Genomic DNA, 72,089 nt, shown 5'->3' with positions numbered 1-72,089 from the left:
CCAAAAGTTGGTTCTTTGAGAGATCAATTAGAAAACAAAAACCAAAGAAACAGCTAAAAAAAAAAAACCCAAAGTGTGCACGTTACAACGTGGATTAGCTATGAAAACCTTGTGCCAAATGAGAGGAACCAGTCAGAGGTCACATGTATGATTCTCTTTATATGAAATGTACAAGATAAGGAAATCCATGGACAGAATATAGATTAACGGATGCCAGGGGATGGGAGGAGGGGGATGGGGAGGGACAGTTGCAGGGTACAGAAGGTCAACTCGGGGGGTCACACATTCTACCAGTGTGCCTCCCAGAGTCATGCTGTGTAACCTCTGCGGGGCCCATTATCCATGGGCTCTGTTTATGCTTCAAGACCAGCGCTTTGTGAAGGAGTCTCTGACGCATGGAGGTGATGGGGAGGGAGGACAACACAGCCCAGATGCTCTCGACGCTCTCAGTCTCTTTTGCTCAAATGTGGGTTTTCTGTGTCACAGAGCTGAGTTTTGCCCTGAAGTTGTGGTTTCCTGTCTCTTGCCAAGCTTCTGTTTGCCATCCTTTCGTGTGAGTTAGAACAAGTCATAACTGGGGGTGTGGGAGGCCAAGAGACGGCCCAGCTCAGTGCTCTCAGTTCTGGCTGCACTTTAGAAATACCTGGGTCTGTGTAAACACTAGCAACGCCCAGGATTGTACCCAAAGTCTCTTGAGTCAGTTGCGGTGGGTGGTGAACACCCACACCTTGACTGTACAGCCAGGATGAGAACCCCTCTTCTGCAGAAAATATTACAGAATAGATCAAAGTGCATGCAGGCAAAACAGAGTGTGAAAGTATTCCAGAGATGTCTCAGGCAGTGAATTAATACAAATACTGTGTTATTTTCCTAGGTTTTGTGATGTCCAAGATATTTGATTCCTTTTTGAGATTTGTAAATTGTCATTTTATTTTCTCATACTACACAGCTGTTCACTTTTGCACCAAATTTTGTATTCTTTTTCTCAAAAAGGGACTCCCAAGATTCTATGAGTTTTATGCCCCAAAACATTTGGGGTCTGCTTCTCGTCTAAAGGCTCACTTAGGTTCAAGTTTAACATTTTGGCAAGAATATTTCACACATATATCACATTAGTGCTCCCATAATGTCTGTGTGTCTCAATTTTAATGACCACTCAGTTAAGGCATGACAAGCCAGATCTGTCCACTGTAAAGATCCATTTGTGCCGTTGCAATTAGCAAGCAGTCAGTGGAGTAGTATGTTGTCACTGTGCAAATATTCCACTCCCCAACTTTTCACTGAATGGTTTTAACAAGCATTGGTGTTCCTTTCTTGAGTCAGTTACACCACTGGGAGTTGCAAAATGCTAATTGTATGATTCTTTCACTCATTTTGCCTTTATTGTCCGGAATTCTTCTGTGAAGAAAGCTTTCCCTTGTTGTTTCACAGATGACTTTTTTTTTTTTGCGGTACGCGGGCCTCTCACTGCCGTGGCCTCTCCTGTTGCGGAGCACAGGCTCCGGACGCGCAGGCTCAGCGGCCATGGCTGACGGGGCCCAGCCGCTCCGCAGCACGTGGGATCTTCCCGGACCGGGGCACGAACCCGCGTCCCCTGAATCGTCAGGCGGACTCTCAACCACTGCGCCACCAGGGAAGCCCTCACAGATGATTTTAATGTCAACCAACCGTCGTTTAGAAGCAGCGATTCAGTCCAATAGCCACATTTACAGAGCAGAAATACCGAGGTTCAGGTAGGTATAAAGATTTGCTCAAAATCACACAGTAACTGGCAATCAAAGGCTCCTTTTTTTTTTTTTATACCAAAAGAAAAACCTTTCCCTTGAAACAATTCCAAAACACCAGAGCAGTGCATACCAAACTGTTGTTCTTTTAGAACTCCTGTCAACATGTCCCAGAACAGGACCTGGCTTGGAAAATACTACCAGGTTTTGGGAAACATTAGGAGGCTTTTCATTTCATCCAGGAATGGAATTAGCTCCCCACTCTCTCATGGCCATTATTTATCATGGTTCTGAAGGTTCTGGCTAAGAAAGTAAGATAAAAACTAAAAAAGACGTATAATTGCTAGAAATAAGAATACAAAATCACCACTATTTGCGTGTGGTATAATACTTTTTCTAGAACAGCAGTTCTCCTTTTGACCTCAGAACCCCTTTACCTTCTTAACATTTACCCTCTTAAAAATTACAAAATGGCTTTTTAAAAATATGATATATATATATATTTACCATATTAGAAATTAAGACTGGGAAAAAACCTTTAAAATATTTACTTATCCATTCAGAAGTAAAAAAAACCAATTACGTGTTAATGCAACGAATTCTTAAGAAGAATGATTATATTTTCCCAAACAAAAAGCATCTGGTAAGAAGAGTGCTACTCTTTTGTAGATTCACAGACCTCTTTAACCTCAGGCCTGCTGGAAGGCAGCTGGGTCCTCATGTCTGCTCTGCACTCAGTAGGTGCACTGTCATGCGTAATGCAGTCAGTGGGAAATTCCACTTCACATCCATGAGAGAATGAGTGAAAAAAGCAAATAACCTCTTGGTTATCATTATGAAAATAGTTTTGACCTTGCGGACCTCCTGAAAGTGTTTCTGGGACTATATTTTGAGAACAGCTGTTCTGGAACACTCAAGAGACTCAGTTAAAAGCTTTACTAGTATCTATTAGCTTGCTGAAGTGGCTGGATAAATGATAAATATATGAAGACAAATCACTTTCCCATATACCAGCATCTCTGGAATGTCCAAGGCTCAACACAGTGTGTGTTGTGTGTGTGTGTGTGTCCATTGTGTCACCTTTATAGCAAATCTGGAATCTTAACAATCCATGGCTCATGTTGCTGGGAGTCTAGGCTTTTCAAGTGTTCCTTTTCCCTAGCCATTCCTTCTAGGGCTCCTGGATGGGGCAAAAAGGGCAGACAAGATGCGGAGGCAGAGAATGAGGGCTCACATATATCATCAGAGCTGTGCCTCCTGTGAGGAGCCCTACTGTGTGCTGTTGGCCCTCCCTCCAAGTCCTCCCCCACACTGTACTGCTGACATCCGCCGGCCAGGCCTTGCAGATAGGATCCCATGCTTCTCTTGGTGCTGCCTTGATCTTCCCACGGCTCCTGGGCACTGAGGGGAGCAGGTGATTGAGAGGTTGGCCCAAGGGTGGTCAGGAAGGCACCTCACAATCTCTGGGATCTGCCACCCTCTCTGGCACTCTGGCCCACCAGCCAGACCTCTGCATTCATGGAGCATGTCTCAAAGGGGCAGTGCTTTCTCTTCCTCCAGTTCATCTCCCTTCCAGGAGCTGCCATCTGGGAGTGGAGTTCGTACAGGTGGGTCCCTGAGCCTCATGTGAATCAGTAGGTGTGACTGGGTATCTGTGTCTGTGTCCTCACATAGTCCAGGGCCCTTCAGAAGGTCAGTTGAGCAGGCAGTGGCCTTGGTCAATTGAGTCTCATTTGACACATGTCAAAAGGCTGGGAAGACACAGTCGTGCCGTGAGGGTGGGAAATTTCAGTAGGATGGAAAAAAAAAAAAGAAAGAAAACAAGGGGCCAGGTGAGCAATAGTGTCCGAGTCTTCTGGAAGGTTTTGCCAGAGGAGACAGGAAGGAAGCTCCTTCTTCCAGACACTGCTGGGAGCCCAGTGTGAATGTCCTTCTAGCATGAAGGGAGACCCAACCTCTTCCAGGAGACCCATGACTTCTTTGTGGTTAAATCCAAAAGATGCTTTTTAGTCCCCTTATCCCAAAGCAGTGGACATTTTCAGTGTCATACAAATTTATAACAAAAAAAACTTGTTTCCTTTGTAAACAGAAAAAAAGGTTTTTTTTAAATGATTATTTTCTATGCCTGTCAGAATTTTCTTCATGGTACTATATTTCAAGTGTCCCCAGACTTTATCTTAATTATGTTGAAATACTATGCAATCTAGTTTTGTTGCAGCCTTGGAATTCTCTTGTTTGGATGTTTTCTCATGAAATAGAAATGCTTTATGACTAACAGTTCATTTATTGCCCAGTTAATTTTTAAAAAAATAGGTTTTAAGGTATAATTTATATGCCATAAAACATCCATCTTAAGTGTATAATTCAATAATTCTTAGTAATTATATAGAGTTGTACAACCACTACTGCAGTCCAGAATATTTGCTCATTTTTGTTTAACTCTTAAAAACACCTTAAGTACAATTAGTGTTAGAGAAAATATGGATATCTATTTTTTAAAAACCCAGAAATTTGAAAGTCTTTTAAAGTAGTGTTTTTGCTTTCAGTGACAATAGCTTAAACTAAGCCAACTGAACTCATTTTAATGAATCAATCAACTATTCAAAATTTTATCAAGCATAACATAGTGGCTCATTCTATGGGTCAACCTGGCTTGGCTATGACACCCAGATATCTGGTCAAACATTATTCTAGATGTTTCTGTGAAGATAGTTTTTAGATGTGTCCTAATCTCTTCTTCTCATAAAGACAGCAGTCCTATGGGATTAAGGTCTACCCTAATGACCTTATTTTACCAGAATTACCTCTTCAAAGGCTCTGTCTCCAAATACAGTCACATTCTGAGGTACTTGGTGTTAGGGCCTCAACATCTAAATTTTTAGGGGACGGAGAGAGACACAATTCAGCCCGTAGCAGATAAAAAGCTAGGCTACTTGGCTAAGTTCCTTTGAATTTCTTTTATCATTTTTCCTCTTGAGACATTCACTTGAAAAAAAGAGTTTCACCCAGTGTCTTAGTCAGTTTGGGCTGATATACCCAAAACACCATAGACTGGGTAGCTTATAAACAGAAATTTATTTCTCACAGTTCTGGAGGCTGGAAGTCTGAGATCAGGATGTAAGCAGGGTTGAGTTTTGGTGGAAGCCCTCTTCCGGGTTGCACACTGCCGACTTCTTGTGTCCTTACCCGGAGGAGAGCAAAGAGGGGAAGCAAGCTCTCTGGTGACCTTTATAGGGGCACCAATCCCATTCGTGAGAGCTCCACCCTCGTGACCTCATCTCATCCTAATCACCTCCCCAAACATCCACCTCCTAATACCGTCATGAGGGGTGAGGTTTCAATGCATGAATTTTGGGGAGACACAAATACTCAGTCCACAGCACCCAGATTAGAAAGTCAAATTTTAATTTTTAATCATGTGAGCTCGTTAAGGGTTTGACTTAACATTCTTGTCAAAGTGATGATGTCTGGAGAATGACTGTGGCCGTGGCTGCCTGTGTTTGCTTGAGTTTTCAAAGGCGTGGAGTAAACTGAAATCTCTGTAAAGAAGATTTTATTTCTCCCAGTCTGATTTCCCCTCCTACGCGTCCCTCCAAGTAAAGTCAACAAATAGGGCTTAACACTTTTAGCTTCTCGTAACACTTTGTAATTTAGTGAATAGATCATTCATCTGTTCATTCATCACTTAACCATAAATTATTAGTAAGCATCTACTGTGTAGATGTACCAGGTAATTTCTAAGATCGGGGATACAGCAGTGATCAAAAGAGATTAAAAGAAAAAACCAAAAATTCTATCCCACTTACATTTTAGTGGGGGAGACAGAAAATATTTAAGAGATATAAGATAATTTTTTTTTTTCCTAAAGAGAAAAATAAATCAGGGAAGGGGGTTAGGAAATGTGTGTGTGGGGGGGCGGGGGTGCAATTTAAAGTAGACTGAGCAGAACAGGCCTCCCTGAAAAAATAACATTTAAGTCAGAACCTGAAGTGAAGGGCTTCCCTGGTGGCACAGTACTTAAGAATCCGCCTGCCAATGCAGGGGACACAGGTTCAAGCCCTGGTCCGGGAAGATCCCACATGCCACGGAGCAACTAAGCCCATGCGCCACAACTCCTGAGCCTGCGGGCCACAACTACTGAAGCCCGTGCACCTAGAGCCCGTGCTCTGCAAAAGGAGAAGCCACCACAATGAGAAGCCCGGGCACTGCAATGAAGAGTAGCCCTCCGCTCGCTGCAACTAGAGAAGGCTGGCGCGCAGCAATGAAGACCCAATGCAGCCAAAAGGCAAAAAATAAATAAATAAAATTTATTAAAAAAAAAAAAAGCCTGAAGTGAACGTGTGAGCCATGGGGATAAGCATGGGAGAAGTGCATGCTAGGCAGAGCAATTGGCAAGTGCAAAGGTCCTGAGGCAGGAACATGGCCAGTGTGCCTGAGGAGCAGTGGAGGCCAATGTGACTGGAGAGAAGGGAGCAAAGGGGGAGATGAAGCCACAGGGGTGATGAGGTGCCCCATAGATCACTGGAAGGATTTGGGACTTTGCTTTAAGAAGGGAGCCATGGGAGGGTTTGGAGTCCATGGGTAGTGTGGTTGGCTTACAATGCTGAATGGTCACCTAAAATCATTGAATAGGGGAAAGGGCTGAAGGAGGAAGGAAGGTCAACTAGGAAGCAATGCAATCATCTACCAGGAGATAATGGTGGCTTAGACCAGGTGGTAGCCGCAGAGTGGGTAAAAGTAGTCAGACTGAGATGTTTTGGTGGGATTTCCCAACAGATAGAATGTGAGACAGGAGTCAAGAGTGGCACAAGCTTTTTGGCTTCAAAAAAATGAAAGAAGGGAGTTGCCATTTACTGTGAAGGGGAAGACTGGGGGGGGGCAGGAAGTTTGATTTGGTTTCACATCAGCATAAGCATATCTTATTTTATAACAAGACTTTTTAATTTTTTTTGGCAGCATCGTGTGGCATGTGGGATCTTAGCTCCCTGACCAGGGATTGAACCCGAGCCCCCCTGCAGCGGAAGCATGGAGTCTTAACCCCTGGACTGCCGGAGAATTCCCAGAAGACTTTTTAAAAAAGAGATACTGTGTCTGAGGCACATGATTCCAGGATCTTCTAGATGATCCTGCAACCCATAAATTGTCCTAAAAACTGTACATTAGCTCAGTAACTGCTTATCTTAGCACATCCATGTGACATGGTGTCACCTGCCAAATTTCTGTTTATTACTGTCTGATGTGTTATGTTACACCTGTGTTGTAATTAACGATCGCTCATACATACTGAGCACTTCTCGTGTTTCAGGCAGAGGTGAAGCTGTTTGCCCAAGTTCATCCAGCCAGTAGGTGGGATCTGAACCAGTTTGCTGAACCCTGAAGCTCTTATCCGTCTGACACACAATTTGGTGCCTAATTGCAAAACTGAATGTTGTGCCCCGTCGGAAAGAAGTGCTTGAGAGTAATTCTGAATTATCCATTCCCACGCTCGAGAACAGCGAACTCAGTAAGTTATTTGTTCTTAGGGCATTTGAGTTTTTGCCTGAGATCCACACTTGAAAAAATAAGCTTCCCTGCGTTAGAGGAAGTGTAGCTAGATAACTGCATGCTTAGTCAAGGGGAAATTTTCAAAATAAAAGACAGTATACATTTGAGGAAGTGGGTTAACAGGCCATTGCCCAAGAGGCCAACAACGAATCAGAGAAATTCACACTTCTCCATAATAATTGTTTAAAACTGAATGGACAACTCAAAAGCAGTATACATCTTAATTTGTAATCAGTCTAAGTCGATGATCCCTGAACGTGGTAATGAAGAGACCTGCATGGTGAGGGGGCACGCAGTACACAATCGAGGTTTGTGGGATGAATGAATGTTCTTTGCTTTTTATTTTCAACTTCCTTTCCCTGAAATGACAGACAGCAACAGAACTAGGAAGACCCAGTCTTCAGCTGACGTATTTATTCTTTTTTTTTTTTTTTTTTTTTTGCGGTACGCGGGCCTCTCACTGTTGTGGCCTCTCTCGTTGCAGAGCACAGGCTCCGGACGCGCAGGCTCGGTGGCCATGGCTCACGGGCCCAGCCGCCCCGTGGCATGTGGGATCTTCCCGGACCGGGACACGAACCTGTGTCCCCTGCGTCGGCAGGCGGACTCTCAACCACTGCGCCACCAGGGAAGCCCAGCTGACGTATTTATTCTTGATGGTTATCGTCATCAAGATGTAAGTTACAGGAGGCAGATACCAGCTAGTACAGGGCCAGTTACAGAGGAAAGCTTTTGGGTACACCCTCAGTATAGTTTCCAAGGAAAACAAATACGCAAGATAAATGCTTCATCTTACCAAATCCTCTTTCTTAAAAAAAAAAAATCAAAATGCATCTGTTATTTTCCATATGGTTATGATTTTAATAAAATCAAATGAACACGTCTCATTCAGGGTAAATATGTACTCAAATCCTTTAAGTCATTGGTCATTTAAAATGAATTCTCCCAATATCTAAGCCTGCAGGTTTGTTGACCACAGCAAGTAGGCATGGCCAAGTGCTCTGCTCAACATATAATAAGGTAGAAATCAAGGTGTTGGCTGGACTGAGTTCTCGTCTGGAGGCTCTGGGGGAGAAAACCCTCCGTGAAGCCTGTTCTTCTTGTTGGCAGAATTCCAGTCCTCGAGCTGTAGGACTGAGGACTTGGACCGTATTTCCATGCTGACTGCCAGCCAATGGCTACAGGCCCCCTGTATTCCTTGCCATGGGGCTCTTTCCCTCCAGCAACAGGGTGTTGAATCTCTGTGCTTCAAATTTCTGACTTCTTCTTCTGATATGATGAACCAGAGAAAACGCTCTGCTTTTAAAGGGCTCATAAGTCACGCCCACCAGGATAATCTCCCTATCTCAATGTCAACTGTGCTCTATAATACAACCTAACCATAGGAGTAAAATCCATTATCCTCACAGGGCTGGGGATCATACAGGGTGTTTACACCAGGTGTGGGGATCTTGGGAACGATCTCTGAATTCTGCCCACCACATCCAGCTTCAGGAACTCATGGCCAAAGTTGTTTCCTCTTGTTGCAGAATCAGCTCCCTGGGAAGCAGGTGCTGGCTGAGATGAAGGTTAGCTTGCAGGAGGCTTAGTGAGAGCGCTCTCAGGATCAGCGCTATGCAAGGGAGGAGACTGAGGTAGGGCTGCGAAGAGGGAGGCAGAAGCTGGGATGGTCCTTCAGAGGTGTCTCAAGGTGAGGCAGCCCTGCATGGGCAAGACCCTAGATGTGGGCTGCCCCAGGCAGGGGTTCTCTGAGGGCAAGGCAGCAGTCCGCAGCAAGGTTCTCCCTGAAAATGCTGACAGTAGGAGGTAAGGGAATAAACTTTTCATTTCTGATTGATACATTACAGTGATCGCATTGCACTGCATTTCTACTCCCCTGTCACTCCCATTCATCCAGTAATATTTTGAATTAAATCCAAGATATCATATAACTTCATCTATAAACATTTCAGTCTGTCTTCGAAATACAGGAAACCATGATATCCTTATCTCATCCAAACTAAATTAATAATTCATATTATAAAAATGCAGTTAGTGCTAATTTTTTATTTAAATTGTCTCATAAGTGTCATGATTCTCCCCCCGCCCCCGCCATTTCTCTCAAGTTTGCTTGTTTAAGTCAAAATTGAAAATAGATGAACTCTCTCTTTTTCCTTGCACTTGATTTATTAATGACACCAGACAACTTGTGTTGGAGACTTGATCAGAGTCTGGGGTTTGCCAATTGCATCTGTATATTGGAAGTTTCTTTGTCCCCTGTACTTCCTATAAGTTAGTAATTGGACCTAAGGCTGGATTAGATGAAGATTTATTTTTTTGGCTAGAGTAGTCCACAGATGGTCACGTGCTCCTCCAGCAGGAGGTGCATCATATGTAAATATTCAATACATTTTCTTTATCCATCCATTCATCAATGGACATCTGGGTTGCTTCTATCTCTTGGCTGTTGTGAATAATGCTGCAATGAACATGGTTGTGCTAATCTCTCTCCAAGATCCTGCTTTCAGTTCTTCTGGATATATACACAGAAGTGGGATTATTGGATCATATGGTAGTTCTATTTTTAATTTTTTGAGGAACATCCATACTGTTTTCCATAGCAGCTGCACCATTTTACATTCCCAAAAATAGTGCACAGAGTTCCAATTTCTCCACATTCTCACCAATGCTTGCTATTTTCTGGTTTTGTTTGTTTCTTGTTGCTTTTTGATAGTGGCCATCCTAATGGCTGTGAGGTGATATCACATTGTGGTTTTTTTAAAAATTTATTTATTGTATTGATTTATTTTTTTGGCTGTGTTGGGTCTTCGTTGCTGTGCACGGGCTTTCTCTAGTTGCGGTGAATGGGGCTACTCCTCGTTGCGGTGCTCGGGCTTCTCATTGCGGTGCATTCTCTTGTTGCAGAGTACGGGCTCTAGGTGCGCAGACTTCAGTAGTCGCAGCACACAGGCTCAGTAGTTGTGGCGCACGGGTTTAGTTGCTCTGTGGCATGTGAGATCTTCCCAGACCAGGGCTCAAACCCCTATCCCCTGCATTGACAGGTGGATTCTTAACCACTGCGCCACCAGGGAAGCCCTCACATTGTGGTTTTGATTTGCATTTCCCTAGTGATCGGTGATGTTGTGCACCTTTCTTTTTTTAATTAATTAATTAATTAATTTTTGGCTTTGTTGCTGCACGCAGGCTTTTTCTAGTTGCAGCAAGCGGGGGCTACTCTTTGTTGCAGTATGCAGGCTTCTCATTGCGGTGGCTTCTCTTGTTGTGGAGCACGGGCTCTAGGTGTGTGGCCTTCAGTAGTTGTGGTGCACGGGCTTAGTTGCTCCATGGCATGTGGGATCTTCTTGGACCAGGGCTCAAACCTGTGTCCCCTGCATTGGCAGGCAGATTCTTAACCACTGCACCACCAGGGAAGCCCTGCACATCTTTCATATGCTTATTGGTCATTTGTACATCTTTGTTGAAGTATCTAATACTTTGTCCTATTTATTTTTAATTTTATCTTATTTTTGACCATGCTGTGTGGCATGCAGAATCTTAGTTCCCCAGCTGTTGCAGGAAGGGGGACCCCTTCAGGACCTGAGAGTGGGCTCTTGTCTAACACTCAGAAATTAATTGTCCGAGGAGACACACGTGCTGACAAAGCAAGAGATTTTACTGGGAAGGGGCGCCCGGGCAGAGAGCAGCAGGGTGAGGGAACCCAGAACTGCTCTGCCACGTGGCTCGCAGTCTCAGGTTTTACAGTAACAGGGTTAGTTTCCAGGTTGTCTCTGGCCAATCACTCTGACTCAGGATCCTTCCTGGTGGCGTGCGCATCACTCAGCCAAGATGGATTCCAGTGAGAAGAATTCTGGGAGGTTGGTGGGACATACGGACTGGCGTCTCCTCTATCTTTTGACCTTTCCTGAATTCTTCCAGTTGGTAGTAGCTTGTTAGTTCTGCATTCCTTACCAGGACCTCCTGTTGTAAGATAACTCATGCAAGTGGTTACTATCTTGCCTGGCCAGAGCAGGGGGTTTCAGTCAGCGGTTCCCCTAACACAACCAGGGATTGGACCCATGCCGCCTGCAGTGGAAGTGTGGAGTCTTAACCACTGGACCACCAGGGAAGTCCCTCCTTTGTCCATTTTAAATCAGGTTATTTGATTTTTTTGTTGTTGAGTTGTAGGAGTTCCTTATATGTTCTGGACATTAGCCCCTTAACAGATATGTGATTTGCAAATATCTTCTTCTTTCTGTAGGCTGCCTTTTCACTCTGTTAATTTTCTTCTTTAATATGCAGCCATTTTAAAGTTTTACGTTACCTGCATTGTCTATTTTTGTTTTGGTTGCTTGTGCTTTTGGTGTCACTTCCACCCCCCAAAGAAAGAAATCATTGACAAATTCAATGTCATGAAGCTTTTCCCTTATGTTTTCTTCTAGGAGTTTTATAGTTTTAGGTCTTACAATTAGGTCTTTAATACATTTTGAGTTAGTAGATAGTATAAGGTAAGTGTCCAACTTCATTTGTTTGCATGTGGATATCCAATTTTCCCAATACCATTTGTTGAAGAGGCTGCTGTCCTTTCCCCATTGCATGGTCTTGGTACCCTTGTCAAAGATCATTTGAGCATATGTATACTCAAAATTTTTATTGGGTTCAGTAGACAAAGAAGGAAGGAGTGATACCAAACTCTGTCCCCAAACTGCACTCTACCCATAACCTCAAAGTTGTACCTGGCATGGTCTGGCCTCTCCCTGGGGTGATGGGGCAGGAGAAGCAACAGTGTTAGCTATCTGTCTTGGGTAATAGCTCCAACTGTTCTGTACCACCCCTGTCTTCAGTAGCTTGTTCAAGAGGTGAAAGAGGATGAGTCAGAATCAACTCAGCCAGAAGAGTGTGCAGGAGGGGCCAGGGCCATCTCCTTTCAGGTCCAACTCAGCTTTGAAGCAGGGCCTACTTCTTCCCATCCTCTCTAAGGGTATTTCTACGGATGTGGGGCTTCCTTCTCAATGATTCATTGACTACAAAGTCCTACTTATTAAAAGGCAAAGGTGGTTGTAGTAAGGGAGGTGGTGGCTACGTACTTGCTCAATTGCTTTATCTTGCTTAGTAAAACCAACAACCAAACCATTTCTGGGGCAAGTTGTGGTGACCAGCACAAGATTCTTTCTTTTTCTTTCCTTTCCTCCTTGTTCAAGATGAGGCATTCACAAATAGAAGAACTTCACAAAGCTCCCTGTGTAACCATGCTTTGAGGAACTATCTTCTGAGGGTAATAGTGCCAAAGGATTCCCATGAAGCCCTTTAGAAAGGATTGAGGTACACCATTTAAGAAAAGTCTTAAGCCAGTGTTTTTCAAATTACAGGTTTATTTGTAGGGTATCCTAGTTCGCTTCCAGAAATTTAAGAATTTGCCTTCACTTTGGTGGTAATCTTTAAAAAACCAATATAAGCATATTCTGGAATCATCAGAATAAACCTATTGTGTGTTTGTGTTTAGGGTCTCCTTGAGATGTACTAGCACTATTTTGATCATTTCCAGATAATGGGACCTAAACAGAGACAGACTTAATATGTTCTATTCCAGCCAGATGTAATCAAATGGTATTAACCACACTGTACAATCAGAGAGTCATGGTAGTTTGATCTTAAAAAAAAGCAATGGCTAAATTGGTTAATTATAGGGTGCATGGGAGGCAAGCTATGCTGAACTCAGAAGAACCTTCTCTCTGACCAGATTCATTCTGACAGTGGCAATTTAACTTGATCAAAATAACATTATTTTAAATACTGAATTAATGTTTTTGCTTTAACTTTATTGTTTTTCAGTTTTGATTAGAATTCATTTATAAATTTGATTTGGTTTTGTGGTTGTATGAGAGCTATAAACTGAAGATTATATTTGGTTTTAAATTCACACATATTTAAGGAATATTATAATTTAAAAATTGTCAATATTAGGAGATGCCAAAGAAGGCAATTACAATCCAACTTCCCACAAAGAAAAGCTCAAATCAGCATGGTTTCACTGTTGAATTTTGCAAAACATTTAAAGAAAAATGAACACTAATCCTTCATAAGCTCTTCCAAAAAATAGAAGAGAAGGAAACCTTTCCCAACTCATTCCATGAGGGCAGCATTACCCTGATACCAAAACCAGACAATGGCATCAGAAGAAAACTACAAGTCAATATCCTTTATGAATATAAATGCAAAAATCCTCAACAAAATACTAGCGAACTGAATCCAGCAACATGTAAAAAGGATTATACACCATGATCAAGTGAGATTTATCCCAGGATTGCAGGTTGGTTTAACACAAAAAAACTTACCAATGTGATGTGCCATTTTAATAGTATAAAGGAAAAAAAAAGATGATCTCAGCAGACACAGAAGAAGCATTTGACAAAAACGTAACACCTGTTCATGATAAAAACACAAAGCAAACTAGGAATAGAAGGGAACTTCTTCAATCTGATAAAGGGCATCTATAAAAAACCCCACAGCTAACATCATAGTTAATGGTAAAAGACCATAAGCTTTCTCACTAAGGTCAGGAACAGGACATTCTTTCACTTCTATTCGACATTGTATTAGAGGTTCTAGTTGGGGCAATTAGGCAAGAAAAATAAATAAAAGGCATCCAGATTAGAAAGGAAGAAGTAAAACTATCGCTATTTACAGATGATGTAATCTTGAATATAGAAAATCCTAAGGAATCCACAAAAAAAACCCCACCCATCCAAACAAACAAAAAACTTGCTGAACAAAGAGCTAATAAATTCAGTGAGGTTACAGGATACAAGATAAATATAAAAATAATTGAAAGATAGATCAATGGAACAGGATAGAAAGCCCAGAGATAAACCCACGCACATATGGTCACCTTATCTTTGACAAAGGAGGCAGAAATGTACAGTGGAGAAAGGACAGCCTATTCAATAAGTGGTGCTGGGAAAACTGGACAGCTACATGTAAAAGTATGAGATTAGATCACTCCCTAACACCATACACAAAAATAAGCTCAAAATGGATTAAAGACCTAAATGTAAGGCCAGAAACTATCAAACTCTTAGAGGAAAACATAGGCAGAACACTCTATGACATAAATCACAGCAAGGTCCTTTTTGACCCACCTCCTACAGAAATGGAAATAAAAACAAAAGTAAACAAATGGGACCTAATGAAACTTAAAAGCTTTTGCGCAGCAAAGGAAACCATAAAGAAGACCAAAAGACAACCCTCAGAATGGGAGAAAATATTTGCAAATGAAGCAACTGACAAAGGATTAATCTCCAAAATTTATAAGCAGCTCATGCAGCTTAATAACAAAAAAACAAACAACCCAATCCAAAAATGGGCAGAAGACCTAAATAGACATTTCTCCAAAGAAGATATACAGAGTGCCAACAAACACATGAAAGAATGCTCAACATCACTAATCATTAGAGAAATGCAAATCAAAACTACAATGAGATATCATCTCACACCAGTCAGAATGGCCATCATCAAAAAATCTAGAAACAATAAATGCTGGAGAGGGTGTGGAGAAAAGGGAACCCTCTTACACTGTTGGTGGGAATGTAAATTGATACAGCCACTGTGGAGAACAGTATGGAGGTTCCTTAAAAAGCTACAAATAGAACTACCATATGACCCAGCAATCCCACTACTGGGCATATACCCTGAGAAAACCATAATTCAAAAAGAGTCATGTACCAAAATGTTCATTGCAGCTCTATTTACAATAGCCCAGAGCTGGAAACAACCTAAGTGTCCATCATCGGATGAATGGATAAAGAAGATGTGGCACATATATACAATGGAATATTACTCAGCCATAAAAAGAGACGAAATTGAGCTATTTGTAATGAGGTGGATAGACCTAGAGTCTGTCATACAGAGTGAAGTAAGTCAGAAAGAGAGAGACAAATACCGTATGCTAACACATATATATGGAATTAAAAAAAAAAGTCATGAAAAACCTAGGGGTGAAACAGGAATAAAGACACAGACTTACTAGAGAATGGACTTGAGGCTATGGGGAGGGGGAAGGGTAAACGGTGACAAAGCGATAAAGAGGCATGGACATATATACACTACCAAAAGTAAGGTAGTTAGCTAGTGGGAAGCAGCCGCATAGCACAGGGAGATCAGCTCAGTGCTTTGTGACCGCCTGGAGGGGTGGGATAGGGTGGGAGGGAGGGAGACGCAGGCGGGAAGAGATATGGGAATATATGTATGTGTATAACTGATTCATTTTGTTGTGAAGCTGAAACTAACATACCATTGTAAAGCAATTATACTCCAATAAAGATGTTAAAAAAATAATTTTGTTTCTATACACTAGCAATGAACAATTTGACAATTAAATTAAGAAAACAATTCAATTTACAATAGCATCAAAAAGAATAAAACAATTAGGAATAAATGTAACCAAAGAAGTACAAGGCTTTCACACTGAAAACTAAAAAATATTAAAAGAAATTAAAAGTGACTTAAATAAACAGAAAACTATCCCATATTCATGGATTGGAAGATTTAATATTGTCAATATGGCACTATTCCCCTAAACTGGTCTAGAGACTCAATGCAATTCCTATCAAATTCAGCTGGCTGTTTTGCAGAAATTGAAAAGCTGATCCCAAAATTTATTCTTCACTGTCCTGTGCATTGTAGGATATTTAGCAGCATCTCTGGGCTCTGCCTGCTTGATGTCAACTCTCATCAATCCTCAGGTAAAATGCACTTTGGAAGTTCCCTCAGTCTTGGAAACATTAAATGCAAAGAAGATATGGGGAGGCACCAGTAGCATCTGCTATAATTAACCCTTATACCATCAGAACAATTTTTGCCCCACATTAACTCACTTTATACTGTAACTGGTTCTTCCAGGTGATGGCTGGTCACGATTAAAAAAGAATTTTAAAAATCATCATAATAGGGAGATTAGAGGGACAGCTACAGTCCCTATTTCTGAAGATGTTCTTAAGGCCATAATAGACACTATCTTCTCCCTCTTCTCCCACCGATTTGAGATTCTCCTCACTCTAAGCCAGCACTTCTGATCTGGGTTGCTTGCCTGATGCAATGACCCAGACCTTTATCCCTGAGTGATCTGTACCCCCATGACTGTGCCCTTATCAGGCCATTACTTTAATTGTCCATTCCCAGTCATGACTTGGCATGGAAGCATGAAGACATGCCTCAGGGAATTCCCTGTGTTTCAGAACCACTCCTTCTTGTCCCATTATGTAGTTTTATCACCTCATAATAATTGGGGTGAATTACGCTTGCCTTTACAGCATCTCCTTTTTCTGTCTTCTGGTCTATTGGCATGAGGAGCTCAAAATAACTAAGTTTTAGCCACAGACTCAGGTTTAGTGGAGTCCTATGTCCTTTTGCAAAACACCCCCTTACCCCCATCAGGAAACTGAGACCTCTAGTCTAGCCAAACCTAAAGTGCAGATTCCCCAGGGGGACCCTGGGAGTGATGGTGAGAGATGCCACTAGACTTCCATCCCTTGGTTCCCAGACCTTTGAATTCTACCTATCAGAAACCAAACCCTCAATCCCTCAGCAATCACCTGCCAGCTGGTGCCTTAGCTGTGGTGTTTCAGACCATCCCAACATTTTATCAGACTCGTAGCTTCTAGGTGATGTTCCATACAGTAGGATCACTGGATTCCAGGATCATGTGCCCATTGTTGTACATGCTTTGAAATAAAATGGAACCCTTGGTCTGAGGCAATGTGTCAGGATTCAACCAGAGAAGCAGAACCACCCTGAATGACGTGGAATAACATATTGTTGTAGGCAGAATAATGCCCCCCACAAAAGATGTCCATGTCCCAATTCCTGGAACCTGTGAATGCATTAGTTTAGGTGGCAAAGGGGGAATTAGGGTAGCAAATGGAATTGAGGTTGCTTATCAGCTGACCTTAAAATTGGATTATCTGGGTAGACCCAATGTAGTCACGAGGGTCCTTAAATGTGGAAGGGGGAGGCAGAAGAGGAGGTCAAGCAATGCCAAGTGAGAACTTGACCTGTTGTTACTGACTTTGAAGATGGAAGAAGGGACCACAAGCCAAGGAATATGGGTGACTTCTAGAAGCTGGAAAAGTCAAGGAAATGATTCTCCCTTACACCTTTCAGAAAGGAACACAGCTCTGTGACACCTTGATTTCAGCCCAGTGAGACCCATTTTGGACTTCTGAGTCACAGAACTTACAAATCAGTCATGTAATAAATTTGGGCTCTTTTTAAAAAAATAAATTTATTGATTTATTTATATTTATTTATTTTTTTCTGTGCTGGGTCTTCATTGCTGCACGCAGGCTTTCTGTAGTTGCGGCGAGGGAGGCTACTCTTTGTTGCGAAGCACGAGCTCTAGGCTCATGGGCTTCAGTAGTTGTGGCACATGGGCTCAGTAGTTGTGGCTCGTGGGCTCTAGAGCACAGGTTCAGTAGCTGTGGCGCATGGGCTTTGTTGCTCTGTGGCATGTGGGATCTTCCTGGACCAGGGATCAAACCCGTGTCCCCTGCATTGGCAGGCAGATTCTTAGCCACTGCGCCACCAGGGAAGTCCCTAAATTTGTGTTCTTTTCAGCCACTGTTTGTGGTAATTTGTTAGAGTAGCAACGGACAACTAATACTGATATTTATTATAGGGATTAGACCCTTGGCAGTTATGCTGTCAGGAAGGAAAGCTGAACGTGAACTGACCAGCTGCTGTCCCACACCAGCAAGGCAAGCAAGCGAGTCAGCAACCATCTGCCCAGCTGCCCAATGCCATGATGGATGCTTGCCTCTGTCTTAAACATCTTCGGCAAATTGCTTCCCAGGGGGCTCCTAACCTGCAACAATACAGAGAAGGAAATTCTGGGAAATGTAGTTTCTGCATAGCTATTTTGACACTAAAATGCCACCCAGTCTTTTGACCTTTGGATGGTGATGGGGACTAAGGCACTGCCGGGCATGTAAGAAATAGCATTAATCCCAGTAAAGTGAATTGCTAGCCCTCCAGGTGGAAGTGGTCAGGTGCTTGGAGCGTGGGTGGATGAAGGCTATTACTGTGTAGGATTCAGCATCCCTCTAGGCTGATGTGGGGTTGAACGACCAGCCTTGGTGACAGGGAGCCCAGGCTGTTGGGCCCGTGCATAGCTTCTTTCATGGCTGCTCTAGTCCTGGGCACACTGTGCAAACACCATGGGGGCTGAAGATGGAGACTGGTTGACCTCTATAGGATGAGTGGGCCTCTCCACCCAGTGGCCCAGGGCTCCCCCATGGTGGAAGCTCTCTGGTGAGCACTGGTAACAGACACCCAGACCTGCCCCTTCCCCAGGCCTGTTTGTCCATGATTTTCTAATTTCTTTTATTCCAGGCCATTTGGTGGATTCATGAGTACAAGTAAAGGCATGTAATTTATTCGTTCATTTAAAAACTTGTATTAAGCTCCACCCTGTGCCAGGTGTGATGCTGAGCACTGGGGTCACTGTAGTGAGCAAGTGTCACTGTCCCCGCCTCCAGGGAGCTGGCAGTCTAATAGGGGAAAGGTCATTATACGAGTTCTTTCTAGGGTGATGTGGAAGCACGGAGTGCTGAGGGGCCTGTAACAGGAGGACATAGCCTAGTCAGAGGGTAACAGCTCAAGGAACAAGAGTAAGGCCGGGAAGGTCGGGCTGGAAAAAGGAGCCACATTAGGCGAGGAAAGGGTTCAGGGCTTAACCTAAGAGCAATGGGAAAGCATCTGATAGGTCCCAAATATTGTCTTTAAAGGGCCACTCTCTCCTGTGAGGAGAATGACTTGGAGAAGGACAAGAGAGGAGCAGGACCGGTTAGGAGGTGGTGTGTGGGGACCAGATGGCGGCGTAGACTAGGGCAGGGGTGATGGACACGGAAGCGGAAGGATTCAAGAGCAGCTGAGAAGGTGGAAGGAATGGGACTTGGGGAAGGATTGGATAAGGAGTGAGGAGGAAGGAAGGGTCAAGGACACCTTGTGGGTTTCCAGTCTGAGCAAAAGGATGGATCCATTTCCTGAGCGGGAACAGAGTGCAGTGGAGGGGAGCCTGGAGGTTCATTTCTTCATCTACGTTTACTGATTCCTTAGGAAGAGGTCAGTACATGGAGGTGCTGAAAAGAGTAGAGTAAAAGGCTGTCCCTGCCCTGAAGGAAGGCAGTCTAGTGGGCAAGAAAGAAAGGCAGACCAATACATGGAAGGTAGTAATTCAGCTGGCAAAAATATTCTTTTTTTTTTTTTGCTACGCTGTGTGGCATGTGGGATCTTAGTTCCCCGACCAGGGATCGAACCCATGCCCCCTACATTGGTAGGGTGGAGTCTTTTTTTTTTTTTAACATCTTTATTGGAGTATAATTGCTTTACAATGGTGTGTTAGTTTCTGCTGTATAACAAAGTGAATCAGCTATACGTATACATATATCCCCATATCCCCTCCCTCTCGCGTCTCCCTCCCACCCTCCCTATCCCACCCCTCCAGGTGGTCACAAAGCACCGAGCTGATCTCCCTGTGCTGTGCGGCTGCTTCCCACTAGCTAGCTATTTTGCATCTGGTAGTGTATATATGTCCGTGCCACTCTCTCACTTCGTGACAGCTTAGGTAGGGTGGAGTCTTGACCACTGGACCACCAGGGAAGTCCTATTCTGGCTTTTTGACCAAGTAATCCTACTCTTGGAGAGTGATATGAAAGAAATAACTCTAAATGAAACAGTGAATTCATTTCAATTCAACAGATCCCTTTTTTGAGAAACTACTCACGGTATGTTGGGCACCATTTGGCCTGAGGAATCAAAGACAAATGAATATAGCCCTTCACCTCATGTTGCTCACAGTCCGGCAGGAAAGACAAGCATGTGAGTAACTGTGATGTGAAAGAACATGTGAACAGAGCCAGCTGAGAAGTGAGTGGAAGGTGGTAGCTGGCCAGATTCTTCAGAAGGTCTCCACCCCACGGAGCTGCCTCCCTCAACGCCTTCATATTGGGACAGAATTAGATTAGCATTCATTTTTCCGGCTTGCAATGCTTGCAATGTTGACTGTCTTAAACATTATTTATTTAGGCTGCATTTGGTCTTTGTTGCTGCGTGCTGATTTTCTCTAGTTGCAGCTAGTGGGGGCTACTCTTCGTTGCAGTGTGCGGCCTTCTCATTGTGGTGGCTTCTCTTGTTGCAGAGCACGGGCTCTAGGCGCGCAGGCTTCAGTAGCTGCTACACTTGGGCTCAGTAGTCGTGGTTCGCAGGCTCTAGAGCGCAGGCTCGGTAGTTGTGGCACACGAGCTTAGTTGCTCCACAGCATGTGGGATCTTCCTGGACCAGGGATCGAACCCGTGTCCCCTGCATTGGCAGGCAGATTCATAACCACTGCGCCACCAGGGAAGTCCCTTAAACATTGTTTTAAATTGTGAATAAAACATGTTATGTGTGATGAAGCTAGTATACATTTCTGTATGAAACATTATTTATATTGGTTTGGGAGGTGTTGGGAGGGCTACTAGTATTTTTGAAACTTAACATCCTCAGCATTGCCCGATAAAAATACACAATTAAAATTATGCTTTCACATAAGCAGATGAATAATGTTTTAGTGTATGTCCCAAATATTGCATGGGATATTACTAAAAAAATTTTGTTGTTGTACAATGCTTTGAATACTCTAGCATTTTACATAGAGATGATTATGAATTTTTTAGTATAAAACAAGTTTTGAAATCTTCTAAATGAATTCTGTCACATAGACATGTAGAAGTCATCTTTGTGGCCCATCTGTAATTTCAGACAAATAACAAAAAACTTTTCAGTTTATGTTCCATGCAATATTTGGGACAGACTTATACTAAAAAATTATGTATTGTTTACCTGAAATTAAAATTCAATTTAAATTTAACTGGGTGTCCTGTATTTTTGTTAAATCTAGCAACTCTAAACGGTATACACCGTCTTCAGCAACACATTGCTTTCTTTGTGTTTTCTCATGACACAGCGGTTTAGGAATCTAAACCGCTAGCTGTGAACCTAAATAGGATGACTTATCTTCCCCTAGTGGCGAGTCCAGTCAATGTATGTAATTCAATGCCCACTTAATCACTCACTAAACACTTACCAAGTGTCAGCTACAAAGTTAAAAAAAAATAAAGCTAGTCCTTGCTTTCATGGAGCGTGTTATCTAGCAGAAGGGGATACATATGTTGGCAAGTGCTATAAAGTCTCTCCTAGGGCAATGTCTCTGCTGGACAGACATGAAGGTAAGATGGGCACAAAGGCGACTTCTACATGTGTACATGGTGGAGGTCTTCTAGGAAGATTTCAGAGTGGATGGTGCACTTTTATTCTGAAACACCCATAATCATCTTTTCTTAAAAAAAATTTTACTTTCTTTACTTATTTATTTTTGGCTGCATCGGGTCTTTGCTGCTGCGTGCAGGCTTTCTCTAGTTGTGGTGAGCGGGGGCTACTCTTCGTTGCGGTGCGTGGGCTTCTCATTGCAGTGGCTTCTCTTGTTGTGGAGCACGGGCTCTAGGCGCGTGGGCTTCAGTAGTTGTGGCACGTGGGCTCAGTAGTTGTGGCTTGCGGGCTGCAGAGCGCAGGCTCAGTAGTAGCGCACAGGCTTAGTTGCTCCGTGGCATGTGGGATCTTCCCGGACCAGGGCTCGAACCCGTGTCCCCTGCACTGGCAGGCGGATTCTTAACCACTGGGCCACCAGGGAAGCCCAATCATCATTTTTTTTTTTTTTTCCAGCCGTGCTGTTCGGCTTGCGGGATCTTGGTTCTCCGACCAGGCTTCGAACCCTGCCCACTGCAGTGAAAGAGCCAAGTTCTAACCACTGGACCGCCAGGGAATTCTCCAGCTCTTTTTAAAAGTTAAATTCCAGGGTATTAAAGCCTTATAAAATCTGGGAACAGACAATAGTACACAAAATGCACTCTGCTATCTGTTATGCAGTTAAGGACTAATTCCAGTCTTTCGGAAAAAATGGACCATCTTTCTACTGGAGAGATAGGAAAATGCTTTTCTTCTTCAGTCATTCCCTTTCCCCTCAACTCCTCCTTTTTGATGGATGCAGGAACTTTGGGGATGGAGGACCAGGAGTGGCCAGTCACCGTGAGGAGAAATGTTTAATTTCAACCTGCTCCTGAGAGAATTTTTCCATTTCCTCCCTCTTCCCAAGACCTTTTTCTAAGCCAGCATATCGACTCTGCCCACTTTTTCTTTTCTTGGTCTGCATCAATTACTACTTCTTCGCCCAGAAGGTATCTTCTGCTACAACATGAGTTCTAGTGGGGACAGAACGTGGGAAGGGAAGGTATATCCTTTCCATGAAAGACGTATCAAATTCCCTCTTCTTGCCTTTTCTTCACCTAGGTGAAAAATCTGGATGTTACTGGTATTTGTCATTACTGTTAAGTAACAAGGTGTTTCCCGGGCGTCAGAGATGAATTTACTCATATTTACTTCCCTCTACAGTTTGAAAAAAATTTGCGGAAGCTTACTAAAAACACACGAAGGGTTCCCAGCCTGAATGTCAGTGGTGTTTAACTTCAGATTCAAACGTGTCTAGAAGGCAGATCAATTTACATGTGGGACTAGGGAGTCTCCTTAAAGAGCTTATCCTGAGAAGAAATGTTGGTAAAAGGAAGCAGTGTAGTTCGACGGAGCAGAGTCTACACCACACTGCAGACTCACTGGGTCAAGGCTGTGCTCCGGCCAAGTCTAAAGTTGAGGCTGTGAAAATGCAAAGGGCAAGCAAGAGAGCTCCCTGTCCAGGAGCTCCGTGGGGCGGTGACGGCAGTGGGGCCCCCTTCAGGATACCAACGCCGGGCATGCGCACACCGGGTACAGGGACCAGCCCCCTCGGTTGTGAATACCTTGTGAAGACAGCAGTTGCCACTCCTGTGATGCATGTTTAATCAGTTCAAGCAGAACCACCATAAAACCCAAGACTTTTGGCCTCAGTGCTTATTACAGAAAACTGTTTAACAAACTGTTTAAAAAACAGCAGTGGGGGTTAAGACAAAGTACAAATGAAATAAGATACAAAGCTCACTGCATAGAAACATTGGAGACATGGTTGTGTCCTTCCACAACTCAACAAGACACAAACAGTGTCAGAAACACCCATTTGGTTCAAATTTTAGATTTCAGTCATTTGACAATTGTTTCCTGCGCACTTTTTCCGTGTGAGGTACCACACTGTGGTAGGTGCTGGGGATACAGTAATAAGTGAAAGTAAATTCCTGCTCTCACAGAGCTTCCGGTCCCCTGGGGGGCAGACAGACACCACAAAACAAACATGTCAGGTAGTCAAAGGGTTACGGGGAGGAGCGGGCAGGTAGGCAAAGTTTCTGTACACTCTCCAAATTCTTAGGAGCCATCAGAGGCTGCTTTGAAGGTCACAGTTTGGGGAAAAGATACAAACTCTCAATTATATTTTTGAAATAACTTTTTTATAGGTTGCAAATTTCTGGTCAGACTGTTTAGTTCATGGTTCTCGAGCAGCATTTATACTTTTCTAACTAGAAGCTATGCTAAGTCTTTATGGCTGTACTACTGGAGTATGGCCCACATCATGCATGTGCACGTGTAGGTATAAGTATGCACGTATGTTTACAGACGTGTGTCACCACTTACGTATATGTTAATCTACATTACGTATGAATACATTATTTCTGGCTGTAATGATACAAATCTTTTACATAAATGCGTAGGTTGTATCCAGCTTCTCCAAGAACTATCAATATTGTAGTTCTGAGGCAATTTATTGGTGCTCCCAAGTATATGGTATTTCCAAGTAAACTATGCTTCAGAAAAAATACTTGTCACTTTACAAGCACATCCTGATTAAGCAACATGTGGACCACAAAGAAGAAGGGGATAGAATTGCATTTTTAGGTCAGAAGACAAGGCAAAAATCGAGGGTTTTTTGTTCACTGCTGCTCAGATGCTTGTTCGCTGAAAACCACAGGGGGTCCTAAACCCCAAAGACACACAGACTCCCACATCCAGGGACCTGGCGACTTGTGTGGTGTCTTTTCATCCTAATGCCCGAGTTTTCCCTCTTCCACATCCCATGAAGGAAGTGCTGCTTCCCTTTGGGATGTCCATTCTGAAGCAGCCTTCTTCCTGTGGTAAACCCCGGGCCCGCGTGCTGACCAGGCCTGTCGCACTGACACAGCGTGGAAGCCCGGGCTGACAGGGTCCTGGCATGTTCCTCACTTCCTCGCTTCAGAGGCAAATTCCCACTGACAGGGCCTTTACAAGCGAAGGGCCAACCCAGATTTGCTTTGAACCAAAGGCCTCCGGTCGGCAGGATCAAAGGTGTGCGTGGGTCCCCGTAGGGATTCTGCAGCAGAGAACTGCCTCGGCGGGGATCCCTGGCCCATACTGTATGCTCCCCTAGGAGCCGGACCGAGGTCCAGGGAAGCACACGGTGTGCTCTGCAGAGGACGTGCTGAGCGTCACGGCCCTTCCCAGGGCAGCTGCTTTCAACCTTTTCTTCCACCCAGAAGACCACAGCGGACCACTGTGTAAATAAGACTGGCCTGCCGTGATGCTCTGGGTAGCTCCATCTCCCTTCCCTTTCACTGGTCCTTCTGCAACGACTGAAGCTGAGAACCCGGCCTCAGAGGCTGCCAGAATTCCTACACTTCCCTCCTCTGCAGGATCTCCATGAATAATCCCAAATGGCGAATCATTTAAAAATAAGCTATAGATGCCTTTGAAAGGCATTACATGTTTTAAAAATTAGGTTTTCTTCCCAGGTACATTTCCTCCCACACCTTGATAATAAATAATTTGCATTTTCTTGAGTGCATGTAGGCTGAGCAGAAGGGGTACCTGAATACTTCCGGACGGCGTAGAGAAGCTGGCCTGGCGTTAGAAACGATACAGATACGCCACAAAAACAAACCACCCTCAGGAAGTTAGTCATCAACAGTTGATTACACACATTATTCTTGTTTTTCGCTAAAGTCACCTGCTTCTTTCCTACTGAATGACTCTATTTCTTACTCTGTCTCTTCTCTCAGTACCACTTTCTGGTCCCAAGACTTCTTACATCCGCTGTGACTAATGTCACATACTCCCATATCTTAAAAGATAATAGTAAGCTATCTACTCAGATAGTTTCCCATTTCTCTGTCATTTTAGTGATTATGCACTGTAATCAGAAGCTATTGTTTCAATGTTCTGAATCAGGAAGACTTCATGGACATATAGCAAAAGATTATCTGGTTTTAATCCTAAACCGTAGAAGGGATAGGTAACTGTGATGTAGAAGCCAATGTAATTGGTAAAACGGATAGAATTCCCCTGGAAAATCTGTAAGGACCATACCATGTTTCTGGCATCTGCAGCTGTTTTCCAGAGTAAGCTACCTTTTCAGAAAACCAAGTAATGGTGGTATTCAGGCTTTTCTAAAGACATTTCCAAAGGGCCTACTTTCGTGTCCAAAGAAAAGACCATATGTTCTAAATGTGTCCTGAAAAATAATGGACTGTAATACTGGGATGGAGAAGGGACAGATGGTATATGCAGCAGCAGTGGCAGCACGGCGACAGTATCAGCCAATGGGAACACAAGCGCCGCCCTTACCACACGACAGCGCGGTGGAGCTTAGGGAATCATTAGGAAGACAGAGGGCATCTTCTGGATTTAACTTCTCACATCCAGGGCGGTCCCATGACAGGTCTTTCAAGACCTTACACGTGGAAAAGAATGTAGAAAACTCTTCTCCAAATTCCTTTCAAATACTTAAGTGCTTGCCTGTATTTTTAGGACCTACGATCTGAAGATGATCTTTCTTCCCCCACAAGCAAATATTCTCTTGCTAGTTACTGAGAGGAGTGAGGAGCCCAGGCTCCCACTGCAACTCCCGCAAGACTCCCTAGTATTTTCGAGTTCATTCCTGGTCACACAGTTTCCTGTTCCAGAAGTTCTTCACTTATTTTACTTTCACTGTTTTCGTCTTCATTAGAATAGTTTCCTGAGTCTTGACTAGTTTGGGAATTGTACTTTTTGTGATCTTCAATTGGATTAGTCTCTTCTATGACAGTAATAGTGTTTGCATTTTCAATTATAGAACATCTTTCCGTTTGTTCCTCAGAAGTGGAAAGGAGTAGATTCCTTACTGGCTGTTCAGAGAAATACTAATTCAAAAGGGAAAGAACAGAAACAGATTATTTAAAATCACAAAAATTAGTTTTCTAGTTCTAATAAGCGTGGTTTCTTAAGTTTTCTAGAAACCCTATCTTTTGACATGCATATTAAAAAGCAAGCTAAGAGCATATCGATTGCACTATAACGTTTAGAATAAGACCATCACTAGTGAGGTCACGTACACGTTGGTATTGTTTTTGGGAATTATATGAAGAGTTCCTAAGAAAGGTCCACTGTGCTATCAGGGGTGGGGAGTGGAAGAGTGTGGGCGAGGAAGGAAATGGAGAACACTGGGATTTGGGACATTTTATTTTGACATAATAAAAATTTTGGTATCTAATCCACAAATACCCAGAGAAAGCACAGGGAGAAATTAATTTTTTCCTGTCCCACTAAGAATAAAGAGCTATTGTAACTTGATAGTTTTAAGTTTTTTAAATAACAGCTCTGAATAGAAGAGTACATAGAAATGATTATTTAAAAACTCAGGCATAAAAGAGTAAAACGGTTCATATTTATGGAACGTTTGTACAGTGTTAGGCCCTTCTGGTTTATCTCCTTCGGTCCTCCCAATTCTGCAGGATGGTACTACTGGCTCTGTTTTACAGGCTACGGGCACTGGCTCAAGTACCCTTAAGAGAGCTGCTCAAGTTCACAGAGCCAGTAAGTGCAAATACACTACAGCCCATCAACAATTCACCTTCAGGTCTCTGGCTCCAAAGCCTGGAGAACCTGAAACAGGGCAGGCAGCGTGGAAGCTGCCCCAGTGAACACACCACCCCCAGGCTGGTGTCCTCACTCAGTTCCTTCACTAACTCTGCCAACTAAAACACCGGGTGCTGTGAAAGGAAACTCATGTTTTGCTCCTTCGTTTTTTGTGATTTTATCCACAGAATACAGTTTTTGCACTGATGAGAATGTTTTAATCTTCTTGTGAATATAGACTTTCAACGGTAAAACAAGTGCCACAGTAACCAAGCTGCCAAAAAATAGGAGATTAAGGACACACCTTACTATTCCATGTTATGTTCTATTAAATGACCGTTTCTAAAGTTAATTTCCTGAAACTCTGAAGAAAAAAACCCCAAATCAGTCTGTATTATTTTCTGAATATCAAGAAAACATTTACATTCTGTTGAAATCAAATATATTTCCCATTCATTTTAAGAAAAATCCAGTTAACTGTTGAAAAGAAAAGTAACATACCTCATCTACAGTGGAAGGAGGTTTACTTGATGGAAAGAACACATAATTGATACATCTCCAGAGGACTTTCACAACATAAATGATAACGATGATAGAAAATAACGCAGTGCAAGTTCCAGCTATAAGCCAGGTTTTGGAAGTATTTCCTAAAAACAAATAAATGGTGTTTAGCATCTATATAGGTTTTGACACACAAATACATTAAGACTGCTGACAGTTTGTGTGAAACAAATACAGCCACGTGAAAGGAAATATACATTCTATTAAATAATACCAACAATAACATAAAAAAATTCACAACTGAACTAATTAAGGGATTGCCACATAATAATTATATTAAGGATTATATAAAAAATGAAAATAGTCTCATTAGATTCTAAGAGTAATAATAAAAGGAAATTAATTATGCAGATATGCATGAAATAGAAAGCATACAAAAACCACTGAACTAAGCTGAGTATTAAAAATATTTTCTAAAACTGGAAGGCTCGGCGTGAAGTACTCACACAGTTCATGAAGAAAATATTCTCTATATTTTTGTGGTAGAAAGGAAATATTTTACACCTTTCAATGAATTGGTTATTTTTATTAAGTCTTGTTACATTAAAAAAGAAAAGATGCAATCAAAGGTTCTGACCTGGTTTTGTTTTCTCACACACAGTAGCACTAAAAACACTGCTTTTATTCCACTTGCCATTCTCAGTGAATGCTCTGGCTTTCACACAGTATACAGTCAGCGGTTTCAAGTTAGGAAAGGTAACATCCGTTCTTTTCTCTACAACTTTTCTCTATAAAAAATAAGTAAATCGTTGATAAAATTTAGAACCCCAAGAACTCATACAGGGAATATCTATTTTCTGAATTCCTTAAATAGTCAAGCTAAGATTGGCCTCTCCCAAACACTTAGTTGGTATATGTTTGAGAAATATAAATTTGTTTTGGACAACACATTATAACCAAACTCAAAAGTTAAACATGGCTGCTGCCAAAAAAAAAAATATGTTCCTGAGATGACTCTAATTTATTTTATAAGTACATGCTGATTTGGTTTAATCACCATCACGTTATCTCTGTTTAGTGGCAGAACAATTAAGTGCAGAGGTTCTGGCCTCAAACTGCCTGTAGCAAGATATCACTCACAGCTACGTGGCCTTAGGCAAGTGATTTAAGTTCCCTGGGCCCTACTCCCAGATCTGTAAAGTGAGGACAATTATTACTCCTATTTGTATTAGTCGGCTATTGCCACAATAATGTATAACAAAACATTACAAGGCCAACAAAATAATGTTGTGCAATGCTGTGTAACAAAAGAGCCTGTGGCTCAAAAGATGTTTTTCTTACTCGTGAGTGTCCCAAAGTGCTGGGGGAACGCTCACTGAGGCCGTGGATCAGGTTTAGGTCTGCTCCACAGTCTCCCATCCGCCTGGGGCCAGAGACCACCTGGAGCTTGCTTTCCTCTTGACAAATGGGAGAAGCACGCATGCGCACTTAAGGCCTCTGCTCATACCACACCCACTCCCATTCCACTGTTTACAGCCTAGTATCAATGAGGCAGTAATGAATATTCCATCCCAAGTATTTGCTGAATAGTAATTTAATCAAACTGTCTGGCAGGGTTGAAGAATGATTGAGACGATTCATGTAAAATACTTAGCCCAGTACCTGACACATAAGGAGTATTCAATAAATTTGAGTTGTTATTACAATTGTAATTATTGATGAGTTACCCAGCATAGGATGGCCAAAGGAAAAAAAAACGTTATTGAATCTACTATTTGTCAAGCAATGTGGTATGTATTTTCATATATTTTACCTCATTTTAAACCTTATAAACATCCTTTCAAAAAAAATTAAGTTACAATGTAATATGTATAAAATGGATAACTAATGAGAGAACCTGCTGTATAGCACAGGGAACTCCAGTTCGCTGTACAGTGGAAACTAACACAACAGTGTAAAACAACTATACCCCAATTAAAAAAAAAAAATTAAGTTACTATGACCACCACCACTTTAGAGGAGAGGAAACAAAGTTTTAGCAGTTAACCACCTTGCCTAAGGTTACACAATTTGGGGGCCTGAGACACAAAGTTAGATCTTTCTGATCTAGGGATGACTGAGAACTAACCATAGTGCTCAACAGGGCTAAATTCTGCTATGGTTACAGAGTGTTCAGATCGTTAAAATGAAACTAGCAAGTTGCTGGAATTTTCTTAGATTTTCAACAGAAAATGAAGTTACAGAGTTTACCAACTTATGTACACAAGATTTTTAAAGGTTGATTCCTTGCTTGCAATTCCACAGGGAAAAGTGATCTAGGAATAATGTGGATTATCTGATGTATATTAGCTTTGTCAGTGGTTTTTGAATTTTAGGGTTTAAACAAGTGTTTCTCAACCCTTTTGTCATGACTACTCCCCTAAGGAGCCTTTTTAGACTATTTTTTCCTAATCCCTCCCCCTTTACAAAGTTGAATAAGATTTTGCTGGGCGAAGTTGAACACTCGAGGCAGGTTTTCCTCCTGGAGGGTCACGAACCACTGTAACAACTAAGATTCTTTTGCGCCCTAAAAACCAATTTTTGCCCTCTTGGAGGTGCCCCACCCCCAGGGGATATGTGGCAATATCTGGAGGTATTTTGGGTTGTCAGAACTGGAACGGAGCGCTACAGGCATCTAGTGGGTAGTGGCCAATGGTATTGCTAGCCATCCTATAATGCACAAGGAAGCTCCCGCAACAAAGAATCAGCCAACCCAAATGTCAAGAGTGTTGAGAAACCCTGGTACGTGAACACCTGAGAATCCTGTTAAAAATACAAATTCCTGAGTTCTACCCCCAGAGATTCTGACTGAGAGGGAATAAGCTCAGGATCTGAATTTTAAAAACTAACTTGCGGGGTGCGGGGGGACTTCCCTGGCAGTCTAGTGGTTAGGACTCCGTGCTTCCACTGCGGGGGGCACGGGTTCCATCCCTGGTCGGGGAACTAAGATCCTGCATGCCACGTGGCGTGGCCAAAGAGACAACAATAACAACAACAACAATTAACTGGGGCCCAGATGCAGGTGATCGTAACTCTTACTGTGTAAAACATGGGAAATGCTCATTGCTTCCTATTGTAAATATCTGAGTTAATCACATAGTCTTAAAGTTTAAAAATTTCCCTAGAATTTTAACTTCAAGCTTTGTTTAAGCAAACCACAGTTATAACTCTAAATTATAAACCTATACTACATAGTCTTTTTACCTCAGCGTTTGAAGTGTTTTCCCAAAAAATAACTTCATAAATTAGTGGGTAAAGCTGGTTCACAGACTTGTTTTCAGACTCTTTTGGAGCACCGATAGAGACGTGCAGTGAGTCATCATTAACGGATTTCATGCTAATGACTGGAGGAAATATGATAGCTAGAAAAAATGTGTAAAGACACAAAGTTCAAATTAGACTAAAAAAACAATTTTAAGAGTTCGTACCAAATTGGAGAATTACAATGTAAAGTAAAAACTATCGGCTTACTTTTCATTTCAGTATTAAATATTTTCTCTTCAGACCAAAAAGATGTGTTATTTCCATTAGATGCTTGTACACGGATACGGTGAATTCCTTCTGGCAAAGCATTTTGAGGAATCACACAGTGGGTAGTTTTGACATCTTCACAGTTTGGTATTTGTTTCCATTTGTCTGAATGACTCCCAGGAATCCTTTTTAAAAACTCACTTTTAAGACAAAAAAATGCTTTTTATTCCAAACACATTAATTTAGTAAACATTTACTGAATACCTATAATACACTAGACACTCTGTTAGGGGCTAAGGTTACAGAGATAAACGGTCCTCACCCTCGGGAAACTCACAGGATGGTGGAAGAGACATGTTCACAAAAGAAAACCAAAGATCTTGCTCCAGAGTGTGATAAGGTAGTGGTGTGCTAGGGTTGGCTCGTACCGGTGCACAGAAACAACTGCTAAATTTTCAGGAATGCTGCCAGCTAGTTGTTAAATACAGCCATTTTTAAAAGTTAAGTTACATAAACTTACAAATAAATAAATTATATTAAAAACAAAAGTAATAAATACTCATCTTGTCCTAATTATTTTCCTACATTTTATTATCTATGCTCAAGGCTAGTTACGTCTACCGTGTCTATGCGGCGGAAACGCTATATGACGGAGGGCTTACTGTGCATCTTCCCAAATGCATGTTCAGTGACCTGTTGGGAGCTTGACAGTGGCCATAATAGGAGTAGTTATATTATAAAAACTGGCAAATGCTACAGATAAGGCTTTTCCCTTCTGGAAAGCCAGCTGCTAAACGTACCAGCACACCTGTGGGTAAGTGCTGTATCAGAGATACACACCAGTGTCCTAAGAGCAAGTCTGCACAGAGCAAGACTGGGCCTGGAGAGGTTAAGTAAGCTGCTCAGAAACCAACAGCTCCAAGCATCTCAGTTCAAGCCTGGAACTGTAACAGCCTCCTGACTTGCCCCCTTGTCTGTCCTGTCTCCTTAGTCCCGCTGCACCACACACAATGTGGCCACCTTCACCCTCCTCAAACACAGGCCTCACGTTACCCGTTCCTCAACACAAAATTCCCAATGGCACTCAAATGCCTACAGGGCAGTCAGAGGCTAAGTCTAAGCTTACGCCATCCTATTAATTCAATGTTCTCTCTCATTGCTCTCCCAGGCCCAAATGTTCTGCTACTCTCAAAGCAGGTCCTCCCTTCTTGTCGGCAAAATTCCAAACGGGCCCCCCAAATTCCTACCTGCTGGGGCACAAGCCCTACATGATCCCCTCCGCCTCAGTGTGGGCAGGATCCATGAACTCTTGATTAGGTTACATTATTTGGCAAAGGTGAAGGGATCTTACAAATGAAATCAAGGTCCCAAACCAGTTGACTTTGAGTTTATCAAATGAGAGCCTATCCTGGGTGGGCCTGACCTGATCGGATAAGCCCTTTAAAAGAGGGTCTAGAGGTTCTAGAGGACAGAGATTCTCTCTCTTGATGGCCTCCAAGAAGCAGGTCACCATGAGTTCTGCAGCTGCAAGAAATGGATTCTGCCAACCACCACATGAGCTAAGGAGACAGCACGAGACAGCTTGTACGAGACAGCACCCCAGCTGACACCTGAACTGCAGCCTTGCAAGACCCTGAGCAGAGAACCCAGCTAAGCCACACCTGGACTCCTGACCCAAAGTCACGGACAGATAATAAACAGTGTGGTTTTTTTTTTTTTTTTTTTTTTTTGCGGTACGTGGCCTCTCACTGTTGTGGCCTCTCCCACTGCAGAGCACAGACTCCAGACGCACAGGCTCAGCGGTCATGGCTCACGGGCCCAGCCGCTCCGCGGCATGTGGGATCTTCCTGGACCGGGGCACGAACCCGTGTCCCCTGCATCGGCAGGCGGACTCTCAACCACTGCGCCACCAGGGAAGCCCAACAGTGAGTTTTAAGCTGCTAAGTTTGTGGTAGTTCGTTACAGAGCAATGCAAAATGAACACCTCCTCGTTACCCCAACCTAATTTTGTCTCTTCATATCCTGAGCTTCCCCCTGTGTGTAGCCCCTGCCTGGGATGCCCTCTCTTGTCATTTAAAAACATGTGACTTAGCAATCAAGGCCTGGTTCACACTGCATCTCCTTCCAGAGGGCTTCTTCGGTCTCTCCAGCCCCATCCACCTTTACGCTTCTGACTCTGTAACCCTTATAGTCTGTACTCCACTCCTCAGTCCTAAATCACATTTTGCTATGCAAAGGCAGATAACTGCTTCGGATTTCTAGCGCCATGTGTTTTATTCTGCTGTACCTTTACGATTCCTTCAGTGCTTTGTACAGTGTGCTAAGGACCCAGAAGAAACGTAGAGACCAGCCATCAGAAACCCCCATCCCTGTCTAGTCTGTGGCCCTACTGGTTAACATGCTTTTGAAAGTGAAGAATACATAAAAGACTCCTCCTGTACAGTTTCCTGATCAGTGTGTGTGTGTGTGTGTGTGTGTGTGTGTGTGTGTGTGTGTGTGTGTGTGTGTGTGTGTGTGTGTGTGTGTGTGTGTGTGTGTGTGTGTGTGTGTATCCGTAAGGGCGTGTATGACATGAATGCGTTTATTATGCAAACTGTTACTGCTTCGAAACTAACACCAAAGGGTCGAAAGCAATCAATCGCAGCAGTACTGACTTCCTTTTCCCTCGTTTTTTCTGCGTCTTTCTAGTCTCTTGCCTCTCACTCCTCCCTTCCTGCTCTACCTATACTTGCCTTTGGCCCCTCTATTCCTCAGTCCTCAGTATCTCTTTCTTTCCCATAGTCCACTTCACCTTCCACTTGATTACCCTCTTCTCTCCTCCCTCTCTACTTATCCCCTACAGTTTTCCAACTAGTATAAACTTATGCAGTCCTCTTCCACTCACATGGTGCTAAGCTTCACTCATATTTGACTGGTCTCTACTCAATCACGTAGAGCCCAGCTCTCTCCAACTTTCTTAATTTCCCACCAAAGCGATCACTAAAAACTCTGCCAAAGCCACTAAAATGATCAAGACAATGGGAAGGCTAACTTGAATTGAACACGACAGAGTGACTGGACTCAGATCATTTCAAGGACTCATGGAAGAAGTGGGTTCTGAAGAAAAGATCACGGCCATGTGTCAAGTATTCCAGATTGAGGAAATAGCACATGCAACTAGAATCACACCTTCAAAAAAAAAAAAGAGAGCCGGTAAGAACACTAGATATTATTAGAATACACCCATTTTACAACAAGTGAAGAAACTGAGGGCCAAAGAAGTTAAGTGATTAGCTCAATGACATCCTGGGACTAGAATTAAACACTCCAGTTCCAGTATATCACAACTACCTTTCCCTCAGGCCACACGTGTGCACGGAGCAGCAGGTGGCTGAAGCCGAGTGAAAAGAAACCTAACAAACTGGGCAAAATGAACTGCAAAAGGACATTTATGGAATAGAACTTACTGGGACCACTGAGCTCGAAAAGTCGTGTTTTCATGTGCGTAATCCCATTGAAGGACATAGACCTGATTTTTAGCATCGATTCGTATATTTTCTGGTGAAGGCACTTTGTGTTTCTCTAGAAGACAAAGAGCACAAAACACACACACATTTTCTCCAGTGAGATGGCAGATGGCTAGAACTCCTAACAGCATGAGCGAGAAGATAAAACGCTTGCGTCTTACCATAATGACGTAACAGCGAAATAAGTTATGGTGTGTATTCACACAGGGGAATACTACGCAGCCATTTAAAAGAATGTGATAGATCTATATGTGCCGACATAAAAAGAGAGCCTCAATATATTGGGTTAAACAAGCAAGTTTAAAATATATCTGGCAGGACCTTAGTTTTTAATTTAAAAGACAAAACCCCCAAAACTGTAAGTCTAAGTATATACTTACATAAGCCCTGAAAAAAGTATGAAAGGTTGTACACAGACTGCTGGTGATACTTATCTCTGGTAAATGGAATTGGGGGTCAGGAGGCAGGAGAGGAAACCTTTAAACCCTTCTATACTGTTTGATTTTAAAAACAAAGCATATTAAACTTATAATTAAAATAATAAATCCAAGCTCCTGCCCTTAAACCTTAATTGTTGGCAAGATGTCACTGATTAAATGTATCAGGATGCTTTCATATTTTAACATTTCATCTATAAAGGTAAACTTTTTGGAAGACTAACTGTTCTTCTAGCAACTACCTCCCTTTCTTGTGGATTCTGAATAAAAACAATTTTTTTATTAGAAAATACTTGGATTTTATGCAAAATTTTCATTATTATTTACTTGAGACAAAAATCCCAAATAACATTTGTTGCTTACGTAAATGCTGTTAGAATGCCTTTGCTTTAATGTCTATTAAACCATCACATAAGCTTTAGCAACTATTGGAAAAATGCCCAGATTGACAGGTTGCCAATTTATATACATGGTTATTGAATCTGAAGCAAGACTTCCTCCTTACCTGTGGTGTTTATACAATACACTGGACTATAGAAACCAACTCTTCTTGGTGAACGTAGTTCTGCTTTAACTTTTAAACAATAAGTAGTCTCTGGTGAGAGGTTATAGATTTTATCTCTGGAATAAACAGTTTCAGTCCTTTCCTATAATTAAAAAGAAAAAGAAGTCTGTTCTTTAAAAAAGTAAAAAGTCAAGTTTTAGAATGAATTCATGTCATTCTTCTCTCACATCAAACAAAGATAAAGATAATGCTTACTTCTAGACGTGAAGAGTTTTTCCAGATGACTAAGCTATATATAAAGCTGGAATGGTCCATAGCCCACATGATACTGTCTTTTGTCCCAGGAGGAGAGACGTTTATTATTATTGCCTTATCTTCAGCTTCTAAATGTACATCTAGAGGACCAATCTGAGCTGTAAAAATAAAAACATTTACTATGTAAGTTCACGAATACAAGCCCAAACATTCATACAACAAACAATTCTAAGCACTTAATATGTGCCTGGCATCTAAAATGGAGAAAATCCCTCATGGAGCTCACATTTTAGTGAGGGATGTGGCCAAAAATCCCAAATACACAAGTGCATGTAATGTTATCAGGTCACGTGTGCTATAAGAAAAAATGAAGTAACGTAAAGGGACAGAGAATGTCAGCAAGAGCTGTTTTAGGTAAGTTAGTGAGGAGAAGGCTCCCCGAGACGTTTGAGCTGAAACCTGAACAAGGTGAGGGAGTCAGTCGTGCACGTCTCGAGGGGAGAAGCGTCCCCAGCTGAGGGGGCACCAAGGGCAGAGCCCCTGAGATGGGAACATGCTCACCATTTTCAAGAGACAGTAGGGGGCGCTCGAATGGCTGAGTGGTAGAAAATGAGATCAGAGAGGCAGCTAGAAGCCAGGTAGGTAACAGGCAGAACTCTGTCGTCTGAGTCTGTAGTCTCTGGAGGACTGCTGAGACCTGATTCACATCCGGGAAAGATCACCCTGGTTGATGTGTGAGGAAGCAGGGAAGCTACGGAAGCAGTTCGAGTGACAAATGGAAGTGGCCTGGCGAAGGCTGGTAGCAGGAGTGGAAGTGAGAAGGGATCCGATTCAGGATATACTCTGAAGGTTGATCACTCAGCATTTGTTGATGGACTGGATGTTGCATGAGAGAAAGAGATGTCAAAGGTGATGCCAGGGCTCTTGGCCTGAGCAAATAAATAGGTGACGTCATTAACCGAGATGAAAAACACTGCAAGAAGAGCAGGTCTGGAGGGGGAAAATCAAGAGCTCTGTTTGACATTTTAAATTTGAGACGACTTGTAGACCTCTAAGTAGAGATGCTTAATAGAGAGCTGGTGATATGAGTCTAAGGTAAGGGGAAGGAATGCGGCTGGAGTGATATAATTTGGGGAGTCAAGAGCACAGATGATGTTGAAAGCCATACGATTCCTGGTGGAGGGGGCGTAGGAGAAGAGGTTCAACGACCAAGCCCTGCAGACTGAGCCCTGCAGCTGTCCAACATTTAAAGGTCTGGGGGATGAGAAGAAACTGACAAAGGAGCAACCAAAGAGCAGCAGGAGAGGCAGGAAAGGGCAGCGCCCTAGAGATCAGAGATGGAAGGGTTTCAGGAAGGAGGGAGTGATGAACACGCCGATACCACAGGGGAACTGGGCCAGAAGAGGACAGGGAATCCACTAGGCGCTGTGGAGGTCACGGGAACCTCGGCAAGAGTAGTTTCAGGGTAGTGATGGGGAACAAAGCTCAGATGGAGAGGGCTGAAGAGGGTGTAGGAGGAAAAGTGTACAGAGAGGGGGTACAGATCATTCTCGTGTGAGTTTTGGTATAGGGCAGTGGTTCTCAAACTGTTTGGTCTTGGGACCCCTTTACACTCTTAGAGAAACTGAGGGTCCTAAAGAGCTTTTGTTTACATGGGCTATGTCATTGAATATTTAGCATATTAAACATTAAAACTGATAAAAATTTAAAATATCTACCAATTCATTAAAAAATAGTAATGATAAAACCCACTATGTGATAAAAAATGACTATATTTCCCAAAACAAACAAGCCAAAAAGCTTAGTGAGGAAAGTGGTGCTATTTCACATTCTGTTCAAATCTCTTTAATGTCTGGCTTAATAAAGAAGGCAGCTGTGTCTCACACTTACTTCTGCATTCAGTCAGTCACCATTTCACATCAAACAGCCTCTAGAAAACTCCAGAGTACACTCACGAGAGAATCAAAATGAAAAAGACAAGTAAGTCTTAGAATTACTAAGAAAATAGTTTGGACCTTATAGACCGCCTGAAAGGGTCTTGGAGACCACACTTTGAGAACAGCCACTATAGCAGCGGTCCCCAACCTTTTTGGCACCAGGGACCAGTTTTGTGGAAGACAATATTTCCACGGATTGGTGGGGGCGGCAGTGATGGGAGGAGATGGTTCAGGCGGTAATGCAAGAGGTGGGGAGAGCTGAAGAGCGGTGAGGAGTGGTGGGGAGCAGTGGGGAGCGGTGAGGTGCGGTGGGGAGCGGTGGGGAGAGATGAAGAGTGGTGGGGAGTGGTGAGGAGCAGTGGGGAGTGGTGAAGAGTGGTGGGGAGCGGCAGATGAAGCTTCGCTCGCTCGTCCGACACGCACGACACTCACCTCCTGCTGCGCAGCCCGGGGTGGAAGGGGTGGTTTGGGGTCCCCTGCACCGTAGGGAAAGCAGGAAAATGATGCCATAGCAGGAAGGAGATACCGGTTTAAGGGAATCCTTGTTTGTTTGTCTGTTTGTTTTTAAAGATGGGAGACTTTATATCATGTAAATGAATGGGCCTGGGAAGAGGCTGTTCTGGTAATATTTAATAAAGAATACAGTGTAATTCAGCTGGCAACTTCTTACCTTCTTGAAATGGTATAAATGGCTTAACCTCATGCCATTGAGAAGTGTTGTTTCCTTTTTCTGCTCTTATGCGCAATTCAATTTTTTCATAAACATTAAGCTTGACTGAAGAAAAGTTGCATTCGGTACTAGTAATATGCTGACACCCAGGCAATTTCTTCCAATTATCCATCCCTGGTCTTCAAGATAAAAAAGCAAATGAATGAATGAACATTATAAATACAAGAGTGACAAACATGTTTTCTATTTACATTAACATTATAAAGTGTAAGTAGTTATTTCTTCTACTTGAGTTAATGTCCTGACAATATTTTTGTGTGTAACGTTCTACTCTTTTTCAATACATATATACCAAGTTATTATTTATACAATGGAATAATTCTGACATATAGTTAACTTTTTAATGTAAAAAATCCTAATGCATTAGGATTTCAAAGAAGCAGAGAAAGAAAGAACCCATAAGATAAAAGTGCACTTACTGTTGGCTTTGTTAAAGACAGTTGTGTGACTTTTGGCCAACTACTTTGTATTTTGGATCCTCTCTTCCTTACTGAAAATTTGGGAAGTGGATTTGATGATTCCCTTCTGACCTCTTCCTATGAAGAGACTTACTAACCCTAAGGAAGACCTCAGAATCGGTATGGTTTGAGAATTTCCTCTGCTCTTCTCAAAACCAAACCATTCCTTCTGCATACTGATCTCTATAATTCCTTTGTTACATGACTAGAAACAAAGAACTTAAAATGTTAACATAAACTAACAAACTTCTCAATGTGGATTTAGTCCATTAAAAAGTTTGGGTGATATTAGATTTTTTTTTAAGCATGTGAAGAAACTAAGTTGGCACAGAGTGCCTTAAACAGAAAGGACATGTTGCTACAAAGGGGACAGGAGGCTGAAGTGAAGGTGAGGGACAGAAAACAAACATTAGATTTCAAAATTTTTGCCTGTGGTAAGCCCTGTCTGCCTTAAACCAAAGAGAGAAACTATCCTCTGAGAAGGCATTTTTGTCAAGCCTAATTCATAGTTCTAGCACTAGCTGATTTTTATTTTTTTGGGTAATATTGTAGACCTCATTTTAAAGATGCTAAAGCATGTTTATTTTTTTTTAAATTAATTTATTTTAAAAAATATTTATTTATTTGGCTGCACCGGGTCTTAGTTGTGGCACTGGGGATCTTCACTGCAGCATGCGGGATCCTTTTTTTGTTTTTAGTTGCAGCGTGTGGGCTCTTAGTTGCGGCATGTGTGTGGGATCTAGTTCCCTGACCAGGGATCGAACCCAGGCCCCCTGCACTGGGAGCACGTAGTCTTAACTACTGGACCACCAGGGAAGTCCCTAAAGCATCTTTAATAAAAAGCTAAGGATGCTCTTTATTAAAAGCTAATAGAAATTAGGGATGATATCTAAATAATGTTTGTGCTGACTCCAATTCAAGTCTACCTTATTTTTCAAAAAAGAAACATCTTCAAAATGTTACTGGGACTTCCCTGGTGGCACAGTGGTTAAGAATCCGCCTGCCCATGCAAGGGACAAGGGTTCTATCCCTGGTCTGGGAAGATCCCACATGCTGTGGAGCAACTAATCCCGCGAGCCACAACTGCTGAGCCTGAGTGCTGCAACTACTGAAGCCCACGCACCTAGAGCCTGTGCTCCGCGACAAGAGAAGCCACCGCAATGAGAAGCCCGCGCACCTCAATGAAGAATAGCCCACGCTCGCTGCAACTGGAGAAAGCCCGCGTGGAGCAACAAAGACCCAACACAGCCAAAAGAAAAAAAGTTACCAATAATATACACTACCATATACACTTCATTCCTGGCGAGTTTCCCCTTCTTTACCTATCTGAGATTTACCTATTTGAGATTAGAGTTGGCATTGATAATACCTTGATTTAAATGCAAATCTTCCTGAGAAACTCCTCCACAACAGAATCTATTTTTTTAACATCCAGACTTTAAAAATCTAAACCAAAAATTCAGATTGTTTTTCCCCTCAAATGTCATTTATTAGAAAATATACTTCCAGAGAAATTAGGAGATTAAGGAAGTCTGGGAAGTGGGTAGGGTACACAGACCTCTTTAAATCAGGTGCATAGAGGGTCAAATAAAATGAGCTCCAGGCAAAAGGTCAGTAAAGCATTTCTGGTCCATTTATATGGAGAACTTTTATTATACTCAACAGAAAACCGCATAAAAAATTTAAAACTAAGCCTTGATATGGTTTTAACCCACGCTCACTCTTTACATCTGTCTTTCCTGCTCCAGGAGATGCAGCTGCCCACTCTATTACAACTGCTTTTGCATGTAAGGGAGCTACTACAGTAGTAGCTACTTTTATATTTTCTTAAAAAAAAAACAAACTTTATCATATACAGTGTTTAGATCACAACAGAAATATAACTTGAAAATAAATGTGTAACCAATAGAAAATTCATTTCATAAAACCAGTTTCATAATAAAACTTCATGCCATCTTTGTCACTCCTATTCACTAACGTATTCCAAGTACCCAGAAGAGTGTTTGGCATAAAAGGCGTTCAATGTTTGTTGAATGAAGACTGCACACTACATACGTCATAATACACTTTATTTATTTTAAATAAATAAATAAATTCATTTATTTAGTTAATTAATTTATTTTTATTTTTGGCTGTGTTGGGTCTTCGTTGCTGCGCGCGGGCTTTCTCTAGTTGCAGCGAGCGGGGGCTACTCTTCATTGTGGTGTGCGGGCTTCCCACTGCGGTGGCTTCTCTTGTTGCAGAGCACGGGCTCTAGGTGCGCGGGCTTCAGTAGTTGTGGCACGGGGGCTCAGGAGTTGTGGCTTGTGGGCTCTAGAGAGTAGGCTCAGTCGTTGTGGCCCACGGGCTTAGTTGCTCTGTGGCATGTGGGACCTTCCGGACCAGGGCTCAAACCTGTGTCCCCTACACTGGCAGGTGGATTCTTAACCCACTGTGCCACCAGGGAAGTCCCCATAATACATTTTAGATATAAGTCACAAACACTGACGTCTTAGATAAGCATATGTTCTACAGGCACTGGTATCCCAGCAGCTTATTTATGTGTCTGTGTATCATTTATCACCAGTGATATGTCTAATGTTCTGAGAAACACTATATTGAAAAAAATGTCTGCTGCTGACATTAACTACACTTTGGTTGACCACGTTCTCTGCACCACTGTTATGCGCACTTGATACACAATTGTGCAACACTCACAATAGCCTTCCGAGTTACATGCTTCATCACTGGGGTGTCCCAGGCCAGTCTGCCTGGGACTGTCCTGGTTTAACCTTATTGTTCCAGCTTATCTAAAATCAAGTGCTTCTGTTCACTCTCACAAGTACCCTGGTTTGAATGATAAATTACATATGATCATACTAATTTTTTATCTTTACTTAACAGATAAGGAGACTGTGACAGAGAGAATAAGTAGCAGAGGATAGATTTAAACCCAAGCAGCATGGCTCAAGTTCATATAACGCTACATCACACTAACCGCTAAACTGGCTCCCCGAACTTGTGACCTGGCATGTTCTTACAAGGCAATTGTTTATAAAGCTAGCAGAACAGAATAGAGAAAGAACACACTGAAATAGTGCATTGGATACTAAAGTCAGAACCGACAGATTATCATGAACTGGACAATTTAGTAGAAGTGACAGAACGTGTGAAAGAACAAGAACACGAGAGCACTGTCTATGGCTCTGTTCTTTATTACAAGGGTAATTTTATTTTATTATTTTATTTTTATTTATTTATTTTTTAATTTAATTTTTTTTTGTGTGTGTGGCTATGTTGGGTCTTCGTTGCTGCACGCAGGCTTTCTCTAGTTGCGGTGAGCGGGGGCTACTCTTTGTTGCGGTGCGCGGGCTTCTCATTGTGGTGGCTTCTCTTGTTGCGGAGCACAGGCTCTAGGCACGCGGGCTTCAGTAGTTGTGGTGCACGGGCTCAGTTGCTCCGCGGTATGTGGGATCTTCCCGGACCAGGGCTCGAACCCATGTCCCCTGCATTGGCAGGCAGATTCTTAACCACTGCGCCACCAGGGAAGTCCCTACAAGGGTAATTTTAAATAAAGGAATCTGAAATAATCTCTATTATACCTAAAATAGTTGTTTCATAACAACATTCTGAACTAAGGCAAAGAACAAATTTGGTAACAAAACTCAAAGTTCAATTTAAAGAAAATCTCTAAAGATGAAAACTGTTAAATTATCAGCTCTGAGAAAAACCATATGTGTGTGTGTGTGTGTGTGTGTGTGTGTGTGTGTGTGTGTATGTGTATACATATATATGGTTGACCCTTGAGCAACACGGGTTTGAACTGTGTGAGGCCACTTACACGCAGATTTCTTTCAATAAATACATGTTACACGATCTAGGGTTGGTTGAATCCACAGATGCGTAACCGCAGATATGGACGGCCTGCTGTAAAGTTATACTCAGATTTCCGACTGCACGGGATGGGGGTTGGGTGGGGTGACCATCCCTAACCCCCGCCATTGTTCAAGGGTCAACTGTATATACACACAGACACAAATTACTAACCATCAACTGGAGAACAACCGGGCTGAAGTGGTGGAATCCTGGTTCTAGAGGTCCTACACCCTGTTTCTTCACTGCCTGATTCCCTGCCTGCTCTTTCTTGGAGAGGGATCATGGTTAGCAGACAGGGTCCCAGAAACCAAAGCAAAGTACTGTACTTTCTGAGTGGTATTTCCTTCTGTAATCCCTTCGTCCACAACTCCCTGTCTGCCTATCCTCTTGGCAATCATTAAGTAGAAAGTTAGCACTAGGGAAGAGGCAGAAACACCAGAAACACTGAGTCTGTGGGAAGGCAGGGTCCAATATACTGATGTTTATAAAGTGTATCTAGAATTAAAACTTCGTGTATGATGGAGACAAGAGGAAAGCCTGACCACAGAAGCCTATTGCAAGACCGTGGCTAGACCTTTAGGGGCACTCTTCCATATCCTCAAGGTATGCTCTAGGTCAGCCCCTAATTTATATTTAAAGAAGTTGGAGGGCTTCCTTGGTGGCGCAGTGGTTGAGAGTCTGCCTGCCAATGCAGTGGACACGGGTTCGAGCCCTGGTCCGGGAAGATCCCACATGCCACGGAGCAACTGGGCCCGTGAGCCACAACTACTGAGCCTGCACGTCTGGAGCCTGTGCTCCGCAGCAAGAGAGGCCATGACAGTGAGAGGCCCGCGCACTGCGATGAAGAGTGGCCCCCGGTTGCCACAACTGGAGAAAGCCCTCGCACAGAAACGAAGACCCAAGACAGCCAAAAATAAATAAATAAATAAATAAATAAATAAATTTAAAGAAGTTGGAGCATACAGAACAGAGAAGGTATGGCTGTGGACTACAGAAGTTGTCTGCTAGCCTCGTCCCCCAAATCTCTTGCTTCAATACCCAAAGATGAATTTGACTGTGTCTCTATTTGTAGAAATGAAGTTATAAATATTATGCAAAATAGGCATTTTCTTTAAAAAATGGAAAAACCAAATATTTCCTAAATCTGAAAAAAAAATTTATGGTGTTAAACTGGTAAAAATTATTCAGCAAATCAATAAGTAGAGTAACGTACATTTTATACTCTGCTGAAAAAGTCACATTCCTGACAGACTCACGGCTGCTGTTCCACTGCAGGATAAAGTTGTCATCAATGATGCAGACCCTGCCATTTTCAGGAGATTTTAGATTTGTTCCCCCTGTCAAGGCAGTAAGAAAGAAGACAGTTATACATACACACATATATACATACTATAGATATTTTATATATTTTTAAATGTTATTCTTCACATCACTGATTGGAGAATGAATACATTTAAATATAAAATATAAAAGTTAAGTATATAAAGAAATCTAAAAAAACCTAGTGCTTGCTCTCAGGATAGGGAGGCTGCTAATTATTTCTATCTCTGCATTCGAGAGAGTTGGTTGAGTTTTTAAAATCTATAAAAAGCAAACATTATATATCAATTATACCTCAATAAAGGTAGAAAAAATAAATCATAAAAAGGTAAGCATTGTCTTTTAACTGGAAAAAAAAAGTCTCTGTATAAAAATCGTATTTTTCTTTGGTCTTAGAAGTGATACTGACGTAAAGGATACAGGGTTGCACTGTTTAACAGCCTCAATTTGGTTTCGCATACTATGTTCAGAGAGGGATATACTCTGATAGAGAGCTGAACAGATGTGGTTTCAGAGCTGACAACTATTCATAGGAACCAAACATTCACATAGGAAAATCGATAGAGATATAAAAGTTTATCACGTCACCCAAGCCCTACAGGAACCTGAAAGGGTCTTGACCACTGAATGTGTCGTCTGAACCCTTCTGTTTTTTTTTTTTCGGTACGCGGGCCTCTCACTGCTGTGGCCTCTCCCGCTGCGGAGCACAGGCTCCGGACGCGCAGGCTCAGCGGCCATGACTCACAGGCCCAGCCGCTCTGCGGCATGTGGGATCTTTCCGGACCAGGGCTCGAACCTGCATTTCCTGCATCGGCAGGCGGACTCCCAACCACTGCGCCACCAGGGAAGCCCCTTCTGTTTATTTTTAAGGACTTCCATCTAGAAACCTATTTTATTTCTTATGCTTTTTTAAAAAACTGAAGTGTAGTTGATTTACAATATTGTGTTAGCTTCAGGTGTACAGCAAAGTGATTCAGTTTTATATATACATGTTGCAGATTATTTTCCATTTTAGGTATCACAAGATACTGAATATAGTTCCCTGTGTTATACAGTAAATCCTTGTTGCTTATTTATTTTATGTATAGTAGTTTGTATCAGTTACTCCCATACTCCTAATTTATAACCCCCCACCCCTTGCCACTTCTTTTTTTTTTTTCCCCCTTTATTTCTTATACTTCTAGTACAAATCTTCCACCAGTTGGATGCCCTACCTTCTGCTTTTTCCTTTTTGGCCTCTCCAAATAGCGTTTCTCTTCCTCTCTGACCGCCCAAATCCTCCAAGACCCAGCTCAAGTTTGCCCCCTAACAGAAAACCTTCCTCAAATACTGCAGCTCATGCCAACCTTGCTCTTTCTTTACATGCTGCATCATGAATCTGCACCACTCAATTTCACACTAAAGTAGATGTACTCAGCACAGTACCCGACATCTAACAGGCTCTCAAAACTTGCTGATTGAAGACATTTTTTAAAAATTGCTTCTTTGGGACTTCCCTGGTGGTGCAGTGGTTAAGAATCTGCCTGCCAATGCAGGGGACACGGGTTTGAGCCCTGGTCCGGGAATATCCCACATGCTGTGGAGCAACTAAGCCCGTGCACCACAACTACTGAGCCTGAGCTCTAGAGCTCGCGAGCCACAACTACTGAGCCCGCATGCCACGACTACTGAAGCCTACGCGCCTAGAGCCCGTGCTCCGCAACAGGGGAAGCCACCACAGTGAGAAGCCTGCGCACCGCAATGAAGAGTAGCCCCTGCTTGCCGCAACTAGAGAAAGCCCGTGCGCAGCAACGAAGATGCGACGCAGCCAAAAATAAATAAATAAAATAAATACATTTATTTAGAAAAATTGCTTCTTTATGTTAAACACAACCTCCAACCATACTGGAAGTTCCTTAAGGCAAGGTATACATAGCTTCATACTTAACCTGCATTTTACAGAGTCCTCAGACTAATGCTGAGTTCACAGGAACTTTTTCCATATCACAAAGGACTGATCTTTCATGATGATAAATTACAATTTTTAAAAGACCAGCTTTTAAGTTTACTCTTTTCCCTGCAATATTTCTAGCCTATACTTCTGCTTCAGGACAAGGATGTTATCTCCTCACAGACTTTCTACTACAGAGGTCCTTGTATAGAACTTTTATTTATTGGGATTGCTGCCTCTACTTTCCGGTTAGAGATATTATGGTACGGAGTCCAAAGGGGAGACAGCTGAGGAGACATTTTCTGATTTTTCTTTTTAATTTGGGGGGGTACTCATTGAGTCTCCCCACCCACATTTTCTATTTTACACTCCTATTCTCCGAGACATCATCACCGCATAGAATTACTCCCTCGTATCCCACTCTAAACTTAATCCCCATCCCAGTTGTTGGAATTTTAGAGATTCTTTGCAGTCAAAGGACAGTGACTGGGTTTATGGGGTTAACAAAAGGTCTGATGGCATTTGTAGTCTCCAGCCCAGAATATTCTAATTCTAGTAATTCTGGGCCCTGAGATAGGATGCAGCAATTTGATACCTGGGGTAGAGCCAGGTATTTCCTCAGAGATGAAATCCTTCTGCTACTAAGGGAAGGAGACCCTGGAGTTAGAGGCATCTTGGCATTTGGGAGACAAACAAATAATTGACTGATAAATGGACAGGGACTTGGAAATAGTTATTAAATAGGATTTTAGAGTTCATAGATTTTGTTCTATTAGTATTAGCAATATCCCTTTGATAATAGTTTATTTCAACCTTTAGCATGTAAAATATATAAAAGGGTACTTAATCCAATATTTCTATTTATACAATTGGTTGCTTCAACCCTTCACATTCATATTGATGACCAGAAATGGTTTATTATATATATACATTTTTAGTATTTATTTATTTATTTGGTTGTGCTGGGTCTTAGTTGCGGCAGGTGGGCTCCTTAGTTGTGGCTCATGGGCTCCTTAGTTGCGGCTCGCCAGCTCCTTAGTTGCAGCACACGGGCTCCTTAGTTGTGGCGTGCAAACTCTTAGTTGCGGCATGCATGTGGGATCTAGTTCCCTGACCAGGGATCGAACCCGGGCCCCCTGCACTAGGAGTGTGGAGTCTTATCCACTGCACCACCAGGGAAGTCCCATGGTTTACCATATTTTTAAGTCTGACATAAATCCAGACACATACATCTATACAGATATAAATTTCCTCCCATATTTTGGATAGTTTTCTTAGACTAGGATCCCAGAGTTGCATTTACTAGTTTGAAAGTATGAACAGTTTGATGATTTTGAAACATAGAGCAACATTATGATCTCAAGTTAGGGTTAACATTTCATTTAGTTTTCAACATTGCTATTCCTTTGAGAAAAAAGTAGATTAGTTAACTGAAAGATAACTAAGCCCTTAACATATAGGTGGATAATCAAGAACTAAATTGTGTGACCTTTAGAAAAAGTCTAGCCTTAGGCCCCAGGGCTTTGAGGCCAGATTCTCAGGGTTTGATTTCCTCCTAAAGCACTGGCTAGCTATATGGCCTCAGTCCACTCCTCTGTAAAATGAGGATAACAGTGCCTAGCTTTGTTCTGAAAGCTAAATGAGTTCATCCCTTTAAAACACTAAGAGTAGTGCCTGGTACACAGTTAGGAGGGCAATAGATGCCAGGTGTATGTGAAGTTTATTTTAGCTCTCCTCTAATCCAGATTAAAATTGTGATCTTAATGAACGCCCTCCTGGAATGTTAATTTTACATGAAAATTCTGGGGAAAGTCTTTTTATACGAAAGCAAACATGAGTTTAAGGCAAAATTTTCATGAACAAAAGACTCCAAAGAAATTACCAGGGGTTACACCAGGACCCTAGTACCCATATACTATATACCATGTATGTGGAAGAGTTTGAGAAATAGGTGTGAAACAGAATAAAGGAAACATCATTTAAAATGAAGTCAGGAGGCCAGAAGCTGGAGCCTTCATGCACTTTCACTCACCATCAATTCCAGACCCCAGGAGGAAGAATTCTCCTCTACCAGCAACAAGCCCAACCAATGGGAAAAGCAGCACCATCCTGAACTCTTGCTTTCCTCCAATGGACTTTCTCTCAAAACAGCCACACCCAACTTCCTCCTTTTTCTCTATCAAGTCACCTTCTTCTCTTTTTGTTGTTGGACTTGCCTAAGGTTTTTGACCTAACTTGCTTGTCCCAAACTGCAATTCCTCTGTTATTCTGGAAGAAACCCATTATGCTGGTAAAATAACCAACTGGCTGTTTTATTTTTTAGGACAAGATAGATAGGATACCATGTACCCCAGAAAATAAGGATATGCTTTTCTAAACAAACAGGTGTTTTAAGCCCTCTAGGCAGCCTCACCAACTCCTGGATTCCTGCTCTCAGCTGCTAGGCCCTGTTTGTCTCTGGGCCTACAAAGACGAAGGGGGACACCGAGTCCCCCTTCTCACTACAAAGTCAACCGTATGATAGCTGCCATTCCTCCATGCATCCCAGCTAAGTTAAGAAAGGCAGCAAATTAGCTTGGTGGCTCCCAGCCTTTGTATTTTGGCTTTGTATTTTTCTTTTATTATTATTACTTTTTTATTAGATTGTACGAATCCTGAGGGCAGAGAAATGCTTGCAAACCTTATCCCCCTCCCACATGGGACCAAGTGACTGTTTACTAAATTGAAGAAACAGCAGCACACAGCTCGTGGCTAAAGCCTTATTATTAAAAAGTCCAGTCGAGCTGCCAGATTTTTCGGACGGAAACAAACTCGACACCAAAGCTCTCCCACACCCCGCCCCGCGGGGTAGGAGCCCAGGGAACAGGCACAGGGCGGAAGGGATGGCGAGGAGGGCGCCCCCAAGCAAGCGGTGTGGAAAGATCTTGAACACCACTTTCTCTCGTTTGATTTTCGAGCCCAAGTCGGTTTCAATGTGAGCGCTGCGACCACGGACAACCAGAGGTCTCCCAGAGAGGACCTCTGTCCCTCCCGGGTCCGAGGTTTCCCACGCTGCCGCTGTCCAGCCTCGCGCCCAGCCCCCGCCCCAGGGAACGCCATCTCTCACCTGAGGCTGCGGGCAACACCCACGGCGCCCCAGCGACCAGCATGAGGGTCGTCGCGCCCAGGAGCGCGAGCATAGTCCGCGGGCCGCCGGCAGCCCTCCAGTCACATCTTCTGCCACCGCAGGTAGGACGAGGCGGCACGAAGGAAGGGTGGGCGCACTGGCTGTCCCCGGGCCTGCGCCCCAAGCTCACCAAGCCCACCTCCGCGTCGCCCCGCCCCTCTGCCCACCGACTCCAGTGCACGCGCCGTCCCTTCTGCGCGCGTGCCACCGTCCGCGCACGCGCGTGGGACACCGGTGGGCAGCCCAGCCTCCGCTGCCCTCCCCCCCGACCCCTCTTTCCGGCCCGAGACCGCACACTCGCGGTACACTCTGGGGTTCCGGGAAGACCGCGTCTAAGCGGAGGCCTTGCCCCCGGCAGGAACGCGGAACTTTGCCAGTGCGTCTGCGCAAGCCTCGCGGCCTGGCGTCCGCTCCCCTCGTCCCCCCTGCCCCCTCACTTCCCGCTACTAGCAGCCGGAGGCCACAGTCGGGCGCTCTCGTCCCTCGCCCTCCCCAGCCCGGGTAGCGGACAAGGGAGCCTGGGAAAGCGGTGTTGGGGAGGCTTGGGGATTAAGGGAGAAAGCAATGAGGAAGCTTCCGAGCGGGTCAGGCCGCGAAGGGTAGGCGTGTCCAGAGTTAAGCCTAGACACGTTGAGCTCCCATTTTCCGAGCGACCTGGCCCGGGGCAGCACGGGTCCCTTGGAGAGGGTCGTGACGGCGTCCGGGCCTTGGGGGTGGTGTCCGAAACAGAGGTCTCTAAGCTCTTTTGACCGTCTGCCCTTATCAGTAAATAATTTGAGGCCATTATTCAATGGTTATTTAAGTACGTTAGTAATAGATTATGTACATTATAAAAATACACAAAAGGGAAAATGTAAAGGACGAATGATGAAATAAGTAGTCAAAGGCGTAGCTGTTAATTATAAGAACCAGACAATTTAATGCTCGATTATAAAGTAAAATGAGTTTTGGTAAAGAACTATGCGCTTGAATATTGCCTTGTAAACAACTGAGGTATAATTTGAATACCATGAAATTCACCCATTTCAAGTGAACAATGATTTTTAGTAAATCTGTCCAGTTGTTAGCCCTCATTTTTAAAAACCTTGGATTATTACTTTGTGATTCATAAAATTTTAGGTTTGGTTCTGAGTATGTGAGTGTCTTGCTTCCATTGAGGTCATAGATGGAAAAATACTAGATGAGAATATGTGGCTCTAAATGGAAGAAGGAAGTTCCTGATTGAACTTATTAAATCATACTCTCATTAAAAGCCTTGACAACGACTTATGGTTTTCATTAAAGTTTTTATTTCCTGCCGTCCAAAAGTTGTTCTTGCAAACTAGTTGGAATAGAACAATGGGCCCAAAGTATTTCATGGACTGAAACATTTCATTCGAAATATTTTAAAATATGTTGAAAAATTTCCCTCCACTTTGGTGGGCAGCTCGAGATGCACATAGCATTTTTGGCAACAAAAATCACATTCAAATGGAAATATTTCCAAATATATTTTATTTTATTAAAATTTATTTATTTATTTTTGACTGCATTGGGGCTTCGTTGCTGCGTGCGGGCTTTCTCTAGTTGCAGCGAGGGGGGGACTACTCTTCGTTGGGGTGCGTGGGCTTCTCATCGCGGTGGCTTCTCTTGTTGGGGAGCATGGGCTCTAGACATGCGGGCTCCAGTAGTTTTGGCATGCGGGCTCAGTAGTTGTGGCTCGTGGGCTCTAGAGCACAGGCTCAGTAGTTGTGGAGCACAGGCTTAGTTGCTCCGCAGCATGTGGGATCTTCCCGGACCAGGGCTCGAACCCGTGTCCCCTGCATTGGCAGGTGGATTCTTAACCACTGTGCCACCAGGGAAGTCCCCCAAATCTATTTTAAAATGCAAGAATTATATATAGTGAATACCTGTATAGTTTCTTTTGATTTTCATTTGTTCACAATAAAACCAATTTTAATGGATTTAATGCTTTGTTTTGTTTTTCAGTATTGCTACATGACATGCTAATGTTTTATACTTATTAAAGAAAAGGTCAGTAAATATATTTTGTAAAACCAGTTGAATGGCACAGAAGACTTTCATGGTTTTTCCCATCTTAATACAATAATTGTAAAGATTGGATTGTATCTTAATAAAATTGGATTGAATTTTTAAAAATTACCACAGACGTGACACCCTGTAGTACTTTGTGCACTTCAGTTTCAACTTGTTTGCTGTGATAGTTTGTCTCTGGATGAAACATGAATTAATTTCCTGTGTGGTGCTAGCTCTGTAACCTTAACCTAGAACTTCCCCCTCACCCCCTTTATTCAAGTCAAAATGATCCATCAGAGGTTATGTAACTGAGCAGGACCCTATCAGGCCTTCCCAGAATAGACCCTACTCCCACCCCTCCATGTCCTCCGTCTGCCTTTTGTCTGTAGAAAAACTTTAGTCAAAGAATAAATTTGGGGCTTCCCTGGTGGCGCAGTGGTTGAGAGTCCGCCTGCCGATGCAGGGAACGCAGGTTCGTGCTCCAGTCCAGGAAGATCCCACATGCCGCGGAGCGGCTGGGCCTGTGAGCCATGGCCGCTAAGCCTGTGCGTCCGGAGCCTGTGCTCCTCAACAGGAGAGGCCACAACAGTGAGAGGCCCTAGTACCGCCAAAAAAAAAAAAAAAAAAAAAGAATAAATTTGACCTGAGAAGTGAGAAAATGCAGAAAGAAAGGAAAACAGTCAAGCAAGGCAAAATAATAATAGTTTAGTCATTAAACAGAGTCAAGGACCTTTAGTTCCTTCTCAAGGGCTATAGATAATATTCTGAGCCACATCCTTTGAGCTGTTTTGCAGATGCTGAAACCCCCACCAGGTGGAAGAAGTTAACTGTATGCTGCCCACAAGCACGTAGATCCCAGACCGGTTGGAACCAGAAGGTTGATAATGCTGACTCCCAATTACCTCACCACCAACGAATCAGAAGAATGTCCACAAGCTGATCACACCCTGCTCCTGGAACACTGCAAGACTCTTCACTACCCACTGCAGGCCGGGACACACAGGCTTGAGGGCTTTAGCCCACTGTGGCCCCCTTTGCCAGGCAAAGCAATAAAGCTATTTCTTTCTACTTCACCCAAAACCCAGTCTCCAAGATTTCATCCAGCACCAGTGTGCAGAGGCTGAAATTCGTCATCAGTTACGCTTGCAGTTTTTCCATAAAACATGTTCTTTTAAACTTTTTATTCTGAAATAATTTCAAACTTACAGAAAAGTTGCAAAAATAGTAAGAGAACTCCTGCATACCCTTTGCCCAGATTCACCAAGTCGATACTTCGTCATATTTGTCATCTCTGTCTACACATACAAGTATGCATGCAAACTTCTTTTTCCCTGAACTTCTTTTCCCCTGAACTTCTTTAGCTTTCTTTAATCTGGAGCAGTTACTTGGCCTTGGGCTTTCACAACACCGACTTTTTTTTTTTTTTACAGGCTAATTATTTTACAGAATGCTTTTCAATTTGGGCTTGTCTGATGTTTCTTCATGATTGGAATCAGGGGTCTAGAGCGCAGGCTCAGTAGTTGTGGCGCATGGGCTTAGTTGCTCCAAGGCATGTGGCATCTTCCTGGACCAGGGCTCGAACCCATGTCCCCTGCATTGGCAGGTGGATTATTAACCACTAAGCCACCGGGGAAGTCCCAATCCTTATTTATTTAAAAACTTTTTAAATTAATAGACTTCACTTTTTTTTTTTTTTTTTTTTGCGGTATGTGGGCCTCTCACTGTTGTGGCCTCTCCCATTGCAGAGCACAGGCTCCGGATATGGCTCACGGGCCTAGCGACTCCACAGCATGTGGGATCTTCCCGAACTGGGGCACGAACCCGTGTCCCCTGTATCGGCAGGCGGACTCTCAACCACTGCGCCACCAGGGAAACCCTAGACTTCACTTTTTAGAGCAGTTTTAGATTTATAGAAAAATTGAGCAGAAAGTATAGACAGTTCCCATATATTCCCTTCATTCCCCCCCTCCCGTTTCCCCTGTTGTTAATATCTTGCAATGGTATGGTACACTTGTTACAATTAATGATTCTAGACTGGTACATTATTATTAACTAAAGTGCATAGTTTGCATTAGGGTTCTCTCTTTGTGTTGTATAGTTCTATGGGTTTTGCCAAATGGTTAATGTCATTAATCTACCACTACAGTATCATACAGAATAGTTTTACTGCTCCAGTGGTTAAGAATCCTCCTGCCAATGCAGGGGACACGGGTTCGAGCCCTGGTCTGGGAAGATCCCACATGCTGTGAAGCAACTAAGCCCATGTACTACAACTACTGACCCCACGTGCCACAACTACTGAAGCCCGCACACCTAGAGCCTGTGCTCCACAACAAGAGAAGCCACTGCAATGAGAAGGCCGTGCACCACAATGAAGAGTAGCTCCCGCTCGCCGCAACTAGAGAAAGCCCACACGCAGCAACGAAGACCCAATGCGGCCAAAAATAAATAAATAATTAAATTCATTTTAAAAAAAAAGAATAGTTTTACTGCTCCCCAAATCCCCCTTTTTATTTTAGTGCTCAAATTGTCCCAGTCTTGGCCAGGGGGAACCATTTCAGGCTGGCTCCTGTTTCTTTTGATACATCCTATCTTTTGTTTTTGTTTTTTTTTTTTTGAGCACTTCTTTACCTTTGGGCATAAAATGTTCTAGGCTCATTTTATACTTTTCCTGCCCCAGCCCTGAAATCAACCATTTCTCCAAGGGGCCCAGGCTTCTTTTAGTGGGAAATAGTATTTAGAAACCAAGATGGGGGCACTAAAACTTTTGTTTTAATTAAAGAAGTGCAAATCAAAAAGTCAAAAGAAAAGGAGCTACGGGAAGTTCCTTTGGCTCAATGCCTAATCCATCTCATAATTGTCTGGTACCATTTTGGGTTTTTTTTTCAGATTGTGGGACATTTGCCTGATAATTATTATCAGTCAGGGATGGAGGCAGGTTTAAAAACTGGCTGGAGGGCTTCCCTGGTGGCGCAGTGGTTGAGAGTCCGCCTGCCGATGCAGGGAACACGGGTTCGTGCCCCGGTCCGGGAAGATCCCACGTGCCGCGGAGCGGCTGGGCCCGTGAGCCATGGCCGCTGAGCCTGCGCGTCCGGAGCCTGTGCTCCGCAGCGGGAGAAGCCACAGCAGTGAGAGGAAAAACTGGCTGGAGAAAGGATAAGGGGGTCCGTTTTGCTCTGCCAGCCCTATTGTTCCCTAGAGATATAGAATCTGTCTTCTCAGTATGGGCTGAACAGTGAACAATAGCAGTTTTAGAAGGGAGGTGGATAGCTTGTAATAGGGCAGCAATTATACGCCCATTAGCAATAGGAGTCCCTGCAGAGGTTAAGAATCCACGGGATTTCCAAATTGAGCCAACAGCACGGCAGACTCCAAAAGAGAGGTGGTTTTCCCTTTTTCTAATGTACACACTCTAGTAAAAGCTACAAGCTCAGCAGCTTGGGCTGGTTTGACAGTGGTCAAAGATTATGCTTCAGGTGTTTCATGTGGGGAACCCATGGCATAACTAGTTATTACTTTTCTCTCGAAATTTCATTTATGAGCCATCACAAAATAGAAGTTAGTCTTGGTTGTCTGAAGGGATGTCTGAGAGATCTTCTTGTGGCTTTGAGACCATTTTTGTAGTGTCAAGGCAATCATGTGGAATGGAATCAGGCTGTCCATCATCAGGGAGGGGGCATGAAGTAGCTGGATTTAGAGTATTACAACGATGGAAGATGATGGAGGGTTAATTAAAAGAGCCTGGGTGGTGCTTTGCAATGACCTAGATGGGAGACATAGGGAGGATGGGAGGGAGGCTCAAGAGGGAGGGGATATGGGGACATGTGTATGCATATGGCTGATTCACTTTGTTGTGCAACAGAAGCTAACACAGCATTGTGAAGTAATTGTACTCCAAGAAAGATCTATTAAAAAAAAAAAAGAGCCTGGGGACTTCCCTGGTGGTCCAGTGGTTAGGACTCCATGCTTCCACTGCAGGGGGTGTGGGTTCGATCCCTGGTCTGGGAACTAAGATCTCGCATGCCGTGCAGTGTGGCAAATAAATAAATAAATAAATAAATAAATAAATAAGCGAGCCTGCTCATAGGTGGTTTGTTGCCCATGTAGGGAGATGCTGCATCCTATGAACTTGCAAGATACCAGACACAGCATGGGGAACAGAAAGTTGCATGGGAGACCCTATTGTTAGAGTACTGGCTTTGTCAATCAAGGTGGCATCTGTGGCCACCACATGTAAGTGTGGGGCCTTACCTAATGCTACAGTGTCTAACTGGCATGAGAAATATGCTATAGGACTCACCTGAGAGGCAAAAGACTGTCCTATAATGCCTGCAGCAATTCCATTATTTTCATGGCAGTATGGATGAAAAGGTTGGTCAAAATGAGATAAGCCAAGAGCTGGAGGTGTAGCCAGAGCTAATTTTAAGGCTGCAAAGGAGGTAGCAAAAGGCTTGCTGGTGAGGAGTTTGAAACTAGAAAAGCATGACAGGTGTTAAGAGGCCCTAAAGATATTAGGGTGGGCTGAGACATGGGCAATGAGGTAGGCTGCCTAGAGACTCCAGCTGCTTGAAAAGACTCAGAGGTGACAGGTAGAGATAAATCCTCTGAGCAGACGGTAGAGAAAATCTCACCAGTGTCAATTAAGAAATCCAGTTTGGAACCTCTGTTTTAAGTTTAATGGTAGGCTTTTGGGGTTGAACTGAGGATCCGCTGACACTGTCATTTGAGGGGGAATGGTCTGTCAGGAGGAGAAACATGAACCTGGGAGTAATGGGACCTAGAGAGGTTGTTTCTTAAATTTTCCTTTCTCTTAAGTGCAGGACAGTTTTTCCTCCAATGTCTGGATTTCTTACAGTATCTGCAATTGTCTGGAGGCAAATAGGAAGAGCTCTGAGTGGGTGTGGAGGTGCTCTTAGAATCATGCTTTTGTTTTTCTAAAGATTCCAGTTGCAAAGCAAGAACTCTTCCTGCAAACTATTTTCAAAGAATTGAACTACAGCTTCCATTATTAGCTTAGCGGTTGCCCAGACCAACTGACCACACTATTTTGAATCTGTTTTTAATAACAGGGAGAAAATTTCCCACTAAAGCAGATATGAAGAGATTCCTGTGTTCTTGGGGCTTCTGGGTTCAGTGCGGTGTGTCTTTGAAAAGTTTGTATAAAACGTTCAACAAAGGCTTTTGGATGTTCCCCATTCTTCTGAGTGTATAATTTGACCTTAGACCAATTAATCTGGGGGGGGGAAGACTTCTACTACTGCTTGAACAGCAGGCTTATAGGGCCTACGCATGTGTTCTGCCCTATAGTTCTTCCTCCTTCTGATAAATAACACAACAGATAGAGACAAAGAAAAACAGTGACCATCTGGGAGGACAGAATCAATAAAAAGCAAGAGTACTCATTTACCAAATGCCAGAGGCTCTATGTCACAAGGAACTAGCTCCAAAACTAATCTCCTGCTAATCTAAATAGAGAGAGAGAGAAAAGGGACTCCCACCACTTTCTTTTCAACCAGACCCTGCAGGCAGAGATCTGGGAGGCTGACGTGATAAGAAATCTTAGCTTCTGCTGGCCTTTGTCAGGTGTCTCAGGATCTCTCAGCTGTAGCAGCCTTGGGGTGGCAAGGGTCTGGCCAGTCTCCTGGCTGGCTTACCAACTGTCAGGGAGGAGGGAATTTCCCCCTCCCCTCCCTTCTTGAGTTCTTGCAGCTGGACTAATAATAAAATTGACACTAGAGAGGTTAACAGGAGGAAAGAAACAAATTTTAACTTGTATATATGGAGTTCTCATAGAGATGGGCCCTAAGAAGTGGCCAAGGCAGGCAGCTTTTATACTTTTTTGATAAAGAAATAATAAATTTGTGAGGAATTGTCAGGACAAAGAAACTTAGTTTTGGGTGCTTAATTAGTGAAGAATCTAAACAAAGTTTGGGGGACTTCCCTGGTAGTCCAGTGGTTAAGACTCTGTGCTCCCAATACAGGGGTCCTGGGTTCGATCCCTGGTCAGGGAATTAGATCCTGCATGCTGCAACTAAGAGCCTGCATGCTGCAACTAAGACCTGGCACAGCCAAATAAATAAATAAATATTAAACAGAGTTTGGGTTTGGGGTAGTAAATTAAAGAAGTAACAAAGTTGGTTTATATAGGCTTCTGGGCCTGAATTCCCTATCTCTTGTGATAAGGGTGTCCTACATCTAGATGCAAGGGAATGCACCTTTCACATGGAAGATTTATTTCCTGCTTTCAGGGGGACAGAGGAGGGTCAATTTTCTTCTTGCATCCACTGCTTCTCAAACAACTTCAATTCAAAATAATCAACATGCCATCAGCATATTTTGGGGTGACCCTCCATGAACCCCAACACCAGGATCTGGCACAAGGTGTTCAATAAATATTGGCTAATTTTTCCCCTGGCCATTGTGGTTATTGTATTTTCTATTTCAGAAAGGCTCAGGGGGAAGATCTAGGTCTGCTATTCTGAAGGATCATGTGACCCCCAAATCAAAACTTTCTTGTCTAACCTCAACTGGGCTGACATTAAAAACCTTCTGCACTCACTGCAAATCTCTGCCCCACCACTTCTCATTTTCAACAGATGTCCCACTCAACTCCTACTTTCTTGGAAAATTCAGGCAACCACAGATCAGACTTTGGTTTCTCACCACCAAAATCTCACATGCATCTGAACTTGCAGCTCTTCTTTCCTTTTCTTTCTTTCTTTCTTTCTATCTTTCTTTCTTTCTTTCTTTCTTTCTTTCTTTCTTTCTTTCTTTCTTTCTTTCTTTCTTTCTTTCTTTCTTTCTTTCTCTTCTTTCTTCTTCCTTCCTTCCTTTCTTTCTTTCTTTTCTTTTTTTAAACCCTTTTTAAGTTGAGAGGTTTAATTTTGAAATTGAAGGCTATGGAGAATATCTAAATGGATTTCTTTAAAAGGAGCAATAATTTGATCCAATTTTCCAGTAGAAACACTCTAGCAGCAGTGTAGAGAGTGAGTTAGAGAGAACAGTGGGAGACTGAAAGATTTTTTAAAATACAGTTGTGGTTAGGCCTGGATAAAAGTGATGCCCTTTAAGGTAGGACTGGATTCATGGATAAGGTAAGGAGCTAGTGAATACTAGGGAGTAGCATCTATCTTTTGCTAATTAGTTGTGGAAGAGGTTGTAGTTGAGGATGATGGAAGAAATTTTCACATGTTGAGATATGGGGAACTCATTCTGGCTTAACTTTATGCTAACTAGAACAGCCTGTTTTGTGGCTTATTAAACATGCATTGTACATCTGCTTTAACCATTAAAGAAAAGAATGCATTTAAAACTCAAAATGGAGTAACTGTAGTTCAACCATTCAAAATGGAACTGGGTGGTCATTGTGGATGTGGTTTCAGACATGTTCCTGCATTACTGAGAACTTGAATTTTCTGAACTGTATCAGACTCAAGGACAACAACAGCCATTCTCAAAACAATATCTGCTAGCAGCTGCAACCTTGTGGTCTCGAGGTCTCGCCTTGTAACTATGCAACCATTTCAGACCCCAACCAATCCTTGCTTCACAAGCACCCTTACTTCTTGCCAGTTCCAATTATAATTCTTGACAAACTTATATAATTTTGCTTTTATAAGCCTCCCCTTTTTTGTAGTCCAGCAGAACACAATTCAAGTGCTTCTCGAATCTGTGTCTCCCAGGCTATAGTCCTCAGTTTGGCTCAAATAAAATTATTTTCTATTCAACTTATAGATTGTTTATTGATTATTTCTTTCAACGAGGATAACTCTCCTAGGCTTCCACTTCAAAGAATGACTTGACGGTGAGCCCATCACCAAGACAGAAAGTAGAAAAGGAATGAAGAGCAGGGTGGAAAGACAATGAGTTTATGTTGAGACACATTACCTGCTTTAGCAGGTAAATGTTGCATGTAGAGGTCTGAGTTGGAAAAATAGATCTGGTAGTCATCAGCTTTATATTTTATTAAATGAATCCATGCATGCATATGAGGTCCCTAAGAGGGAAAGTGTATAGAATGAGAATGATAGAGAACTGAGGAACACAGGCACAGAAATTCAGGAAGGAAAAGAAGAATCTACAAATGGGTCCCAGAAGAGCCATCCAGAGAAAAAAGGGAAACCAAGGGAGTGACACAGCCTTTCTTTCCTTTTCTTTTTTATTTATTAATTTTTTTAAAATTGCAAGATAGCTGATGTACAGTATTATATGTTTCAGGGGTACAACATAGTGATTTACAATTTTTAAAAATTTTTTTATTGGAGTAGAGGTGATTTACAATGTTGTGTTAGTTTCAGGTCAGTTATACATATACATATATTCATTCTTTTTCATTTCTTTTCTCATGTAGGTTATCACAGAATACTGAGTAGAGTTCCCTGTGCTATACAGTAGGTCCCTGTTGGTTATCTATCTTATATATAATAGTGTGTGTATGTTAACCCAAGCTCCTGATTTATGCCTCTGCACCACATTTCCCCTTTGGTAACCATGAGTTTGTTTTTTACATCTGAGACTCTATTTTGTAAATAAGTTCATCTGTACCATTTTTTTAGGTTCCACATATAAGAAATATCGTATATTTGTCTTTCTCTGTCTGACTTACTTCACTCAGTATGACAATCTCTAGATCCATCCATGTTGCTGCAAATGGCATTATTTCATTCTTTTTTTATGGCTGAGTAATATTCCATTGTATATATGTACCACATCATTCCCTGTTCCCTTGTTTTCAGGGTCTCATGATTTCACACTCATTTGCTGTTCCTTCTGTCTCTCTGGCCATTCTCAAGCTCCAGCACAAACCCACACCACTGCTTTTTACTTAATATTGGTGTCCCTCACTGTTTTGTCCTAACCCCTCTTTTTACTCATTTTAAGCAATCTCCCCTCATGGTCTCTTCCCCTCCATGAGTTCATTGGCTGTCATTTATGCCGGTGGCTCCCAAAATTGTCTTCAACTTAGATCTCTCTCCCGATATCCAGATTTTATACCCTGTTATTCTGGCCTGTGAAATCTAGCTGCTTCAGCCTTCGTCGATTCCTAGTTCCATCTACTCAACCCACAGGGCTCTGGGTTCCTCCTCTCTGTGCTGATTCCTGGCAGTTCTCTCCAGAAAGTCAGCCTGGGCAATCACAGAGCTTATCTCAGTTGTTTCTCTTCTCTCAAGGATCGCTGTCCTGAGCTGCGTATTGATATAGATCCAGAACCAGGAGTCCCATCATTATACTGCTTTTCAGATACTTTCTCCTCTCCATTTTCTCTGTTCTCTTCTTATTAGTAGGAAGTTTTACTTTCTTCATTGACCCTTGATGTCTCTTAATCTGTTCACTCTTGTTTTTTTTTTATCCCTTTGTACTTTTGTCCTTGGTTTTGGAGGACTTATTTGACTTCCAATGAAATTTTTATTTCTGCAACTGTGTGTTTAATTTTCAAAAGCACTTTATTATTCTGATTTTTTTTAAGTAGCACCCTGTTCTTGTTTTATGGATCCACCAACACCTCAGATCTTTTAGAACTTGGGTTTTTGTGACCTTCTTTTCTGTTCCAGTAGTCTATTTCTCCAAGAGTCAATTTGCTCTGTTTGCTTAACTTTGTCTTTCTCTTTTACGCTGCTAGTTTTTCTCATCGTCTGGTAATCTTTGGACATCTATTTATTTAAAAGGTCAAAGGTTTGGTTTATTCTTTCAAAAAGCACAAAACATGATTCTTGAGCATTATAACTGTTGTCTTATTTAGTAGAATAAGTTGTGTCTGGGTTAGAGGTAATAAAACGTTATGAACCCACAACAGTAGGCTCTTCTCAGCACAACTGCTGAGAGCACAGAATTGTGAAAGTGAGTCATAAGGGAGGCCGTTGAGAGCCATGTGTACCCACCTGTTTTTTTTTTTATCTTGTTTTGACCATTTGCAAAGCTTCTTTGCTGCTTCAGGAATAAATCAAAATAAAACTCCATCCTAAGCAGGGACTGAGTCCTCATTTTCCAATCCTAGAATCAGGACCAGACATTACTGTCTGGCCTTGCATATACCAATGCTATTGGTGATCCATGGCCCTTAGGATTCCCTTTACTTGTCCGTGTACATCAGCCAGCATCTGCTAATGGCAAGCACCTATACCTCTGTTGGATGCAGGCTAGAAGTTCTTAGGAATGATGTGTAGCGGTATACATACCCCACTTCCTTACTCCCTGGCTAGGATACTTCTGAGGAATGTGCTCTGCAGCATTTTCCTCAGCTTCTCCATGGGATTAAGATTTATTCTGATAGCTGGTTTATTGGAAGTCTTCCTTTTCCTGTATCATCTTCCCTCTGCTCTTGTCTTTGCACCTTCCAGGAAAACTACACGCTCTCAATCATCACCTCAGGATCTTCTTCTGGAGAGAATCCAATTAAGATAGATTGTAATGTGAACCAAAAGCTGACACCCTTCCCATTTCTACTTCTACCAAAAGCCGTACTCTTCTCTCTCCAAAAGTCCATTAAGAGAGTCTGGTGAGGAGGAACAGATTTCTACTCTTGTGCTTCCTAGAATGTATTTGCCCCTGCTAATGGCAAGAAGAATGCAGGTACCCAGAATGTGGCGGATATGTCTCTAAGACTGTTAAACCACAAAGAACACAAACCTGCCAGATGGGTTGGAGGATAGACCTCAGCTGTCATAAAGAATCTCTTCTGCTCTTGTTGGTGTTTCACATCCATTCATCTCCACCACCATACGGTACTTTTTGATTCCTGCAAAATAAGAAGTCACAATAATACAGAAATCTGCAAATTTTGTAATAAATTAACCACTTATGTATCATTTAAGGGAGTGGTCCTCAAACTTCTGTGTGCATCAGAATCACCGAAGGGCTTGCTAAAACACAGATTGAAATACAGGTCTCACCCCTAGAGTTTCTGATCCAGTAGGTCGGGGGCGGCACCAGAGAGTTTGCATTTCTGATACGTTTCCAGGTGATTGCTGTTGTCCAGAGACCACACTTTGAAAATCATTGCTTTAAGGAATTTTGATGTTCTTCCCATCCTAGCTTAGATGATTATATTTCTTAGTCTCTCTTCCTTTCACGGAATCTTCTAACACAATTTATGTAGTTTTCCATGTGATTGTATGGAATCTTCAATATTGTATGTAGTCCTTTGTATCTACAGGACTCAAAGTTTCTTATTAGTGATGACAGGATATTCAGAATTTTCTTCTATATCAGGCTAGCATATTTCACAAGCAGTTCTTTTATCCCAGTAAAATATTAACCTGCTTCGTTGAATTTTAAATGCAATCAGCAATCTCATTATTTTCAGGTGTAACAATTAATATATCCAAATATATTGCCAATGCAGTTCAGTTTCTGTCAAAAGTCACAAGGTTTCCAATTTTTCGGGACACTTTTTTACCTGCATAAAGTGATAGGCTTTGAAGTAAAAGCTTTGATCTCTCTCTTAAGTCTGATGCATTTGCATTGTGCTTCTCAGAATAAAGAACTAAGTCTCCCAAGGAGTTTGTGGACTGCAGTGTTTCCGGAAGGTGGAAAATTGATGTCAGAATGGGGCGGAGAGAAGAAAGGAAAGACCTCAGCTGAGAGGCCATGGCAGGTGTGGCCAGCAAACAGGAGGGCCACGAGCAGAGCTTAACTGTGCATGGTGGAGACCCAGAGGGTCAAGGCAGGTTGGAGAGGATGAGCAAGAGGGCAGGGACACGGCAGCTCTGAGGAGCAAGGAGCAGGTGCTGAAGACACCCCCTGAGTTGGAAGCAGCAAAGGTGTAGCTGCTTGTTAACGCCTACAATGTGTCTTAAGCAGAAATTGTCTCTGAAGGACCTTAATCATAAAACACGTTACAATTTTCTATAATAAGAAACCCTGTGACCTTCAATTGCTCCATCAAAGAGCAAGATACGAAAAAGGTTATTGGCTGTTTTATACGAAACATCATTAACCAGGAGGGTCAGAGGTCTTCTGGCTTACACCACACGTTGCCATCTTGCATGTTGACTTTATGACAAACCTTCTCCTTAGGTTTATTGAGTTAAGATGAAAAAAAAAAAGAAATAAGGCTTTGTGGAGAAATGTATTTGATGACACATACGTAAGGTATGTTTGTTTTTGGAAATGGTATTTGCTTCGAGCATTGTAAATAAACACACTAACGATACTTAACCCACCACTGTAATCTGTGCCCAAAGCAACTGACCGACCGAACCAGTGTTGTGTTATTTCAATTCATCACTGCGGTGGCGGTTCTTTTGTTAGTCAGAAAGCACTAGATTCCCATCTTAGCTTTATCTTTACAGACATGCTCCAAAAAACATTGCCTGAAACTACCCAGATATTCATCAATGGATGAATGAACAAATGCTGTGTGTGTGTGTGTGCGCGCGCGCGCACGCGCATGTGTATGAATATTATACAGCCATAAAAAGGCATGAGGTACTGCAACACGCTATAATGTACATGAACCTCTAAAATTTCACACTAAGTGAAAGAAGCTAGACATAAAAGGGCATATATTGTATAACTCCATTTACATGAACTCTACCCAGAAGAAATAAATCCACAGAGACAGAAAGCAGATCGGTGGTTGCCAGGGATTGGGGGAAGGGGGAATGGGGAGTGATTACTTAATGGGTGTGGGTGATGAAAATGGTTTGGAATTTGATATGGGTGATGACGGCACAACATTGTGAATGTACTAAATGGCACTGAAGTGTACACTTTAACAAGGTTAATTTTATGTTATGTGAATTTCACCTCAGTTGGGGGAAGAAGAAAAAGAAAAACATTGCGTGTGTCGCATTAGATTCAACTATAATGTGAAGCTTGCCCTTCCACAGCAGGCCCTTCCCTCTCCCAGAGCCCCTGAGGTTGAGTTTCTCAGATGCTTCTTCCAGCAGCACCTCTAAGCTCAATAGAGAAGGGACGTCTGACTCATGTCATAGGAACCCCAATACAAGGCAGACTCCTAGGATAAAAACAGGAGCATAGGGTCATGGGAAGGAGAGAGAAAGCAATGAGGGGGTAGAATTTCTGCCATAAATTCTGCATTTTAGAATGAATGAGAAACAATCAACGTGAACGGGCTCAAATTTCCACATGGGGAAAGAGATGCCGTGCAAGTCCTAGTTATGGGTACAGATATAATTTAACTACAAATGGAAGAGTTTAAGAAAGTTTACACGTGCTGATTCCAAATTGTGTACCTATCATGTCTAAGAATCCAAAAGATGGGAAGCAACCAGTCACGGGACACAGAAGACCTCAGCTCTGGGTCTGGGTCTGCCACTCATTTACTGGGCATGCATTCATTCATTCGTGCATGCATCCAACAAATAGCTCTTGAGCACCTGTTAGGTGCTAGGTACTGTTCTAAGGGCTGGGGATCCAGCATTGAACAAGACACACGAAGTCTTTGCCCTTGTGGAGCCTATCGTCTAGTGTGGATACAGACAACCCTGTGAACAAGTATTTGTTGAACTGAATTGAAATAATGTAAGGACAAGTCATGACACATGCTACGCAAAAGAACAAAGCAGGACAAGAGACAGTGAGAACGAAGATCTTTCCAAAGGGGAGACATTGCAGCAGAAATACAGTGACATGAAGAGAGGGCTGTGTAAACAGAGAGCGTTCCGGGCATAAGGAAGGACACATGTGAAGGCTCTGAGACATACGTGTGCTCGGCATGTCACAGGCGTAGCAAGGAGGTTGGAAGAGCTGCAGTGTGGAGAGGGAGGGGTGCGGAGGAAAGGAGCCAGGGAAGTAGTGTGTAGAGCCTGCAGGCTCCGGGAAGGGTTTGGGCTTTATTCTGAGTGAATGGAGGCCATGATAGAGATTTTAGCAGAGGAGTGAACTTATGACTCAAAAGGCTCCCTCTGGCTGCTGTATAAAGATTCAAGTATAGGTTGGGGGGCTAGAGAGGAAGTAAGGAAACCTGTTGAGAAGGTCTTATAGTAATCCAGGTGATTGGTGAGGGAGACCTGGTTGGGGTAGAAGCAATGATGGTAGGGAGAAGTGCTGCACATTGAATCTATTTTGAAGGTAAATAATACATGTCTTGGTGATGGACTGTAGTCTGGGGTGAGAGAGAACTAGAAGAGGAAAGGATGACTCCAAGATTTTGGCCTTGAGTCTGTAAGCCTTTGGTTCTTCATATGTAAAGTGAGGGAGATTTGACTAGGCAATGTCTAAGGCTCCTTCCAGCACTGAGAGTCCAAGACTCTAAGAGAACACTGGCTAATACACAGAAATGGAAGGACCAAACCTCAGTTTACTCATCTGTAAAATGCACCCATCTGAGGCCAGTGCTGAGGAGCAAGTGAGGTCACACGTAACACTAGCATACCCTGAGGGTCAAATAATTACTAGCTTCTTGCCATTGTTTTTGAAGAGTGAGCATATCTAGCTGTGCCAGGTTCTTGAAGCCTCTGGGAAAGGGGTTCCAAACTAGGGGTGAGTTTTATAAAACAAACCAAGTATTTGGCATGCAGTGTTACTTAAAACTGATGAAGGGCTTCCCTGGTGGTGCAGTGGTTGAGAGTCCGCCTGCCGATGCAGGGGACACGGGTTCGTGCCCCGGTCCAGGAAGATCCCACGTGCCGCGGAGCGGCTGGGCCCGTGAGCCGTGGCCGCGGAGCCTGCGCGTCCGGAGCCTGTGCTCCGCAACGGGAGAGGCCACAACAGTGAGAGGACCGCGTACCACACACACACACACAAAACTGATGAAAACTTACGTCCACACAAATACCTGCCTACGAATGTGTATAGAAGCTTTATTCATAATTGCCAAAATTTGAGCAATCAAGACATCCTTCAGTAGATGAATGGATAAATAAACTGTGGTACTTCTGTACAATGGAATATTATTATTAGTGCTAATGAGCTATTAAGCTATGAGAAGACAGGGAGGAAACAAATGCATGTTACTAAGTGAGAAAAGCCAATCTGAAAAGGCTGCATACTGTGTGATTCTGACTATATGATATATTGGAAAAGGCAACATTACTGGAGACAACAAAAAGATCAGTGGTTGCAGGGTTGAGAGAGGAGGAATGGATGAATTGGTGAAGCACTGGGGATTCCTAGGGCAGTGAAACGATGTATGATACTATCATGGTGCACACCTGTCATTATACATTTGTTCAAACCCATAGAATGTACAACACCAAGAGTGAACCCTTTGGTTAATAACTATGTGTGAATATTGGTTCATCGATTGCAACAAATGGACCATACTGGTGTGGGATGTTGATGGTGGGGAAGGCTGTGTGTGGTTGGGGGGAGGGAACTCTGTATTCTCACTCAATTTTGCTGTGAACCTAAAACTGCTCTAAACAGAAAGTCCATTAGTTTTTCAAAAATGCAAATTACCTTTAGGCAGAGTTTCATGGGCCCAGCTACGCCATGTGATCTCAGCCCTGTGGGCACGTGACCCCTGCTCTTCAGCTTGGGAACCTCCCAAACTTATTTAGACCAGTGACCCTGAGCCCTTTTGAGACTTTTGTTTTTCACTTTGTGCAACTGAAGGCATATTCATAGAGCTGTGTAGCCATCACTACCGCCTAATTCCAGAACACTTTCCTCTCTCCCCTAGAAAACCCCATACCCTTTGGCAATTATCCTCCATTTCCCCCTGCAACTTCCAGCCCTAGGCAGTCACTAATCTCCTTTCTGTCTCTATGGATTTGCTTGTTCTGGACATTTCATATAAATGGAATCATACAAGTGTGGTCTTTTGTGACTGGCCTCTTTCACTTAGCATAATGCTTTTTTGTTTGTTATAATTTTTTTTTTTTTTTTTGCAGTATGCGGACCTCTCCCTGCTGCGGCCTCTCCTATCGCGGAGCACAGGCTCCGGACGCGCAGGCCCAGTGGCCACGGCTCACGGGCCCAGCCGCTCCGTGCGCACTCGGGGTCCTCCCGGACCGGGGCACGAACCCGCGTCCCCCGCATCGGCAGGCGGACTCCCAACCACTGCACCACCAGGGAAGCCCCTATTAGTTCTTTTTTTTAAACATCTTTATTGGAGTATAATTGCTTTACAATGGTGTTAGTTTCTGCTTTATAACAAAGTGAATCAGCTATACATATACATATATCCCCATATCTCTTCCCATGCTTTAAGGTCCATCTGCGTTGTAGCCTGTATCAGCACCTCGTTTCTTTTTATGGCCCACTAATATTCCATTGTATGCATATACCACATTTTATTTATCCATTCATGTATTGATGGATATATGGGGTTGTATCTACATTTTGGCAATTATGAATAACAGTTCTATGAATATTCGTGTACAAGTTTTTAAATGGGCACATGTTTTCATTTCTCTTGGGTATATACCTAAGGTGGAATTGCTGGGTCATATGGTAATTCTGTCTAGGGAACTGCCAGACTGCTTTCTGAAGTAGCCGCATCGTTTTACAATCCTAACAGCAGAGAAGAGGAGTTCGGATTTCTCCACATCTTTGCCAACACTTGTTATTATCTGTCTTTTTAATTATGGCCACCCTATTGGATGTGAAGTGGTATCTCATTGTGGTTTGAATTGTATTTCTCTGATGGTTAATAATATTGAGAAACTTTTCATGTACATCTTGTCCAACTGTGTGTCTTCTTTGGAGGAATGTCTATTTAAATTCTTTGCCCATTTTTTTTTAGAGCAGCAGCTTTTAAAATTAATTAATTAATCAATCAATCAATCAATTAATTAGGCTGTGTCCAGTCTTAGTTGCAGCATGTGGGATCTTTTGTTGTGGAGCACGAGCTCTTCATTGCAGCACACGGGCTTCTCTCTAGCTGTGGTGTGCGGGCTCCAGAGCGCACGGGCCCAGTAGTTGTGGTGCGTGGGCTTAGTTGCCCTGAGGCATGTGGGACTTAGTTACCTGACCGGGGATCGAACCTGTGTCCCCTGAATTGGATGGTGGATTCTTAACCACTGGACCACTAGGGAAGTCCCCCTCTTTGCCCATTTTTAAATTGGATTATTTGTCTTTTTACTCCCTTTGAAGCTCTTGAAAGCCCCAGTTCTTCTACCCACAAAAATACAAATAAGACCTCAGGTTAAGAAACTCTGGGCTCTGGAACCAGACTCTGGGGCCGACCCAAGACAGAATCAATAGGTGAATCTGGGAAAGGAGATGTGCAAGGTCACCTGGCACTTACCTCCCTCCTGGCCCATAATGACATTGCACTTACACCACTAAAAAATTTTAATGTCCAAGGGTTTTTGTACACTGATAGGAACCCCCATTAAATTATTTGTTTTTTTTAACAGTTAACAATTGTCTAAATATGCACATTCTGCTTAGACAATTATTATATCAAAAAACATGAATTTTACAAATTAGAGTTCCCCAAACATTTTAACAGTGATCTCAGTCAGTTAAACTGTTCCAAATGAAAACTTGATGAAAATTATAAGCCAAATTATGAGATAGTTTAAAATGCTTTAAACATCTTAATAATCTGACACACGTGAAAGCAATGATTACAAAATTGTCAATATAAAGCTATCAAAACTTTTGTTTGGCAAAAATGCCAGTGTCGTGGATCTAAATTTGCTTCCATTATCTCTGTTCTTGATTTTACTTTCTCTTTTTCATATTGCTTCCCTGGGATGCTGGAACCCTCTATTTGCCCCTCCAGATCCACTCTGCTCCTTGTCTGCCCTGGGAGACACTTTGTATAAAATGCATCAACGGAGCCCTTCACCTTCTGACTCTGGTTGGGTTCTGCCAGTGGGAGACATCAGCCTGAGATTGGAGGGTGGGGGAAACTGAGGTGGGATCCCTTCCTGGAGGGTTTGTGGGTTGGCCATAGACCCTGCTGCTAATCCATACTCTCTCTGGGGTCATGGTTCCTCCCATTTCCCTCCAGGCCTAGAGCTAGTAGTGGGATAAAAATCAGCCTGCCAATGCAGGGGACACGGGTTCGAGCCCTGGTCCGGGAAGATCCCACATGCCGCGAAGCAACTAAGCCCATGCGTCACAACTACTGAGCCTGCGCTCTAGAGCCCACGAGCCACAGCTACTGAAGCCCGTGTGCCTAGAGCCCGTGCTCCACAAGAAGAGAAGCCACCGCAATGAGAAGCCTGCGCACCGCAACGAAGAGTAGCCCCTGCTCGCTGCAACTAGAGGAAGCCCGCACGCAGCATCAAAGACGCAACGCAGCCAAAATACAAACAAACAAACAAACAAAAAAACACAAAACTATTCCCACTATTGCTAGCCTTATGCTACTGTATTCTTTCTTGTTGGTTTCCCTTACCCCTGCCCACCCCACTCTAAATAGTCCCTTCATACTACCCTCTTCAATCGCTCTATTGGAATGTTCCATGTCTTTCCTGCTAGATCCCTGACTGATAGATCAAATTACAATTTCCTTTGCCTGACCTGGAGAATCCGAGTGACCTTCACTAATCTGGTAGGATGACCAGTACAGCTTATCAGTTGAAAGCTCAGAACCAGGAACAGGAGACTTGGATCTGCCATCCAAGGGATTCTGTCCAGGCAGAATAAGTTCTTTATATTTTTTGGATAGGCTTTGTTCATTGATTGAGACCCTGCCCAGGTTATTGGCTCCAAACAGTCAGTTTCGCTTTGATTTTTTTTTAAGTCCTCAGTCTTGTAATTCTTTGAAAAATAATGCTGTTTGAAGGTCTTATCTTGAAAGTGCAGGCTGATAAAAGACTATGACTAATTATGTAAGTGTTTATGATGCAATCAATATGCAGTGGTCCAGGGTCAGATGGATCAGAGGGGGTCGTCTCACTGCTGAGGGAGCCGGAACCAAAGGCTATACAGTTTCATGGACCTGGGTCTGGTGGGGGAGGGAGGGGAGGGGGAGGGTGGAAAAGTACAGGGTACAAGTCACAATGGATAACAGTGCCTCAAGGCTTTCCCCTCCTCCCTCATAAGGGGGCTTTAGCAGAGGTACCTGAAGACCTCAGATGAAGAGACCTAGGGATGAAGGTGCCAGGCCTGGGAGTGCAGGTGTGTAAGAGAATGGCCAGCCAGGGACCTGAGTCCTGGACTGCAGCTCCTGTCGGAGTTTACAGGGCCTAGCTGTCACCAAGTCTAATGTGGGGAGGGAGTTTCCCCTGGGGCCTGCCAGGTAAAGCCTTGTAATTACCTACAGTCAGGGCTGAAAATCACACACCGGGTTTTGGGGCAGAAGCTGGAATCCTTGTCATCCTGTCTACTGAGGCCACCCAACGGTCTCCAATCATGGTGTAACATCACTCACCCAACATAACTTACCCTTGACTTTCTAACCCTCCTCCGGGTACTGACACATTTCTCTGAGCCCTAAAGTCATACTTATTAGAGGAGGTGCCTATGTCTGTGCTCCCCACTTCCCTACACTCTCCCCTTCATTCCTCAGCTCCCTGAAATCTAGATTTTATCCTCATCACTCCACCGAGACGGGTCTTACTAAGGTCTCTGTCTTAGGCTGGGTTCCCTGGAAACAGACTCTGAACAGAAGATGCCCAGGCGGGAAACGTATTTGGGAATGGTCTTGGGAACAACACTTGCAGGCTTTGGACGTGGGCTGCCCCTGGGGGAGGTAGCTTGCACAAAGCCGTCCCTTCAGCTCCTCTGTCCCGAAGGAGGGTCTGGGCAGCACCTCACAACGTCCACTACAGTCTCCCATGGCCTCTGGGCCAGTACATCTATTATATTTCCTGTTCTTACCTTACCTAATTTATCAGTTTCAACACCGTTGACCACTTCCTTCTTCAAGAAAAATCCTTTTTCCTCCATTCCCAGGACACCACACTCTTGTTTTATTTCTCTCGCCCACCTGATCATTTCTCCTCAGGCCTTTACGTGAAGCTCTCCTTTCTCCTCCTGGGCATTCCATTCTTCTGATTCTTCTCTCCAGCTTATCTCATACAGTCTCAGCAGTTTAAAAACACTACGTCCTCGAGGCCGATGCTTATGTCTTTAGCCCAGAACTGTTTCTGAGCTTCTAGCTAATACACCCGGCTACAGACGTGTCATCTCGACTTGGTTGTGTGACAGGCATCTCACACGCGGAGTGGCCGGAATGGATGTCTAGCTGTTCCTTCCCCCAACGGCCTTTTCCATTTCGGAAAATGGCACGCGCTTCTTTCCAGCTGTTTAAAGCCAGAAGCCTGGGCTGGAGCCTAGATCTCTCCCTTTCAGTCTCTGTTTCTGCTTCCTCATATCCCTCCACTGCCTTCTCGCCCTCACCTCCACCAAAAGCCATCATTATCTCCAGCCTGGCTACAGGGAGGACCTCCCGCTGCCTTTCCCATTCCAGTCTTGGCTTCTCCCACAGCCCCTCCGCCGGCTGCAGGATGTGGGCCTACGATGACTCAGGTAGAACCCAAGCTCCTCCACGCTGGGCACAGGCTTCTTCCCTGGATTCCCTCTCCATCCTGCTTTCCTCCCCAACCTCAGCCCTGCTGCTCTCTGCTGCACCCTCGTCCTTTTTAAGGATGTGGAGTCATGGAAGAGACCTGAGTGTGGTGTGTGGGGTCACCTCTTCCTGATGTCAGAACGAATTCAGTTAATTTCGAGAATATTCTACTGCGGGAGTCACCTGCTTTTCCCAAAGGAAATCTGGTTTTTAAGGCTCAGTACCAAACGTGGGTCTGGGGTGCTCTTGGCAGGAAGGCATCAGAGGATGGTGGCCCTGGGTTGGTCATTGAGCTGAGCCACAGGAGAGAGTCTGACTGCTGTCACTGAGTGACTACGACAGCCTATGGGGAGCCTCCCTGCTGGCCTTTTCCTTTCTGTCTGGGAAATTCTTTTTTTAAAAAAATATTTATTTATTTATTTGCCTGCGCCTGGTCTTAGTTGCGGCACGCGGGATCTAGTTCCCTGACC

General features: G+C 43.1%; 1 protein-coding gene and 1 long non-coding RNA gene across 4 annotated transcripts; one reads left to right on the top strand and one right to left on the bottom strand.

Moving 5' to 3' along the window:
* Positions 1–25,474: 25,474 nt before the first annotated feature.
* IFNAR1 (interferon alpha and beta receptor subunit 1) lies at positions 25,475–49,531 on the bottom strand. 3 transcript variants are annotated; one of them, XM_060150853.1, is made up of 11 exons: positions 49,167–49,531; positions 44,024–44,147; positions 38,438–38,616; positions 35,831–35,988; positions 35,576–35,717; positions 34,574–34,688; positions 31,128–31,327; positions 30,861–31,018; positions 28,255–28,405; positions 27,618–27,763; positions 25,475–26,401 (listed from the first exon to the last, which is right to left on the bottom strand). In XM_060150853.1, the coding sequence occupies exons 1-11, from the start codon at positions 49,237–49,239 to the stop codon at positions 26,165–26,167; spliced, it is 1,683 nt and encodes a 560-aa protein (XP_060006836.1). In that variant the 5' UTR covers positions 49,240–49,531; the 3' UTR covers positions 25,475–26,164. The 3 variants fall into 3 exon arrangements, with proteins under 3 accessions (XP_060006836.1, XP_060006837.1, XP_060006838.1); XM_060150854.1 differs by lacking the exon at positions 49,167–49,531 and having other exon boundaries at positions 44,067–44,116; XM_060150855.1 differs by lacking the exons at positions 38,438–38,616; positions 44,024–44,147; positions 49,167–49,531 and adding an exon at positions 38,200–38,288.
* On the top strand, positions 48,983–52,322 carry LOC132521310 (uncharacterized). The gene is made up of 3 exons (XR_009540807.1): positions 48,983–49,288; positions 51,195–51,239; positions 52,037–52,322. It is a non-coding gene; the product is annotated as an uncharacterized LOC132521310 (long non-coding RNA).
* Positions 52,323–72,089: the final 19,767 nt, after the last annotated feature.

Source organism: Lagenorhynchus albirostris, chromosome 5 (genome assembly GCF_949774975.1).
Source record: "Lagenorhynchus albirostris chromosome 5, mLagAlb1.1, whole genome shotgun sequence".
Classification (NCBI taxonomy): domain Eukaryota; kingdom Metazoa; phylum Chordata; class Mammalia; order Artiodactyla; family Delphinidae; genus Lagenorhynchus; species Lagenorhynchus albirostris.
This window is presented reverse-complemented; position numbering and strand designations above follow the sequence as displayed.

Bases quoted from the DNA above. Each gene is read 5' to 3' on its own strand.
- IFNAR1 (XM_060150853.1), bottom strand. From the start codon at position 49,239: ATGCTCGCGCTCCTGGGCGCGACGACCCTCATGCTGGTCGCTGGGGCG. The intron at 35,989-38,437 runs GTAAGAAGTTGC...TTATTTTTACAG, and splicing joins ATTTATACCATTTCAAGAAG to CTCAGATTGGTCCTCTAGAT. The intron at 28,406-30,860 runs GTAAAAAGACTA...TATTTTTTATAG, and splicing joins AAAACACTTCAAACGCTGAG to AGAAAAGTTGTAGAGAAAAG.